This window comes from Manis pentadactyla, chromosome 3 (assembly GCF_030020395.1).
Source record: "Manis pentadactyla isolate mManPen7 chromosome 3, mManPen7.hap1, whole genome shotgun sequence".
Classification (NCBI taxonomy): Eukaryota; Metazoa; Chordata; class Mammalia; order Pholidota; family Manidae; genus Manis; species Manis pentadactyla.
Window position 1 is genome coordinate 45,187,863 of NC_080021.1, and position 72,089 is coordinate 45,259,951.

Genomic DNA, 72,089 nt, shown 5'->3' on the forward strand with positions numbered 1-72,089 from the left:
TTTGGGTTTGAGGTGAGTCTCTTGTAAGCAGCATATAGATCAGTCTTGCTTTTTTATCCATTCTGTTACTCTGTGTCTTTTGATTGGTGCATTCAGTCCATTTACGTTTAGGGTGATTATTGAAAGATATGTACTTATTGCCATTGCAGGCTTTAGATTCGTGGTTACCAAAGGTTCGAGGTATCTTCTTTAGTATCTTACTAACTTAACTCACTTATTGAGCAATTATAAACACAGTCTGATGTTTATTTCTCTCCCTTCTTATTCCTCCTCCTCCATTCTTCATATGTTGAGTGTTTTGTTCTGTGCTCTTTTTAGGAGTGCTCCCATCTAGAGCAGTCCCTCCAAAATACCCTGTAGAGGTGGTTTGTGGGTTGCAAATTCCCTCAACTTTTGCTTGTCTGGGAATTGTTTAATCCCTCCTTCATATTTAAATGATAATCGTGCTGGATACAGTATCCTTGGTTTATGGCCCTTCTGTTTCATTGCATTGAATATATCATGCCATTCTCTTCTGGCCTGTAAGGTTTCTGTTGAGAAGTCTGATGATAGCCTGATGGGTTTTCCTTTGTAGGTGACCTTTTTTTTCCCTCTGGCTGCCTTTAATACTCTGTCCTTGTCCTTGATCTTTGCCATTTTAATTATTATGTGTCTTGGTGTTGTCCTCTTTGGGTCTCATCTGTTGGGAGTTCTTTGTGCCTCTGTAGTCTGAGCAACTATTTCTTCCCCCAGTTTGGGGAAGTTTTCAGCAATTATTTCTTCTAAGATACTTTCCATCTCTTTTCCTCTCTCTTCTTCTTCTGGTACCCCTATAATACGGATATTGTTCCTTTTGGATTGGTCACACAGTTCTCTTAATATTGTTTCATTCCTGGAGATCCTTTTATCTCTCTCTGCATCAGCTTCTATGCGTTCCTGTTCTCTGGTTTCTATTCCATCAATGGCCTCTTGCATCTTATCCATTCTGCTTATAAGTCCTTCCAGAGATTGTTGTCTTTCTGTAATCTCCCTCCAGACGTCTGTAATCTCCCTCCGTACTTCATCCCTTAGTTCTTGTATATTTCTCTGTATGTCCGTCAGCATGTTTATGATTTTTATTTTGAATTCTCATTCAGGAAGACTAGTTAGGTCTATCTCCTTCTCAGGGGTTGTGATTTTGGTCTGTATCAAATTTTTCTGCCTTTTCATGGCAATAGAGATAGTTTGCGGAGCCGGCACAAGTGATGGCTGGGAGAACATCCCTTCTTGTTGGTTTATGGCCTTCTTCTCCTGGGAGAACAGCGACCTCTAGCAGCTTGTGCTGGGCAGCTGCACACAGACGGGGCTTCTGATTTTTGCTGCCACTGTGGAGTTTAGCTCTGCTTTTGCTGTGGGAGTGGCCTGCCTCGGGCTGCTGCTCCGATATGGCGGAGCCATGTTGGAGGTGAAATGGCTGGGAGGCTTTTTATCTCCGTGAGGGACCTCCATGCTCCCTGCTGCCCAGGGGGTTAGAGTGCCCAGAGTTCCCCGGGATTCCCATCTGCTGGGCTAAGAGTCCCTGAATGCTTCCGTCCAGCTGTGGGGTCCCTGTCCCTTTAAGTCTTTCAAAAAGCACTCGCTTTTCTTTGTCCCAGGGGCGCTGACTGCGGGGACCCACTCACAGGTCTTACTGTCCTGTTTCCCTAGTTTCCAGCACCCCATGCATGCACTGTGTCTGCGCTCCGGTGCGGACTGCTAGGGCTGGGTGCTTAGCAGTCCTGGGCTCCCTCTCCCTCCCCGCTCCAACTCCTCTCCTCCCGCCAGGAGCTGGGGTGAGGGGCGTTCGGGTCCCACTGGGCTGGGGCTTGTATCTTACCCCCTTTGTGAGGCGCTGGATTCTCGCAGGTGTGGATGTGGTCTGGCTGTTGTCCTGTGTCTTCTGGTCTCTCTTTTAGGAATAGTTGTATTTGTTGTATTTTCAAAAATGTATGTGCTTTTGGGAGGAGATTTCTGCTGCTCTACTCACGCCGCCATCTTGGCTCCCTCCAGTAGATTTAACTTTTAAGTGACCTGGATTATTACCAATGTTGTTTCCCTGTTACAGAAATTGCTTTTTACTGCTTGATCCTCTAAGATTATTTTCTCCCTCTGACTTAGACAAAGATAGGAAGGTGATTAGAGGGAAAAATCAGGGGAGATATATTTCAAAACCACAAATCTGAGAAAAGGAGAACTGTGAGCAAGAGGGTTTTTCTGTTTTTAATTACAGGTGAATCACACAGCAAAGTGCTATCGAAGTTAATTAGGGCACTAGAATTCTCTGCCCAGCTTCTGGCTCTTGAAACATTTTAATCCTCATGCATGACAGTAACAGTTTTAGTTTATATTATCTTCCATCTGGCTTATTTACTTTAAATGGAGCTTCTGAATTAATAGATTTTTACATGGTTTTTATTTTGTTTTGTTTGTATGTGTATCTTAATATAACAATCTAAAGTGGGGAGAAACTCAGCACTCATTTTTAGAAACTCATTCTCTGAAGTTGAAAGAGATTAAAAATCTTTTGTCTCTTAAAGTTATTTGTTTGGTAATCTGAAATTATTGGAGGAAAGCCTCCAAGATGTAAATGTCCAAGATTTAATCCTTAATGAAAGATTCCAACAGATAAAATGTAGTGACCCTGTTTTTTCTGCAAGTGACAGAAGGATGTACGCAGATTAAAACAGCAAACACATGCAGCACTTGTTAAGCCCTCTTCGTGGCAACTTTAGGGAGCAGGTGCTGTCATTACCCGATTTTATGGATGAAAACAAATGAGGCACAGAGGGGTTAAATAACTTGCTAAGGTTCAAACACAAAGTAGAAGAGCCAGCATATAACTCCAAGCAGCCTGGTTCCAGAGCCACATTCTTGTCCTATATGCCTCTCAAAAAAAAAAAAAGAGAGAGGCACTCCCCTTAGGACACAGAGATTCTTCAAGCCTGTAGTTGCGTCCTTGTCTGGCTATGAGATTCACCAGTTAAGGAGACTAACAAAGGGCCAGGGAGGTTAAGTGACTTGCCCCAGACTGTGCAGCAGGTATGTGGCTAGACAGGTTTCAAAGTCATTTTATATAACATCAAGAACATATGAAACTGCTCTGAGATATTTGTAAATGGAGTTCTTAGAAAAAAATTAATATTTAATAGTTCAACAGATTTTAAAAATCAACTATGTAAAAGCACATCTTTAAACCATATACAAATAAGTATAAGGTGGCAGCATCAGTCTTGTGAGGATAACAATTCTTACCCTGAGTAATTTTAGAATCTAGTAGGTAATTGAGATTATACATGAAAGTTAACAAGTTAATGTTGTTGAAATGCTATATGGCTTCATAACTAACTGATTCATTCTTGCCACTTGTTACTCTCTGTGTCTTCCATGGGAATATAAGCTCCACAAGAAAAGCCACCTTGTTTACCTTGTTCCCTGTTACAAAACAGTGCCTGGTACACAGCAGATACTCAATTATTAAACATTGAATGAATGAACGAGTGCGTGCGTGAGTGTGTGTGGATTTACCAGCTTTGCTAAGGCTGTGAGCTTGGACAGACTCTGAGAAGAAGACTGCAGACAATGAAGAGGAAGGGAGAATGCTGAGGCAGACTGCCGTTCCGAGGGTGGGAGTAGAAAGAGGAGACAGAAACCATCAGTGGGACAGAGGACAAAGCACGAAACGGGAAGATCATGAAAGTCAAGATGAGGGAGAAATTTGCCAAGTGGTCACCAACATTAGGAAACGCTGCAGAAAGATCTTAAAGGATGTGAATTGGGAGAACACTGTTACATTTGGTCTTTGGGGCTGAAAAGGCAGCCACAAAAGAGAGATTGGAGTGGAACTCCATTTACAGAGGAATTAAGGAGTAGTTAGGACACTAGGCAGGAGGTTTGGCAGTGAAGAGGAGAGATGACAGAATTGGGCATTTTCTTGAGAATGCAAGGACATTGTTAATTCAGTAGAAAAGTGTTATGTCACCACTTTGTCACCGTCTCAAGTGGAGGCTCCCTCTCTTTTGTCCTTTGTCCTAAGAGAACAAAAGGGGCCTTGAATATCATGAGTGCCCCAGTGATACTTCTAAGAGCTCAGGCCTTGGAATCTGATGACCCAAGTTCAAATCCCAGTTCTTCCTATTGCTAGACATGGAACTTCGGAAAACCTTTAATTTCCTAAGTTTTCTCATCAGTAAAGTGGAGAGATTCAATTAGTCACTGAATATTGAGTTCCTACCATGTGTCAGACACTGTTCAGTAGGGAAGTTAGCGTAACCAGTGGTAAACAGATCCCTGTACCATTCTAAAAACATGAAGCTAACTAATATTTTAAATTTTTATCTTGAGATTTCTTCCAGAAAGATGGAGCAGATGTACTTTTCCTTATTGCTCCCATTATGTACAACTGAAAACCTTGAACATTATATATAGGACACAAGAAGATTCTGGAAGGCAGAGAGAAGGCAGACAGGCTAGGGACTGGGACCTGAGGCACAATCTGGTGATGTGTTACCTGGGTTTTCATTTAGCTTCGTGTATTCTAGACTTGGAGCCGAAGAAGCTGGCAACCTAGAAATGCCAACAGAACAACCAAAAAAATCCGCAACGAAAGCTTATACTCTCTAGCCAAAAGATACGGAAAGGGGCAGCCTAACCAGACAAAATTTCTAGGCAGTAACCACATACTCCAGCTAAAAACCACAGCAGAATAGTGGCCCCACTTCCACCCACACCAACAAAAATGGATTGGGAACCTAGACTTGCTGCCTCTCTAGGCTGTATTGGAGGGCCCCAGCTGCGCCCTGCACCCCACCCCTGCAACACACAAACACTAAGGTGGTGTTAGAGAAGCCCAGAGAGGAGGGACTTTCATCCCCCCCAACAGTAACAAGGCTCCTGCGCCCACGGTGTCAGGGGTGTTAGCGCCACCCACAGGCAGCAGTAAGGAGCACCTCCCTCTCCCTGCTGGGATGGTAGCAAAGGAGACCTAGTGGAGATTCAAGACTTTCACCGCTGCCCAGAGGTAATGAGGCCGTCTTCCTGTTGTGTCAGTTGGGGCCACATGGGGACAGTAACAAGGCACTGCAGTGTAGGCATGCATACTTAGTGGGATCCAGAACTTCTGCCTCTGCCCAGCAGTGACGAGGGGCTCCTTCTCTCTCATTTACCAGATGGCAAATCTGGACTGCTGGTCCCGCCTGCCCATGATGAAGCGGTGCTCTTCCCTCCCACTGCCAGACTGGTATAGAAGAGTGACTTAAGACAGGTCTAAGTAAGATCCAGAGTCTCATAACATAATATCAAAAATGTCCATGTTTCAAATGAAAATCAGCCATCACACCAAGAATTGGGAAAATCTCAACTTGAAAGAGAAAAGATCAATAGATGCCAACACTAAAATGACAGAGATGTTAGAATTAACTGACCAAGTTTCTAAAACAGCCATCTTAAAAATGTTTCGAGTAATTATGAACATGCTTGAAACATGAAAAAAAATTGAAAGTCCGAGCAAAGAGTCAGTACAGAAAAAGAACATACAAAGACCAAATAGAAATGTAAAAACTGAAAAATACAATAAAGTTAAAAACACAGTAGGTGGCTCAATGGCAGAATGGAGGAGTCAGAGGGGAAAAAAAATCTGTGAACTGAAATATAGAGCAATAGAAATTGCCTAAGAGGAACAATTAAAAAAAAATAGACTTAAAAAAAAAAAAAAGCTCACAGACTTGACCCATAAGCAAAAAAAACAACCAAACCAAAAAAAACAAAAACTAACATTTCATCTGAAATCCCAGTAGGAGAGGAGAAAGAGAATAAGGGTGAAAAAATACTTGAAGAAATTATGGCTGAAATTTGGCAAAAGATATAAACCTACAGATTCAAGATGTTAAGTAAATCACAAACAGGATAAACCCAAAGAGACCCATACCAAATCAGACTTCTCAAAACTAGGTACAGTGTTTGTTCTTATATTTAAATGTAATTTTGTACCTGCCGAATATAATAAAATTTGGAGCTAATTAAAAAAACACTAAAGAAAAATAAGAAATCTTGAAAGCAGAGAGAAACAATCCCTTATAAAAAGAAGAAAACCAACTCTAATGATAGCAGATTTCTCATCAGAAACCATGGGGACCAGAGAGAAGCGTATTTTTCAATTGCTGAAACACAAGAACTGTCAGCCTGAAATTCTATATCCACTGGAACTATCCTTCAAGAATGAAGGGGAAATCATGATATTATCAGCAGAAGAAAAACTAAGAATTTGTCATCAGCAGACTTTTCTTAAAAGAATGACTAAAAGAAGTTCTCTAAACAGAAAGGAAATGAAAAAGGAAGGAATATTGGAATATCAGGAAGGAAAAAAAGAACAACAGAAAGAGTAAAAGTTATGAGTAAATACAACACATGTCCTACTCTTAAGTTTTCTAAATTATGTTTGATGGTTGAAGCAAAAATTGTAATATTGTCTGATGTGGTTCTAAATATATACTGAGGGGGTATTTAAAACAATTATTCCATATGCAGGAGAGGGCAAAGGGGTGTAAAGGGAGGTAAAGTTTCTAACTTGTCTTGAACTGATAAAACAACACTAGACCGTAGTAAATTATGCATGTATAGAGTAATACTTAGAGCAACCATTAAAAAAGCTACAGATACCCCAAAAAACACTATAACTATAGGAGAATGTACAGAATAATATAATTATAAATTTAAAGCTTTAAAAAACCACTATAGTTAAAAATAGAATTCAAAAAAATGTTCAAGTAATCCACACAAAAAAAACAAGAAAAATAAAACAGAAGAATAATAGAACAAACAGAAAGCAAAAAATAAAATGGCAGATTTAAGTCCTAACATCAAGAATGACATTAAATATAAATGACCAATTGAAAGGCAAAGACTGGCAGAATGGATTAGAAAACATGACCCAACTAAATGCTGTCTGAGAATCTCACTTAAATATAACTATATTGGTGGGTTTAAAGTAAAGGGATAGAAAAAGGTATATCATGCAATCTTTAATTAAAAGAAAGCAGGAGTGGCTATAATAATATCAATGAAGTACACTTCAGAGGAAAGAAATGTACCAGAGACCAGCACATTACATAACAACAAAAGGATTAATCCACCAAGGAGCCATAGCTATCTTAAATATGGAGGCACCAAACAACAGAGCTATAAAACATGTGAAGCAAAACCTGACAGAATTAAAAGGAGAAATAGAAAAATCCACAATTGGAAAATTCAATACCCCTCTCTCAATAATTGATAGAACTAGACATAAAATTCAAGAATATAGAACATCATCAAGCAACAAGATTTAACTGACATTTGTAGAACACTTCACATATTACATATTCTTTGTAATTGTCTGTGGAACATATGCCAAGATAGGGTTATAACCCAGATTTCACAATTAAAAAATCAAATCATTTCAAATGAAATTTATTTAGGGGCAGTAACCCAAGACAGGGGAGGCATTCCCTTTAAGCAAACCAAAATTATGAAAATCTGGATCTACAAAGATGTTTTCACATTCATAGATGTTTTGACAAAAGATTGGACAAAACATTGCTCTATTGGAGGCACTCTGATTTAAACCTAAATTCTCTTTCCTGAGTCATACTATTTACATTCCACTTCTATTGGCAGTTTCTTACATTAAAAAATATGTACAGAAGGTATAATGAAGGTTTGTCATTTACCTTTTCTGGGCACAAATATAAATGCATAAGCACATACTTGAACACCATTGCCACAGCAGCAAAATGATATTTGAGCCTATTACTCAGCAAAGAAGGATGTATGTGTATACATCTCATTCCTTCAATCTCTCAGCCCCTCATTTGACTAGACTGTTGTGATTATAAGTGACAGAAATACAACTCGAATTTGCTTAAGCAAAAGGGAGAAATTACTGGAAGGCTCATAAAACCAAACTGATGGCAGGACAAGGGCTGCCAATAGAAATCAAGAGTAAGTGCAACCAGAAATTAGATGTCTTTAGGACTTTCTCTTCCTCCCTCTTTTCCTTATTTCTACTTCTAAGTATCACTTTCATATCTCAGATCTCCATGTGGCTGGAGGCATGATCACTAATGGCTACTGAGACTCATATCTATTGTAATCTGGGTCTCTTTCCCCAGCTCCAGCTCAGATAATTCCAGGAATGGGAGACATACTGGGTTCATTAGACAGCAGGTGGTAGATATCCACTGTAGTCATGCTCTTCTAGCAAATGCCCCTTCAAACCCTGATCTTGGTGAATGCCTACTTTGCTTTCAAGGCTCCATGTAAGCATCACTTCCTCTAAGAATTCTTTTCTAATATTCCCTCCTCAAAGTGGAGCTTATCACCCTGTTCTTTGGAACCTACATACCCCCATGTACCCCTATCATGGATCTGATGATGTTTATTTGGCTTATTTGTCCGCAGCTCTTTCTTTTTTTCTACTTTCTTTTTTTTAACACCAACGATTAAATCTATTTAGACATGAACAATATCCGAATAAAGAGAACTATAAAATTTTACTCAAAGACACAAAGATAATCTGACACATGGAGAGATAGATCACGTTCATGAATAGGTAGACTAAATATTGTGAAGGTGTTCATTCCTTCAAAAAAGTAACCTGTAAATTCTATTAAAGGATATTTCATTTGTTTCTGATATTTCATACATCTCTGTAAATATCTGGAATAATCCACAACCAGTCTGATTATCTCACTTTTGCAGATAAGTATTTTTCTCTTTCTTGAAGTTTAAAAATTTATCTTTGAAATTTGTAAATTTTGTGAAAATATATCTAGGTATAATAACATCTCTTTTTCAGTGATCCTTGTCTACAGCTCTTTCTACTAGACAGAGGTATCGTAGCCATCTCTGTTTCCCTAGCTCCTAACAGAGCAGCTGTTTGCTGAATGACTGCTGATGAATCTTTTTTTTTAAAAATACAAAACTCATTGGGTAACTCATTCCAGGTGTGGACAGTGAGGAACTGGAACAACTAATGTGCTCATTTATGTGCATGAAGCAGCTGCTGAAGTTGCAGAAGAAATTGTTGATGTTTACCCAGGGAGAAAGAAGAGGCCTACCTCTAGGGATAGGGTCCTACTTAACATTTAACTGCGTTGTCTTTTCCCTAGTATGGTTTCCTTATTTTAGGGAAGATCAAACTCCAAACAGAAAGTGCCATGTCAACCTATATGTTGATTTAAATCATTACTGCATATTTAATGTTATAGTCCAGAAAAGTCATTTCATCAGGATTTTAAAAATTTGACACACACACACACACACACAAACAGGAAAAAGGACTCTTTTCCTTTCTCCCTTGAACAAAGAAGGAAAAAGATGAAGCGAGAGCCAATTGAGTATTTTTCCCTTTAATAGTGGGAGAAAATTTACCAATGACAAGAAAAATGCCCCTTGCCCCAGATGCCAAGTCGTGCAGTGTTGGGCCCTCTGGGCAGCAAACTGCAAAACCAGGCGCAGGCCCTGCGCTGGACTGCTCTGCTGGTGTGACAGGAGAGGGGCCTTGCAGCAAAGCAGTCACCCCTCAGAGCCCAGCCTGCCCCCAAGTTCCTTTTCCCTCCTGCCTCTCCATCTTCCTAAGTGTCTTTTCTAGCACAGCTGTGAGCCAGGACCAGTGCAGCTGCACTGGGGATTCCTTAGAACAGGTTCTCTACCTCTAGAGAGAAGAAAATACGCATCTACCTTTAACTTTCTGTTTCTCACCAGGACCCACCTGGAAGGGTCCTTCAGCGCCCCCTTGCACCCTGAGGCATACACTGGCTCAATTTGCTTTTGACAGTCAGGCAACACAGCCTAAATTTCATCTGCTGCTCACTCCCTCCCTCCCTCTTTCTCACATAGGCACACACATGAAAAAGTCAGAATAAGAACTAGCTCCCCCAAAACTAGTTTAAGAGGTGAGCTGAGCAGCTGTGTGGGGTAACATTCCATAAAGGACACCAAACATCACCAGAATAACTCAGAAATATTTTTCAATTAACCCAGGTCCCACAAGCAACTCCTCACATAACCAGTACATGTGAATTGGTCTCACTTCCACAGAAGAGGATGGGGCCTTGAGTGGGAAAAATAGTCCTCACTGGCACCAGCTCCATCCACACTAAATCAAGCTTGAAAATTGATTTACATGAGTATTAGTTTGGATGAAGCTAAATTATTAGTCTGCCTTATATTCCTTAGCTGAGCTCCGGGCCCAGCATGTCATTACTCTCTCTTTATTATTTTTCACATCCAAACTAACACATTAGGAAACAAATGAAAATTTTGTTTTATTTTGTTCCTGCAGAAAACATAGTCAAGATAATTTAGAACTATGTAATGTGTCGAGTTTTTGCTCAGAGGCATGCTAGCCTGAAGTCTGGTTTACACGCTTCTAATTTATACTCTCTTCTGTTGTCTTTTCACTTCGAGGAGGAAAAAATAGGAAAAAAAATAAGGAAATCAATAAGAAAAAATGCTTTTTTTTTCTTTTCCTAGTGAAAACGAAAGAGAAAGCTGAAGGGATTGACTAAAGTTTGATTGATGCTCATGAATATGCCACTTTGGACAAACAGTGATTTTTTTTTTAATGTATTTGTGAAAAATGATCAAGAGTGACTATCCACTTTTCAAATTTTTAATTAAAGGGAGTTATGAGAACATTTCTTTAACAAGTGACCTCCAATTTATTTAAAATACACTGCAGATTCAAATACACATGGAAACTGAGTATGTGTTCAAGATGGCTGAGGGTATTGGTACAACTGGGCAACTATCTGTGGACCCATACCTCACATCTTGCTTCAGATTCATCCCACGTGGCTCTGAATATAAGAAATCAAAATGCAAAAATACTAAAAGAAGTCATAGGAGAAGAGTTTTTTAATCTTCAGTAGGCAAAGAATATAAAGAATTAAATCAAAGGATATACTTTTAATTCTATGAAAAAATGTTCAAATCCATCCGTAAGATAAAGGCAAATGGAACTATACTCAGAAGTGATAGAAGTACATAAATCCTGTGTTCCGTTCCACCCTAAAAATCCTTATAAATATTGGCAAAGTTTATTATGCTGGCTTTTCATAGAATATTTCATGGGATGGTGGCCTAAACAACTTTATTTGGTTATTAAAGGAAAGGTTGACTTCAGAAGGCTGTAGGCCTTCAGAACATTTGGATAAAAATTGCAAAATGACCACTCCTAGGAATTTACCCTAAGAATGCAGGAGCCCAGTTTGAAAAAGACATATGCACCCCTATGCTTATCACAGCACTATTTACAATAGCCAAGAAATGGAAGCAACCTAAGTGTCCATCACTAGATGAATGGATAAGAAGATGTGGTACATATACACAATGGAATATTATTCAGCCATAAGAAGAAAATAAATCCTACCATTTGCAACAACATGGATGGAGCTGGAGGGTATTATGCTCAGCGAAATAAGCCAGGCAGAGAAAGACAAGTATCAAATTATTTCACTTGTCTATGGAGTATAAGAACAAAGAAAAAACTGAAGGAATAAAACAGCAGCAGAATCACAGAACCCAAGAATGGACTAACAGTTACCAAGGGGAAAGGGACTGGGGAGGATGGGTGGGGAGGGGGAAAAAGGGGTATCACAATTAGCACACATAATGTAGGGGGGCCGGGACACGGGAAAGGCAGTATATACAGAGAAGACAAGTAATGATTCTACAGCATCTTACTACGCTGATGGACAGTGACTATAATGGGGTATATGGGGGGGACCTGATAATAGGGGGAGTCTAATAACCATAATATTCAAGTAATTGTACATTACTGATACCAAAATAAAAAAAAAATTTTTTAAGGAAAAAAAATAGCAAAATAAGAGATAACATACTCCTACTAAATTAAAATAATACTCTATAGAATAAAAGTTACATTAAGAATATTTATGTAATATCTTTTTCACATATTACTAAGCTACAATGCAGACTAAATAATAATTTATAGAAATATATCAATTCTGTACATTTTACATATGCCAAGGAAAAAATTGGAAGGACATAGACCTAAACATTAATGATGTTATCTCTTATCTGATTAAGTTGACTTAAAAAATATTTTTTTTACACTTTTGTATTCATTTTTTTGCCCAAGATTTCTACAGTGAGCAAATATGTTACTTGTGTAAAAAGAAAAATATATTAACTTCTAAAAATGATCTGTCAGTTAAGAATGTATTGTACATTCCCCCAATCCAAGATTCAGATCTAACAACCACATGCAACAGCTTGTTAAGAGAATGGCGAAGAGGTGTCCTTATGTTGATTAATTTAAACAAGAATTTCCTCCACTTTATTAGTCAACTTAGGTTAACATAGGATAACCCATAAGAAAGCAATAAGAAATGAATAAATAGAACCAATGAAAGCAGTAAGAAATGAATATGAGATATAGTGTAAAATATCTCCTCAAATCATTGATTTTGAGTTCCTAAAGAACTTTGTCACACCCATAAAACACATCTTGTGGTTCCGAAAAGCTCTTGAACTTGCTGAGAAATTCAATCTGTAGGCCTGTGTATAAACATACAAGATACTATTATATAACTAAGCAGCTGGGAAGATGAATTGTGATTAGAAATGGAAGGGAAAACACACAGTACACCAAGGCAGGACTGTTTAATGAGAAAAGGCTGACTCAAAAGGAAAACAGTATTTGTATAGGGTAATAAACAGTCAATCCAGAAACTTATCAAAGAAGGATAAAGACATTCTATCTCATACCTGATTCAAAGGTATTGCTAATTCAAAGGTACAATTATACACTAGAAATAATCAAATATCCATGAGCATATACACAAAATTATGCATTACGGACCATTTGTGAAGTATTTATCCTCAATCTCATGCCATTCTTAAAATCCAAATGCCTTAATCTGTCTGATGTATCTTTCCAGCCTCTTTTCATTCCTCACACTCTGCTTTCCAGCTGTACCTGACAACCTAGTTTCTGAAGGCCATATGCACTGCCTAGCCACATCTTTGGCACATACTACCAGTTCGTCCTCCACATATCAGCCCCTACCCATTAACACGTTTCCCCAGAGCTCACTATCCCTCTTTATACCACGGCATGTTTATTCAGACCACAAAGATTTATGGAGCAGCCTGGGGATCTGGAGTTGATTCTGGGAATACGACGATGAATAAAACATTGTCTGGCACTCAAAGAATTTTGCCTGAGTGAGGGACAGACGGGTAAGTAATAATTAAAATACAGTAGGCTTTGGAGAAAGCACAGCTAGGCTTTGTGAAACCAGCCTCAACTTAGCAATCACTTGTTATTACTCCACTATCCACAAATTCTCCTAAACCACTGGTGCAAACTTGAGAGGTAATAGTTTAGGAAAGTTACAGGACTCCGTGAATCAGGCTGGGTGTGAGAGTCATGCTGGGACCTGTGGCCAAATGAGAGTACACACCCTGTACAAAGGCATTCAATTGCTCATTCTTTTTCAGATGCCTGAAGCCTGCTGTGGCTCAGGCCAGTTTGTGACTTCTGTATATTTACATTATCATTTCATGTTTACTACATGTAGGTCACTGTTCTTGGCACTTCACATGTATTAGTAATTCATTTACTCCTCACAACCATTTAGGTTGATACTCTTTTGCCCATTTTACAAATGGAGCAACTCAGGTGTGGAGAGTTCACATAACTCGCTGAGGTTACACAGCAAATAAGGTGGTGGAACTGGGATTTGAACCCAGGCAGTTAGGCTCCCCCAGAGCCCACACTCAAGAGTGCTTCAGAGCAGTAATCTGTATCTAAACTTTTCAAGTTTCTTTATTCACACTACAGAATGAGTTACATATTAATAACATTGTGCCAAGTATTACTCCTTTCTGTTGTTGAAAGAACTTTTAACTGGTCTCCACAGATTTGATGGAAAAAGTCATGTCCATCTGTCTATTCATGGTCTAGAAATGTCCTGCTTACCACCATCTTTCTCATTTGATGGTCCTAATGTTTTAGAAATCACTTTGCAGTTACCCAAGAAATACGTGTGTATTGTAGAAGAAAGCCAGCAGACGAGTGTCCACATTATTCAATGTCCTCACAATTGCTTCCCCAACTCCTCTCCCCTTTCTGACCCATTTCCAATATCCCTCCCAGTTCTAGGTGTTTGTGGTTTCTTGCTCAGTCTCCCTTACAGGAACAGACAAAAAAGTTTCGCTTTTTCAATGACCATCTGCATGATATTTACAACTCCGGATCTTTCCAGACAAAGCAATCGATTAGGCCAATGTCTTCAGAGAAATCCTATTTCTATTCTATAAGCTGTAACGAATCCAAGGCAACTAAGTATTTGATGAACCAGGCAAAACACAAATTCTCAAGTCTTTGATCTTAATCAAAGTATTTCACTAGACTAGGGGATGTGGCCCCTTTTCATTCACAATCTTTCCTAAAACAGGACGTTACATTCTGTACTTCTCACTTAAGTCAAAGCCAGAAAACTCGGCTTGACATAAACTATTGTTTTGCCCCCTGACCTCCTGGCCTCTGTTCATACTGCTTCCTCAGTCACGACTTTCCCACATCTATATCCCCTCTCCAAACCCTGGCTCCCACCCAGCCTTCTCACATACTGCCAATGAGTTGTGAAGTGATGTTTCCCCTGCATATACCCAGTGGCCAGCACTTAATCTATTTCAGTTGCCTGTTTCTCCCACCTAATTTGTAGTCGCAATTTATGTAGTAACTATACTTTTTTTTTAGACCTAATTTGTACCTAAAATGTATGCAATAATACTTCTGAGAAAAGTTGTGCCCTTAAGCTTTTGAAGTTAGCAGTTTATTTTACAATCTCAAGAATGGTAAAAATATATGGGTTGTGGGCTTTGGCATCCAGTGCTAGTTCTAACAGCTGTGTGACCTTGAGCTTAATATCTCTGAGGCAGTTTTATCATTTGCAAAATAAAGACCTACTTCTCTGTGAAGATTAATGCCTAAAAGTGCAGAGCACATCACCTGTCCTAGTTGGAGCTCAGTAAATGTTAGCTGCTGTTGTATTTAGTGAGAGCAATTTTATCGAAAGTAGTTAACCAGAAGGAAAGAAAGAATACTGCCAGTTGATTGGGAACTACCCAAAAAATGTTCTGTAATGATATGCAGCTTTTCCTACGTGGAGATTGATCTGTGATTTATACTTAACATTCGTTGTCATTGCTTTCCACCTATTCAATACCAAAATGTATCTTAAATGGTGGGAAAATGTATCTGACTCCTTTCAAATGCTGTACTAAAAAAACAAAAATTTGAAAAATGAAAAAGAATGTTGGCATCACCTATAGGAAGACCTTTTGTGCCAGGAATTTAACTGTATGGTAAATGTCACTGGATAAGACTCCATTTTAATCTCTTAGGAGACTGGAAACTTCAGTTCATCCAAATCTCTTAAGCATCAAATTTAAAATGGCTTAGAAAGTATTTTGAGGTTTTTTACTCAATAGCAAATTGGCTTCTGAGCCAGTAAAGAATCCAGTAATCTATTTGAGTATTTAAACCCTTTCTTTTTAAGACCCTCAGATAAGCATCAAGATGCTTAAGCAGCTCTCTGCTGCCAGATTTAACCTGGGAAGACCCACAAACAATGCTCACTCACAAAGACCATCTCTAATGAACTCTTCAACTCTAGACCATTCAGTATCCCAAGAGGAAATGCCTCCCATTTCCTTGTACTTGACTCTTTTAGATAAGCTAAAATGCTCAAAAGCGGAAAAATTAAACAAGAGGATTTTCTTTCAGCATCAGTTATCAACTAAGAGTACACTAACATATAGAACCACACTGCACATTCATTCAATTATACACTAATCTCATTTACTAATCTCTACTTGCTCTAAATCAGAAGCCATTCTAAGGGGAATTCCAAGAATAAAGCAATGCATTATTGCCCTCAAGCAGCTCTCAGTTTGAGTTGTTTTTGCTTAAAATATGTTTTTGTTTAAAATAAATAAAAGTACTTTTTTGCTTAAAAATGTAATTATTTTAAGCAATAACTAATTCACAATTGAAATAGGCACTAGTTCATAGCTGAAACCAAAGGCTTGAAAGAGATAGGACAGAGGAACAGAACACCAGATGTGTGAATGGGCAGGAGATAAGACCACTGAATAGGCAAGGAAAGGAAACTGGCATGATCCTGGTCTTGGGAGTCAGAGACTCAGAGTCCAGATCTGCCAATTTCCAGCAGTGCAAACAATTTTGCTTTTTGCAATTATAACGTTATAGTAACAATTTTTAATTACTGAAAAAATTCATTATTTCATGGAGTTTTAAAGATCAAATGAGAACACCGATGAAAGTATACAGCACAGAGCCACTGGGTAATTCGGCTAATATACTAGTTTTTAAAAAGGTAGTTACCCCTTAATGAATTTTCAATACAATTTTGTTAATATACATTAATACACATCTTAATACAATTTTGTTCATGACCATGATAACCCTGAATGACAGAGTAAAGCAATGGGGTTAATTTTTAAAAAAAACTTTCAAATCAGCCAGACCTGAAGTTACACGAGTTCTAGCTCTTGACAGCCAGCTGTTTTACCTTAAAACAGTAATTTTACCATCATGGATATATTTTCACAGGGTTGTAAAGACTGAATATTAGGGATATAAAACCCTCAATGTAGTGACTGACACTCCTCAAATATTAACTTCCCTCTTTGTGACCCCTAAATAAACGCATTTCCCAGCTGTACTGGCCATTTGAGAGCTGGCTGCTCAGCACGCACACCAGGACTACGTGAGCCCCGGGTGAAGAAGGGTGACACTGCTCCTCCCTGCCCTCTGGTGGCTCAAGCAACGCCTGCAGCCAAAGCACAGCTAGAACAGGGCTCTGTCCTGGGGCGCGGACTTGATGGGATGGCACAGCAGGCAGACCCCATCTGGGTGGTGGTGAGTGGCAGTGCTGTGGCAGAATCCTGGCAGTGTCCTGGCACCTTTACCTCACAGCAACCTCTCATCAATTCTGTGAGCTACACATACCCATCCAATAAATTTATTTTCTCCTTAAGTAAACAAAGTCAGTTCCTGTTGTTTATAAACAAGAACCTAAACTAGAACACTTATAAAACTAGGATAAGTAAATATCAGTGCCATGAAATTATTTTAATATCTTTTTCTCCATGACTGAATATACAAAAATAATGGAAGTAATGTATTCTTCCGCTGTAAAGATGGGTGGAATATGTCAAAATCCACTTGCTGAATTTTCTTTAAATAGTCTTCTAGGGCAACCTGCAAAAGAGAACAATTGTCACTAGAGCATAGAACGATTAAGCCTTTAAACGGAACTAAAGAAAACTTGTAAGTATTAAGGCTATTTTAGTTTCCCTGAGATGGTCTTCTACATACTAAGAATTTAAATGAGAATCTTAAAAGGGAGAGAGAAAATAAAGACATCTTTTAAGAAGTTTCTATTAGGTCAGTAAAACAGGATCATAGAGCTAGGACTAGAAATATCAAGCCAATTCTGATCACAATTTACAGTGTGCTGGTCAAAATTAAAAGTGTGCTAGTAAAAGATTAGAGAAATTACTGTTTGCCAGCTCTTATTACTAGATTCTGTAGAATACAAAGGGGCGTTTCAATCAAGGAAAATGATTCCTACCACAGTCACCCCCTGCCTAAGCAAATGCACTGTGCCAATGGGGAGCTCAAGTTGTTTAAAAAAATTATTTTGTGAAAAAGTTTAATGGGTCTCCATGTTCTTGCTAGGAAATGATTTGTAACCAGGAAGAACAATCCCTAAAAATGTCACCCATGCTTATCCCATCACACAAAACTTGACAAAGCTTTCAGTGGAATGGGGGGCAGGATGGAAAACACTGACAGTAGGCAGTGCTCTTTATTTTATGGTTTTCAGTTATTTTTGTTAATTTGTAATTTTTCTATTTCAGAAACTTACTATACTACTTAGTTTTGCCCTGCACAATTCTGAGGCACCATTCCCTTCTCAGCCCATGTACAGAGCGCCCCCTAGAGTTCTGCAGTTCAGTCTGTGTGATCCAACAGAGATCACGCTGTGGAATCTCTGTAATATACATGCAGATGAGCAAAAAGAAAATAAAAGGGATTGTATTTTCTCCCAGACTTTTTTTCTATACATTTATGAAGAGATGAGTGTACGTGCAACAAATTCAGTAGCTACATTTTAATATACCTAAACTTATATGTATGTACGTCAGGAGGTAAGTGCGCTGAATGTGTGCTCACCTGCCTTCTGTTTTATTAGCAAAAACCTGGAAACAACCCAGAAGTTCTTGGACCAAAAAAAACCACAAAACATAAACTGTTTAAATACTGAAATATAATGCTGTAGTAAATGAACGTACTATAGCTAGATGCAATAACTATGGATAAATCTTATAAACATGGAGTGTGTAAAACTTAGACATAAACAAAAAATGACCTATTTTTATAAAGCTCAAAATCAAAACTAAGCAACATATTGTTTAGGAATTCATAAAATGTGGGAAAGACTTTTTGGAATAAAAGCAAGATAATAAGTACAAAATTCAGATGGCTACTTAGGGGAGGAAGGCAGGGTAGAGGAACGAGAGGGGGAAAACTCACGAGTACAATTTAATGGTGACATTCTAGTTCCTGGATTGAGTGGTGAGTTCACGGCTGTTCATTATGGTATGCTTTATAATACATGCATACATATATAGATATAGATATATCATGTTTATTTGTAGATATAAAACATTAAACATTTTAAAAGAGAATTTTAAAAGTTTTAAGATGTTTTATATATTTTCACATGTTCTCTCTTTAATTAGGAAAAAGTTCATGTTATTCATAAGGTTCAATTAACTGCTTTTTTAATCACTTAATATATCATGATCAACTTTCCATCTCTGAAAATTCTATTATGTTCATTTTAATAGTTTTATAATATCCAATGATAAGGAACAGTTAATGCCTGGATCCAACCTCATACTATTGTGATTTAATTGCTTTGGGGGGGGGGAGGTCCAACACTGTTTTGGTTTTCTTTCTTTTTAAAGCTCCTGAAGTGATTCTAATGGGCAACCCGAGTTGAGAACAACCTTTTTCACAGAAGTGAACAAAACAAAGCCCTTAGCCTTCATAGAGCTTAACTTGTTCAGTTAAACAGGTGGTGGCATATCACCAAATAACTAAGACCAAATAAATAAATAACCATTAAAAATGGTGATAAAGAACAATATTTGTTGACATAGAGATGACTGACACCCCATTTAAACAAAAATTACATATGTGATTATATGAACATAAAAAGTCCAGAAGGATGAACAAACATTATCTCAGGAAAGGATGGAATCGTGAGAGGCTTCTCATTTCCTTTGCCTCCTCCTATGTTATGTGAACATCTAAGATATTAATATATTACTTTAATAATAATAAGTAATTTTTATATATAAGTATATGTATATGTATATTATGTGTATATATATATATACATACATATATATATATGTATATATATATAAAATAAGTATACCCAGTAAAGAAACAAAATAATTTCAAATCCTTAGATCTGAGACCTAGGATAGAAGATGTGAAGGGATAAATGAATCTTTAAATAAATTTTAGGGAAAAAGACAAAAGAAATGTTTTGTACTCTAGGAAATACAGGAGTTTTCAATTTTCCAAGACCACAAATCTTTAAACCTTGGTTTCTATCTATATAATTAAACAAACCGTATCTCAAGGTGATTAGGAATAAGGTAGGAAATGACAGCTCAGAGCCTGTCCCCATAATAGGTGCTAAATAATTGGAAGCTACTGGCTGAACCTGAACCTGGCTACTTATCAGAGTCACATGGAGAACTTTAAAAAAAAATCACAGATTTTCCTAGCAATGTACCCCTCCCCAGTCCCAAGAGTCTTATTTACTAAAAAGACCCCAGGAATCTTTTTTTTTTTTTTTTTAAAAAGCTTTCCAGGTCATTCCAATGCACTGGTTTGTGAACCAGCTCAGCACTGGTCTGTGAACCACTGTTTGGTAACCAGTGCTACCATATGGTCACTGTGGAGAAAAAAATTAATGGACTAATAGGTAATACTTAGATAGCTGTAAGTGGCCTAACAATCCTGAGGTTGTTCTCCTGATTCACATTTTACCTGTGAGTAAACTGAGGAACACAGTGGGAAACAGTCACCACCATCACCAGGAGCAGTATGTAACAAACAAAACCTACCATAAGGGATAGAAACAAAAACAAAGACTCCAAACTGAAGAACTGCCCTTGGAATGTAATAAAACAGAAAAAGAGATCATATACATCTGCTTCACTAATTAAACAGCGTTCTCTGTTAATCTACTTACTGTCTGAAGAAAAGCAGGAAATGCTTTCACAGGAACACTTTTGTGGAAGGACCTAGCCTGAAAAGGAAGACAAAAGGAAGCTGGTTTGAAATATAAATATTTCTGGAAATAAACACTCTCCCTCTGAAAATGAACACAAAGCAATGCCAGCAGTTTAATAACACGGCTAGGGCTCCCTCAACAGCAAGAAAATAGATCTCATCTGCTGATTAAGATTAATTTCCTCAGCCTAAAGGACTCAGGAAAAAGTACAATATGAAGAATTCCATCCTGTCTTAGCTTTGGCATTTTCCAGCTGCCTTATGACACCTTACAACTTGGGCCTCTAGCTCTGTGGTAAGAGGTAAAGGAAGAAATCCTTGTGTTAGCAAGTCCCAGCACCTCCCTAGCTTAGACGATCATTATCTACTGGTTAGAGGAATATAAGGCCCTCCTAACTGATCTGTTTTTCCCCACCTTAAATTCAGTTCACCCAACCAGCCAAATTAATGTCCTCAAGTCATCGTTTTATTTTTGCTTTCTTTAACTTAACTCCCTGATACTTCAAGTCTCAGCTATTCCCCTTGAAATTCAAAGAACTCCAAATTTAACTCAAACCTGAGATGGATGACCTAACTCCTCTGGTGTATGAAGCCCTGATCCACTCATCATCCTGTATTTGCCAAGTCCACTCTTGTCTACAGGTCTTGGTTTATATTGCCAGATAATACCTCTACTTCTGACTCACTTAGCCCACTACACTCTGGTATTACCCTCAACCATCTAGTAAAATTACTCTCTTCAAGATCAACTGAGATTGCGAACCACCATCCCCATCTTTTCTCTCCAATCTCTCTGCAGCTCACAAAACTTTAATATTCCCCTTTCTTAGAATGTTCTCCTCCCTTGGTTTCCAAGACAATGACTTTCAGTTCTCCCCCTCCATTGATCATTCTTTCCTTCTCCTCCTCCATAATAAATGGCCCTGCCTCTTCTATTTGAGAAATGGAGGTGGACCTCAAGAGTTCTGACCTCCTTTCAAAGTCACAATCCTCCATTCTTCAATAGCCCATCTTGCTAAATATCCTCTAAGTCATTTGCCTTTAATGATGTCCAACAGCTAGTCCAAAGTCTACTGACCAACACCTAGCATACTATTGCCTTTTTACTGTAGTCTCTGAATGGCCCCATCACCATCTACACTTGAACTCTGTGCAGCACTCAACTTTTCTTTTCCTGATCTTACACAGTCCAATTAGTTATCAAATCCAGTTGATACATATATAAACTTACACATACATACATGTATATAAGCATCTGCCCTCCCCACAATCAGACACTGTCTTCCAATCCCAAATTCTCTCATCCCAAACACTGCTGGCAGAGTTTTCTAGGGTGCAACACTAATGTCACTACTTTACTTGATGACAATGATGATGGGAGCGAACTTATATTTACTTCCTATATGCCAAGCACTGTTATAAATCCTTTATATAAAGTCAACTCATATGTTCAAATCACAACACTTTGAGTTAGGTACTAAAATGATCCTTTCTTACAGATGAGGAAACTAAGGCACAGAGAGGTTAAGATCACATGATTAGTAAACAGCAAAGCTAGGATTTAAAGTCAGGCTTCTGGTTCCAGAGTTTGAACTCTCATCTACCATCTTCTACTACATCTCAAAAGCCACCAAAACTCTGTAATTTTTCTTCAGTCATCTCTTCCAAACCCATTTTCCAGGACCTTATTTCACATAATCTAAAAAGCAAACTTTTTTAAACTTGGCTATTAAAAATCATTTGGATATTTTAATTGCTGGCCCTACCCCAGGTTTACTGTATTGGTCTCCATGGGGCGCAGTCTGAGAATTTGTATTTCTTAAGTGCCTTAAATGTCTATCAGCTGGGACTATTCAGGTTCTAACAAAGGTCCAGGGGTTTCCTCCTTCTACAATTCTGTAGTGTTCTCAGATCTTACCTAAAACTCTGCTACTTTTAAGTAATTTTTCCTGTAAAGTTCTATGTAGTTCTGTGCTAGATTCCTCAGGAAATAAAAGATGATTAACACAGAGTTTTACTCTCAAAAAGCTTACAATCTCATTACTTATTTAGTATTTCACAAATATTTACTGGGTGCCTATAATAGGCACTTTAGATGCTGAAGAATACAGCATAGAAACCAAACAAAGTCACTTATATTCTTTGGGGCAGCATTAAACAAAAAAACTTGTAACATGTCAGGTAGTGAAAAGTACGGAGTCAGGTAAAGGGACTGGGGGTGATGGAAAGGGAGGATGTTATTTCAGAGATGGTGGCTAGGAAAGATCTTTTTGCTTTCTTTAACTTAACTCAGGGGCCGTGTTAGTGAGTTATGATCCTTTCAACAGATGAGGAAACTGAGGCACAGAGAGGTTAAGATCAGTTAACCTCTGGTTAAGGGGCCAGTTAGTGAGTTAGTTAACTCACTAACTGTGGGGCCATGAAGGGGGGAAGGGGAGGGAAAAAGCCTTCTGATCAGAAAAACAGCAAATACAAAGGCCCTGAGGTATGCAAGTAAATGACATGTCTTTCAGATCCACTGAAGCTTAAAAAAAAATGGTTCATAAAAATAACCAGGAAGAAAATAGCATCACAGGAATTAAGGAAATAGAAAGTTTCCACCAAATCTTCAGGAGCCACTGAAATGAAGGCATGATTCAAAGAGAATCAGGAAGGAGCAGCAACACTGAGAGGAAAGACAAAGCTTCAACAGGAGGTATGTAACAGAAGACAAGCCACAGTTTGAGAAGAGATGAAAAACTCACTCTTAAGAAACACCTAAATGATTGGCAGGAAAATCCAGAACCAGTTCAGAAGCCAAGTCAGAGCACCAAAGGAAGAAAATGTTAGAAAGTTTCAAGGAGAAAAACAATCAATGGTATCAAGAAGCAAAAAGAATTAACACAAATAGGAGTTATAAATGCCCCTAATGTGGCAATAATATTATTATTTACTAGTGATGACTATTAGAGCAGGCAGGATGGAAGCCAAATTATAGCAAGATGAACCATGCAGGGTGGTGAGGGCCTGAGGTGACAATGAATGCAGAACACATACTCAAGAAGTTTAACTGGGAAGGAAAAATAAGCCACAGAAGGGCCCACCAGTCGCCTGTAACTTCAGAAGACAGTAGCAACAGACAGGAAATAAAAGGGGCAAGTTTTCAGAGAGGCTGACTGAAAACACCAGCTTTGGACTACTGAGGATGCACAGTTCTGGGAAAGCTGGGCAGGCAGCCCTGGCAGGACAGGACAGCCTGTCCCCTGAGACTTAGGGACACAGTGAGGAAGCGGGGGCTTGATTTGCTCAGTGAAGGGTGTATTCATCTGCTAAGAGGGAGAAAGGAATTTTTTTTAAGTTTACAATTATCCCTGAGAAAATTTACCAGCATTTCAATGCAGATGGAATAAAGATTGCCAAGGAAGGATTGCCATAACCATGCTCTAGGAATAGCCACTTCGAGAAATAATCGTTTCCTAAATGATTTTGCAAAAAGAGTTTACTTACATGGTTTAGGTGCACATGTGCCTGGCTGGCAATATCATAGATCACATCTCTCACATTTTTATCTTGGTTCTTCCGTAGAAAATCCTCTTGTGAAACACCATGCTGTGTGGGACAATGTACACTTAATTAGGAATCTAAAAGCTCAAAAGAATCTAAAATCTTAAAACTAACTCAGCTCGAGAAAAGCAGGTACGAGAACAACATGTACAGGACAATGCCTGTTTTGTTTTAAAAAATGTATGTATACTTACAAATGTGCGTATGTGTACACACACACACACACACACACACACACACACACACACGCACGCACACACTCCTGAAAAAAATATGCAACAAGATGTAGGTAGAACAAAAATATATAAGCAAAAAATAAACATATAAGAAATTTAAAAGAATAGACAATAATGAATTTCAGCATACAAACAACCAGAAAACAGAAATTCTCATATACAATATTGTTTTTTAATGGGTTAGTTCCTCCTTTAAAATAAGAACAGGTGAAGGTGAACTCTAGGAATAATTATGGTAACTGCTTGGAAGGGAGCAAGGCATCAACATGAAGCTACACCAAGGGAGCTTCTCTGGACCTTCTGAATCCAAGCTTCACTACAGACCTAAAGTGCCTGACTGATAAAATTCTGACTTGATAACTCGAGCAAAAAGCAATAAGAATTCATTTCAAAACAAGTTACTTAAATAGACTAAGCAAAGAATCAAGAGATAACATTCCTCCCCAGATTCCTGAATAAATTATTACAGGGAACAAATAACAGCCTTACCAGCACACAAACATCCATGGGAAGGAGCACCCTCCTTCTGCTACCATGATAGGGCGTTGCTCTCAAGCAAGTGACAATGCCTTGTGCTTTTCCAACATGACTTGCAACATGATCTGCATGAAGGTCCTTTACACCTACAATTTTAGAAATTAAACAGGTCTGCTCTTTTCTCTTTAAATGCATAACAAATTAATAGAAGTACTTTGGAGAAAACACCTTAACATGTAAAAGTAGGTGTCTACCCTGTGTTTAATATCTGAAAAACAGGATTTATGTGAGCAAAACTGGGTATAAACACACAGATTGTTCACCTCAGGTTTCTGAACCTCCATTTTCAAATAAAAGAGTTTTCCTCAGACTATAACACACCAAGAACACATTTGGAATTTTAATCAGTTATCCTGAAAACACATCACAAGTCTTCCATTTCTTCTTCTCAATGCAATGTCCATATGACCTCATTTTAAGTATATGGTTAACAAACATTCTGCTCTTTACTCCCTCCTTCCACTGTGTTGACAAACATGTCCCCGAGTATTCAGGCAGAAAAGGCCTAGGAAATTCAAAAGGGACTTGTGTTATTTCTTAGGGTGACAAGAAGATATATTACATTCTTCAAGAGATGGAACTATCCTTGGCCCAATTAATTTCCCCATTATAATAAGATCTTAACAACTCAGAATAAAGTCAGATAAGGAACAGAATCATCTAAGTTAGTTTAGTTTACAAAAAAAAAGGAAAGAAAATTTAAAATCTCATAAAAACTTTTAAAAACACAGTTTTATTATTTTTCTTTTTCTTTTTTTATATGGGGAAGTATTATTGACAAGGAAGGAAAAGTCAGGCCATAGGCCTTCCAAATTGTAGGAGTTGCTTAAAAAGGTAAAACCATCTGCCAATTACCAGATTATTATTAACAGCATTCCCATGAGGTAGTTCAAGTACTTTTATGGGAGCCTGAGTATTCTGATTGGTCTGCATGCCAAAGAAAGATATATATCCCCTTCCTGCTAAAACAGAAAAGCTGTTCCTTTATAGATGATTCAAGAAAAAGCTTCAGTGTTAAAATGTCAAATTATGACAGAATGAAGTTTGAAAGTTGTTTTCCTTGAAAAAGATTAGTATAAAATAGAAAAAAAAAACTTACCCAGTACTTCCAGTGTTAAATAAAGAAGAGAACTCTGCGTGTTTTCAGCATAATTTTCTAGTTCCTGGATATTACAATATGCTCTGTCATCCAAATTTTTTTCCTATAGTCAAACAAAATGCAAATGAAGTTCGATGAATTGTCAATATTTTATTAAGGCAATATTTTTTGCCCTAAAGACACAATTTTAGTAAACAATAAAGATTAAAATTAAATTATTAAAGACCTATACATTCAATATTTATAAATCACCCCTCAATAAAATACCTCAATAACAATCTCAATGCACAAAGCACCATGGACATGGGGTCAGCTTAATTTTTAACTCCTTCAAAAGCCAAGGTATCACGAGAAACTGACTTAACTGAGCTCTAACTGAAGCTCTTCAGACATTTTCTTAATTCTAACAACCCCCCTCAAAGGATAAGGAATTAGTACTTTTTCATTTTTGCAGATGAAGAAACTGAGTAATGGACACATTAAGTAATATGCCCCAGGTCTCATAGCTAATAAATAGTGGGGATAAGACTCAAACGCACATATTTTGACTGTTAAGCCCATGCTCTTAAATAAAGAAAAAGTGCCTAGAATAAGAAAGATCATAACCAGGCACCCTCTCCCCTCTAAGAATGTAACAGGATTGATTATGTCAACACTATATTCTAACAAAAATCTGTACATCTTAGTGTAAGAACATCTAGCCACTTTTATAATACATTTTAAAAGACTTTACTGCTAAGGTAATACATCTCTTCCTCCTTTTTTTTTTAATAAGGAGAAAATGGCTCCAGCAGTGATCCTAGGAAAAATATGTCCAGATCTTGAAATTTTTTTAATTGAGGCATAATTCATAAAATCTACCCTTTTTAAATGTACAATTCAGTGGTTTTTACTATATTCACAAGTTGTGCAACTATCACCACTAATTCCAGAATGTTTCATCACCTCTAAAAAAAACCCCATGTCCATTAAGCAGTCACTTTCCATTTTCTCCATCCCCTTAATTCCCTGGAAAACCACTAATCTATTTCTGGTCTCCATGGATTTATCTGTTCTGGACAAAGATAATACAGGATATGGCTTTCTGTGTCTGGTTCCTTCCAATTAGCATGTTTTCAAGGTTCATCCATGTTGGAATACCTCATTCTTCTTAAAGGAAGAAATGATTAATACTATTCCATTGTATGGATATATCACATTATGTTTATTCATTCACTGGTTGACTGAGTCATTCCCACTTTTAGACATCATGTATAATGCTGCTATGAACATTTGTGTAGAAGTTTCATGTGGACATATGCTTTTACTTCTCTTGAGTATAAATACAGGAGTGAAATTTCTGGATCTACGGTAACTCTATGTGTAACTTTCTAATGAACTGCCAAACTGTTTTTCCAAAGTGACTGCACCATGTTACATTCCTGTCAGCATTGTATAAAGGTTTATAATTTCTACACAACCTCTTCAACACTTGTTATTATTTGTCTGTTTTATTGTAACTGTCCTAATGGGTGTGAAGTGGTAGTTCACTGTGATTTTGATTTGCATTTCCTTAATGAAAAGATGTTGATCATGTTTTTAGGTGCTTATTAGTCATTTGCGTATCTTCCTTGGAGAAATATTTACTTAAATTATTTGCCCATTTTTAAATTGGGTTGCCTTTTAATTGTTGAGCTGAATGAATTCTTTATATAGTCTAGATACTAGTTCCTTTATCAAATATGTTGTTGCAGATATTTTCCTCCATTCCATGAACTGATTTTTCACTTTCTTGAAGTTTGTAATTTTGATGAAATCCAATTACCTATTTTTTCTTTTACTGCTTATGCTTTTGGTGTTGTACCTAAGGAATCACTGCCTCACCTAAAGTCACAAAGATTTACACTTATGTTTTCTCTCAAGAGAGTTTTATAGTTTTAACTCTTACATTTAAGTCTTTAATCCATTTTTAATTAGTTTTTGTATTGTGATGTGAGATAGGAGTCCAAAATCATTCTTTTGCATGTGGATATCCAGTTGTCCCAGCATCATTTGTTGAAAAAGCTATTCTTTCCCCAGGGAATTATCTTCATACCTTGTTAAACATCAACTGCCTATAAATATGTGGGTGTATTTCTGCACTCTCAATTCTATTCCATTGATCTATATGTGTATGCCCTGCCAATTACTGTAATTTTGTAGCTAAGTTTCAAAATCAGGAAATGTAAGTCCTCCAACTTTGTTCTTTTTCAAGATTATGTTGGCAATTCTGGGTTCCTTGTAATTCCATATTAATTTAGGGTCAGCTTATCCATTTCTGCAAAAAAAGGTAGCTGGAATTTTTATAGGGATTGCATTTAATCTATAGATTAATGCATGGAGATTGGTCCCAGTCCTTTACTTTTAAATATCCCTCCCTACACTTGCTACCACCTTCTTCTTATTCAGATAATTCATTGTTTCTTTGACAGTCTAGTTTTATTAATCTGGTACTTACAGTCTAGTTCTATTAATCTGGTAACAACATACTTTAAAAATTTGTGCTGAAGGTGATCAGACATTTGAAATCCTCATTTAAGTGATGTCTTAATGTTAAAATAAAAATCAACTTTCCAGAATAAAAATAAACAAATAAATAAATATCCCTCCCTATAAATGTGAAATGTAATTTTCCATTAAACAAAAAAGTTATCTCTGTCCTGAGTTCTCTACTTGTCTTTGCCCAACAGTCACCTGAAAAATAGATTTTCTTAGTGGTAATTAACTCAATAGGTCAACTGAGCAATTTTTTAAAACGTTGAGGTCATTATCTCTCATTTTGGCTTATATTATTACTACTATAGTCTATAGTTATTAATAGACTATACCCAAACAAATTAAATAAACTTACATTTTCATGACAACACTATGTGACAAGTATCAGATCGGTGAGGACACTGAACAAACAATGCGTCACAAAGATTACACAAGTGGGTCCAGGCCACAGAGCAATTTATACACTTGGTTGGAACTGGAACTTGGTTCTAAGAACTTGGTAGATGATTTCATTCACTGGAATAAAACTGTCAGACTTTCTTTATTCCCCCTACTATTTGGACAGAGGTGACAGAGATGCAAGCACTGGGTGTACATACAAGTACGTGTACGACTACTCAAGTTTTGATATAAAGGGATTATCTGTAATTAAAGGTGTGATAATCATATTGTGGTTATTTTTTTAAGTTTTTATCTTTTCAAGATATATATATATTTGCAGATCAATTGACATGATGTGTAGAGTTTACTTTAAAACAATCCAATGGGATTTAGTGAAGGGAGTTGGCAGAATACAGATGAAACAAGATTGGACATGTGTGAATAACTATTAAAGCTGGTGACAGATACATGAAAGTATACTACACTTTACAGAATACATATTATATTCTCTACTTTTGTATAAATCTGAAAATTTCCACATGAAAAAAAAAACAAAAGAGAGAGTGTGGGTATGCACATGCATTCCAGGCAGTGATAGAGAATGGATAAAATGGCATAGTTCTCTAAAAGTTTCCTTCCTCCAAAATACACACATATTAAAACATTTCTTCCCTGAAGAATTAGCTTTAAGGATTAAAAAGAAAGAAAAAGCATAAGACTTGAACATTTCAACTTACTCTTTCATCAATGATTTTCATAAGCCATCTTTTAGTCAGATTATGTCTTTTAACAGCCTAAAAAAGTAAGTGTTGCAAGTTTTTAAAAAGTACTAGAAATGACTTCTACAGATCTGAATAAAATAAACAAACTAAATACAAAACTCAGTAATGGAATATTAGTAATAAATCATCATCAGATAAACAGCTGTGTTAAAGAAATACCAGGAAAAAATATGTCCCTAGAAAATATTTTAAAACATTTCCAATTAAAGATAATATATCCAAAACATTTCCACTACCCTCTCTTTTTTTCTTATACTATTAGCAACTTAACAATTTCATTTTCAAAACAAAAACAAGACTTAAATAGCAAGCTTCTCTGTTATATGATACATCCTGACCTCTATGCTTACTACACTCAAACTTTTTTCCAAAAGCTAAAGGTTCTGTTTATTGAAAACAAGCACTTCTCTATAAATGAAAAGAATAGTTAAAAGTAGAAAGAAAATAATCTTCAGAGTACAGTGTTATCTTGGCAAGTAAAGACACTCTAGTAAGAAAGAGCATACCCAGTGACCAGATTTTGATCTCTAATACCATTCCCTCCAAAGGAAACAGGACTCTAGAGAATGAGTGATTCCGGAGCTGGAGATTCAAAATGATCCTGGAATATTTACTATGCCAGACACTAGAAACTGCTCACAAAATAATGGGGGTACGTGTCACAGGATACAGGAGCCAGTCTGAAGGGGGGCTCCAACTGTCCAAATCTGGGATAATTTGAACATCAAAATAAGTATAGGAATGAATTGTTAACTACTAGATAAAAACAAGAATTCATGAGGAATTATTTACTACTGAAAAAAAACAGAATTCAGGAAGTATGGACCAATAATTAGTAAACAAATAAATATAGGAGTTTCTTGCTTATATAGCAGACTATCAAGGCCAATTGGTAATGTGGACAGAGTACTAGAATTGGGAATTATCATTTTGCAATCATAATGGTAAAGACTGAAGCAGACAAGAATCATCAGTGAATGCTAAGTTTAGCAGAAATTGATAAGGAACAGGATATTCGTGTAGTCTTAAAGTTAACTAACTGCAAGGGAAATTGTAATTAGACAGTGGAAAAAGTGGGCAACATGTTGACTAGGTGATGAAAATTAACAATACCAATGAAGGACAAATGGACAAAGTGTACCTCCAGATGTGATACACTGAGAATGTAACACCCATGCAGTATTCTGGCCAAGAATGCATAAACCACATCTACTCATGATGTCTGAAAACATCAGACAAATCCAAAACGAGGAATTTGTTTTTAAAAAAAGAAAAAAAGTTGGGGGGCTAACACTTCAAAATTTTCATGTCATAGAAGACAAAGAGAAGCTACAGAAATGTTCCAGATTAAAGTAGGCTAAGGAGACATGACCACTAAATACCTGACCCTAGGCTGGATCCTACACTGGAGGGAAAAATACTATAGTGGACGTTACTAGGTCAAGTGACAAAATTGGAATATAAATGGAAAATCAGATGAAGGTGTTTTATCAAGCTAAATTTACAAAAGCCAGTGACTGTTCCGGTTATATAAAAGAATACCCCTATTCTTAGGAAATATTAAAGTATTTAGGGATAAAGTACCGTGTTGTATGTAACCTACCCTCAAATGATTCAGAAAATTATGAGTATGACAATACATGCACACACAGAGTGCATGCACAGATGACTAACAAATGGGATAAATGGTTAACAACAGGTGAATCTGGACAAAGGGTATTCTTTGTACTTTTTGTGTTCTTTGTACTATTTTAAATTATGTGACCTTTCTCAAAGTTTGAAATTATTTCCAAGTAAGTTTTTTAAACATTTTCTTGCCAAGTCAGTACTACATATATTTTCACAATTAATAAATATGGTAGTAAAACATAAAGTCTTAGGAATATTCTTTACTTCAACTAAGACTCTGAGATGTCACTGATACTAAAATGTAAAGGCTAGCATGCTCATCAGTACACACTGAGGTGACAAAGGGTGGAAGTGCGGAGAGCAGGTAGAGCCCACTTTGCCAGGCAGGAACCTAACAGAAGCTAAAAGGGCTGCACCTTGGTTCCTGAGTAGTGCCCTCAGCACTACTTCGGTTGTGCAGCAGGACTCCCTACAGGCCTCTTTCCAGTCTCAGGAGGCAGCTTGGGATCCCTCACTCATTCAAGAGTACTGATTTTGTTTTACTTTTGTTTGCATTCGAGTGGTTGGGCATGTTTGTAACCACACCATCAAGACCAATCCTGGCTCAATAAATAATTAAGCATTAAAAAATCAGACTCCTATTTACTCAAGGCTGAAACTATACAGCTGCAGTTCCTTGACCACAAAACATAGTTCTTCTGCTTGACTGAAGGAAATCAGAGATTACGGCAAAAAGTATTTATAAGAAACTGAAAATCCGCTGAATAAAATATCATCAACCGTGGAAATAGAAGCCAAACAATAAAAACACTGGCTACAAACATAAATTCAACCTGCAACTAATATTAATATACAGAGAAATAGAGAGGTCCATATAAATGTATAAGAAATTTTAGATATGCAACTATTTTATACCCTAAAGACAGCAATGAAATAGTGTGACAGAAAAGTGCTCTCTGGACAACACTGTCACTCAGTGTTTCCCTATTTAATCTTCTGCACAACCTGACATTCTTTAAAGAACCAACGGAGAGTATTACTGGGCTGTGGTACAAATAAGTGCATGCCCTAGCCAAATGCTGAGAGACAGGGAACATGCAATGAGGACAACTGCTCTGAACACTACCTGCTTCTTTCAAATGTTCATATTAACCTTCTGGTCATATCAGAAAACTGGCCAACATTAATCATCAGAATATAAGCAGCTATTAAAATTAAACAAACTGGCAAACACATAAACATTCTGTAATTCAGATATGGCTTTTGGGTCTTTTTAAGAGAAGACACTATTAATTTGTGTTAAAGAATCTCTGATCTTCCATGACATTTCCTGACAAAGGCTGGAATCTTCGAAGTAAGTCTTAGCTTAAACTTCTGCTACAGTAAGGTTTCTGTGTAAAATAATAAACAGAAAGAGTTTCTGGATTTTACACAAACTTTTCTCTCAACTGAAGTCACATAGGTTTGAGGTTCCTACAGTGAGAAGAACAGAGGTAACAACTAACCTAATACTCACAGCTTCCCATCCACTTTTTCTTCTCAGTCCCCGTGGAGGGGCCTGGTTTTCCATCCTTACTGGGGCTCTGTGAAGTCAGTCAGGGGCCTGCCTCTGCTGGTGTGCAGACCTGAGAAGAGGTCAGGTCTGTCAGTGGCTCCTGTCACAGAAACTGTCTTCCGGCACTCATACCACAGTGGAGAGACAGAGCAGTGACGAAAGGCACCTTACTGACTTTCTCCAGTCATAGTTTAGTGTATTTCTAAACTCTGCGTGGCTCTTTATGAATGAGGGCTCCACAACCCTGCCTTAATGTGAAACTCCTTACTACATACATCTAGCTAGACAAATAATACTGTAGCCCATAAGTTTCCAGCCTCTAAAACCTAAAACTCACCAACAAATAGGCAATTCTATCAAATTAGACAAGGTAATTTAGTGTGGATGTTGTGTCTGGACAATCGTGGGAGCAAGTCTCCCATCACAAAAGATCAGCACCTGTTTTCTCCAGCCTGGCGTATGACCAGAGCACTGGAATAAGAAGCTGCTGGGCAGATAGCAGAGAAATTAACCTGCCATTGCTTCAAAATATGTAAGGCTTAAATTCCGCATCCAAATATGTGGAAAATAAATAATTTATAACATAAAGAGACTAGATTCCTCTTCTTTCCTTTAACAAGGAAATACACGAAAGGTCTGTGCAAATTATTAGCAGATAATTTTAAATTCCTCTGTCAAAACTAATATAAATCTGAACATTACACAAACCTATGAATATTTTCAGGACAGAGTCTTCATCATCACTACCCAAATTGTGTATATCAAAGGTATGCTCAAATAACATTCTTGCAAATTAAAAGCACTTTTTTTTACCTTCCACAGTTCAATGGCCACAGGCTGAGGCGGTGGACTGTCACAGTATATATCATCCACAGTTTTTTTCCAAAACTGCATTCGCATCAGTCCAATTGTTTTCTCAGAGACCGAGTCCTTAACCTGTAAACAAGGCTTAAAAACTTTATTAACTGCACTGTTGACAGTTTCAAGACCAATTATTGGTGACTGCATAATCATATAATTCAAACTAATTTAATTCAATAGATTTTTAAAAATTTTTCCTTGAAGTTATATATCAGTTAAATTGTTGTAATTACAAGTTTCCTGAGTAAAAGTTGCAAATTATTTGGTGCTTATTCAAACATTTTTACAAAGTCTGCAATCAAGTCTGGAAAAATAGGAAATATTCTTCTAGAAATAAACTGCAAGAATAAAACAAAGAGTCAGGGGGGAACATTTAGATAAAGAGAAATTTAAGAGATCAACCAGTTGCAACATGTGGACCTTATTTGAATCCTAATTTGAACAGAGACAATTGGGAAAATGTGAACACTGGATATTTCATGATATTATAAAACCACTGTTAAATTTTTAATATATAACTGTATGTGGTTATTTTTTTAAGTGAGTTGTCTTTTCATGTTATGTACTGAAATATTTACAGATAGAAAAATTTATCTGAGACTTACTTCAAAATAACCTGGAGGTGGGGATGGGATGGGTGGGGATAGAGATGAAAAACGAAGATTGGCTTTTTGAGTTAGTAACAGTTGGAGCTGGTTAACGGGCTTATGGAGGTTCATTATTCTACTCTCCCTAATTCTGTGTATGTTTGAAATTTCCTGTAATAAAAATAAATGGAAGAGAAGGAAAACAATTGCCACTAGATTAGTGATGGAAAAAATACTTTTATGTCTGAAGATAAACCTAGGAAATAGAACCAGGGGCTTTTTAGAGAAAACAGGGAAGGAATTTACATTTATCAAACATCTACAAGTGCCAGGCCCTGTCCTAGGTACTGCCCCAGAGATTATCTCATTACAATCCTCACAACAAGTAACATGTAATAAATATAGAAATTATGGTTCCAAAAAGCAGTAGTTTATCCCATGCTCCGTATATTCACAGCTCTGATAAGGGAACCAGGAGGATAAACAAAAGACTGTGGGTGAGGGGAAGGGCTGACTGCAAAGGGGCACATGAGGGAATTTTGGGGGTAGATGGGATTGTTCTATGTTACAACTAAAATGGTGAATACATGATTCTATGCCTGTTTCAAAACCTATAGAACTGTAAACTAGAAAAAGGAATTTCACTGTATGTACATTTAAATAAGCTCACTCATTCATGAGTTTTAGGAGAAGACTATTTTCAAAAGATTATTAAACTATCTCCCTCACTCACAGCTGATTAAGAATGGTCTTGCTAGATTCAGGCAAGAATCACCAATGTACACTTGAATCTAGGAGGTAAGTTTTTTTTAATTGAGATATAACTAACATAGAACATTATATTGGTTTCTATTGTACAACATAATGGTTTGATCTATGTATATACAACAAAATGATCACAATAAGTCTAGATAACATCCATCACCACAGTCACAAATCTTTTTTCTTATTATAAGAAACTTCAAGATATACTCTCTTAGCAACTTCCAAATAAACAATGCAGTATTATTACCTACTGTCACCATGCTATACATTTACATCCCCATGACCTACTTATTTTATAACTGAAAGTTTGTACTTTGCAACCACTTTCACCCATTTCCCTACCCCTTCCTCCCACCTTTGGCCATCACCAATCTGTTCTCTACATCTATGAGTTTAGGGGATTTGTTTTTTAGTTTCCACAAAGAAATGAGATCATACAATATTTGTCTCTCTCTGACTTATTTCACTTAGCCATAATGCCTTGTGGTCCATCCATGTTGTCACAAATGGCAAGAGTTCCTCCTTTTTTATGGCCGAGTAATATTCCATTGTATATGAGTATGTCTGTTTCTATATTTATTTATAAATATGTATAAAACAAAGTATGTATGTTATATTCATAAATATATATGTATATATTTCTCTATCCATTCATCCATCTGTGGGCACTAGGCTGTCTCCCTATCTTGGCTATTATAAACAATGCTGCAATGGACAAAGGATGCAGATGTCCTTCAAGTTAGCGTTTTCATTTCCTTCAGATAAATACCTGGAAGTAGAATTGCTGGATCATAAGGTAGTTCTACTTTAGCTTTTTAAGGACTCTCCATACTATTTTCGGTAGTGACTGCACCAACTTACATTCCTACCAACAGTGCACAAGGCTTCCCTTTTCCCCACATCCTTGCCAGTACTTTTATTTCTTATCTTTTTGGTAACAGTCATTCTAGCAGGTGTGAAGTGGTAGCTCATTGTGGTGCTGATTTGCATTTCCCTGATGTTAGTGATGTTGAGTACCTTTCCAAGCACCTGTTGGCCATCTAGGAGGTAAATTTTGATGAGGTCTCAAAATGTCTACTCACATTTAGCAAGGAAAAAAATACTAATATCTTCACTGGTGACTAAAATTAGTATCAACAATAAAAGGTAGATGGACATTTCATGTTTCCTTGTGATTCTCTGTAAAGGACACACATCACCTAGGTAATATTAGGGTACAAATGCATATACAGTCATGACAAAAAAATAAAACTCCAAATGAGGATCATTCTATTTTTAAAAAGGAAAAGCGTTGTTTTAAAAATGTGAGTGTTGGGTTTATAAGCAGAATGGATAGAATGCAAGAGGCCATTGATGGAATTGAAATCAGAGAACAGGAACGCATAGAAGCTGACATACAGAGAGACAAAAGGATCTCCAGGAATGAAACAATATTAAGAGAACTGTGTGACCAATCCAAAAGGAACAATATCCATATTATAGGGGTCCGAGAAGAAGAAGAGAGAGGAAAAGAGATGGAAAGTATCTTAGAAGAAATAATTGCTGAAAACTTCGCCAAACTGGGGGAGGAAATAATCGAACAGACCACGGAAATACACAGAACCCCCAACAGAAAGGATCCAAGGACAACACCAAGACACATAATAATTAAAATGGCAAAGATCAAGGACAAGGAAAGAGTGTTAAAGGCAGCTAGAGAGAAAAAGGTCACCTATAAAGGGAAACCCATCAGGCTAACATCAGATTTCTCAACAGAAACCCTACAGGCCAGAAGAGAATGGCATGATATATTTAATACAATGAAACAGAAGGACCTTGAACCAAGGATACTGTATCCAGCATGACTATCATTCAAATATGATGGTGGGATTAAACAATTCCCAGACAAACAAAAGCTGAGGGAATTTGCTTTCCACAAACCACCTCTACAGAACATCTTACAGGGACTGCTCTAGATGGGAGCACTCCTAGAAAGAGCACAGCACAAAACACCCAACATATGAAGAATCGAGGAGGAGGAACAAGAAGGGAGAGAAGAAAAGAATCTCCAGACAGTGTATATAACAGCTCAATAAGCGAGCTAAGTTAGGCAGTAAGATACTAAAGAGGCTAACCTTGAACCTTTGGTAACCACGAATTTAAAGCCTGCAATGGCAATAAGTACATATCTTTCAATAGTCACCCTAAATGTTAATGGGCTGAATGCACCAATCAAAAGACACAGAGTAACAGAATGGATAAAAAAGCAAGACCCCTCTATATGCTGCTTACAAGAAACTCACCTCAAACCCAAAGACATGTACAGACTAAAAGTCAAGGGATGGAAAAACATATTTCAAGCAAACAACAGTGAGAAGAAAGCAGGGGTTGCAGCACTAATACCAGACAAAATAGACTTCAAAACAAGGAAAGTAACAAGAGATAAAGAAGGACACTACATAATGATAAAGGGCTCAGTCCAACAAGAGGATATAACCATTCTAAATATATATGCACCCAACACAGGAGCACCAGCATATGTGAAACAAATACTAACAGAACTAAAGGGGGATATAGACTGCAATGCATTCATTCTAGGAGACTTTAACACACCACTCACCCCAAAGGATAGATCCACTGGGCAGAAAATAAGTAAGGACACGGAAGCACTGAAAAACACAGTAGAGCAGATGGACCTAATAGACATCTATAGAACTCTACATCCAAAAGCAACAGGATATACATTCTTCTCAAGTGCACATGGAACATTCTCCAGAATAGACCACATACTAGGCCACAAAAGGAGCCTCTGTAAATTCCAAAAGATTGAAATCCTACCAACCAACTTTTCAGACCACAAAGGCATAAAACTAGAAATAAACTGTACAAAGAAAGCAAAGAGGCTCACAAACACATGGAGGCTTAACAACACGCTCCTAAATAATCAATGGATCAATGACCAAATCAAAATGGAGATCCAGCAATATATGGAAACAAATGACAACAACAACACTAAGCCCCAACTTCTGTGGGACACAGCAAAAGCAGTCTTAAGAGGAAAGTATATAGCAATCCAAGCATATTTAAAACAGGAAGAGCAATCCCAAATGAATGGTCTAATGTCACAATTATCAAAATTGGAAAAAGAAGAACAGATGAGGCCTAAGGTCAGCAGAAGGAGGGACATAATAAAGATCAGAGAAGAAATAAATAAAATTGAGAAGAATAAAACAATAGCAAAAATCAATGAAACCAAGAGCTGGTTCTTCGAGAAAATAAACAAAATCGATAAGCCTCTAGCCAGACTTATTAAGAAGAAAAGAGAGTCAACACAAATCAACAGTATCAGAAACGAGAAAGGAAAAATCATGACGGACCCCACAGAAATACAAAGAATTATTAGAGAATACGATGAAAACCTATATGCTAACAAGCTGGGAAACCTAGGAGAAATGGACAACTTCCTAGAAAAATACAACCTTCCAAGACTGACCCAGAAAGAAACAGAAAATCTAAACAGACCAATTACCAGCAACGAAATTGAAGCGGTAATCAAAAAACTACCAAAGAACAAAACCCCCGGGTCAGATGGATTTACCTCGGAATTTTATCAGACATACAGGGAAGACATAATACCCATTCTCCTTAAAGTTTTCCAAAAAATAGAGGAGGGGATACTCCCAAACTCATTCTATGACGCTAACATCACCCTAATACCAAAACCAGGAAAAGACCCCACCAAAAAAGAAAACTACAGACCAATATCCCTGATGAATGTAGATGCAAAAATACTCAACAAAATATTAGCAAACCGAATTCAAAAATACATCAAAAGGATCATACACCATGACCAAGTGGGATTCATCCCAGGGATGAAAGGATGGTACAACATTCGAAAGTCCATCAACATCATCCACCACATCAAGTACCTCAACATAATAAAGGCCATCTATGATGAACCCAAAGCCAACATTATATTGAACAGCGAGAAACTGAAAGCATTTCCTCTGAGATCGGGAACTAGACAGGGATGCCCACTCTCTCCACTGTTATTTAACATAGTACTGGAGGTCCTAGCCATGGCAATCAGACAAAACAAAGAAATACAAGGAATCCAGATTGGTAAAGAAGAAGTTAAACTGTCACTATTTGCAGATGACATGATACTGTACATAAAAAACCCTAAAGACTCCACCCCAAAACTACTAGAACTGATATCGGAATATAGCAAAGTTGCAGGATACAAAATCAACACACAGAAATCTGTGGCTTTCCTATACACTAACAATGAACCAACAGAAAGAGAAATCAGGAAAACAACTCCATTCACAATTGCATCAAAAAAAATAAAATACCTAGGAATAAACCTAACCAAAGAAGTGAAAGACTTATACTCTGAAAACTACAAGTCACTCTTAAGAGAAATTAAAGGGGACACTAACAGATGGAAACTCATCCCAGGTTCGTGGCTAGGAAGAATTAATATCGTCAAAATGGCCATCCTGCCCAAAGCAATATACAGATTTGATGCAATCCCTATGAAACTACCAGCAACATTCTTCAATGAACTGGAACAAATAACTCAAAAATTCATATGGAAACACCAAAGACCCCGAATAGCCAAAGCAATCCTGAGAAAGAAGAATAAAGTAGGGGGGATCTCACTCCCCAACTTCAAGCTCTACTATAAAGCCATTGTAATCAAGACAATTTGGTACTGGTACAAGAGCAGAGCCACAGACCAATGGAACAGACTAGAGAATCCAGACATTAACCCAGACATATATGGTCGATTAATATTTGATAAAGGAGCCATGGACATACAATGGCGAAATGACAGTCTCTTCAACAGGTGGTGCTGGCAAAACTGAACAGCTACATGTAGGAGAATGAAACTGGACCATTGTCTAACCCCATATACAAAAGTAAACTCAAAATGGATCAAAGACCTGAATGTAAGTCATGAAACCATTAAACTCTTGGAAGAAAACATAGGCAAAAACCTCTTAGACATAAACATGAGTGACCTCTTCTTGAACATATCTCCCTGGGCAAGGAAAACAACAGCAAAAATGAGTAAGTGGGACTATATTAAGCTGAAAAGCTTCTGTACAGCAAAAGACACCATCAATAGAACAAAAAGGATCCCTACAGTATGGGAGAATATATTTGAAAATGACACATCCGATAAAGGCTTGACGTCCAGAATATATAAAGAGCTCACACGCCTCAACAAACAAAAAACAAATAACCCAATTAAAAAATGGGCAGAGGAACTGAACAGACAGTTCTCCAAAAAAGAAATACAGATGGCCAACAGACACATGAAAAGATGCTCCACATCGCTAATTATCAGAGAAATGCAGTTTAAAACTACAATGAGGTATCACCTCACACCAGTAAGGATGGCTGCCATCCAAAAGACAAACAACAACCAATGTTGGCGAGGCTGTGGAGAAAGGGGAACCCTCCTACACTGCTGGAGGGAATGTAAGTTAGTTCAACCATAGTGGAAAGCAGTATGGAGGTACATCAAAATGCTCAAAACAGACTTACCATTTGACCCAGGAATTGCACTCCTAGGAATTTACCCTAAGAATGCAGCAATCAAGTATGAGAAAGATCAGTGCACCCCTATGTTTATCGCAGCACTATTTACAATAGCCAAGAATTGGAAGCAACCTAAATGTCCATCGATAGATGAATGGATAAAGAAGATGTGGTACATATACACAATGGACTACTACTCAGCCATAAGAAAAGGGCAAATCCAGTCATTTGCAGCAACATGGATGGAGCTGGAGGGTATTATGCTCAGTGAAAGAAGCCAAGCAGAGAAAGAGAAATACCAAACGATTTCACTTATCTGTGGAATATAAGAACAAAGGAAAAACTGAAGGAATAAAACAGCAGCAGAATCACAGAACTCAAGAATGGACTAACAGGTACCAAAGGGAAAGGGACTGGGGAGGATGGGTGGGTAGGGAGGGATAAGGGGGGGGAGGAGTAGGGGGGTATTAAGATTAACATGCATGGGGGTGTAGGAGAAAAGGGAGGGCTGTACAACACAGAGAAGGCAAGTAGTGATTCTACAACATTTTGCTATGCTGATGGACAGTGACTGTAAAGGCGTTTATAGGGGGGACCTGGTATAGGGGAGAGCCTAGTAAACATAATATTCATCATGTAAGTGTAGATTAGTGATACCAAAAACAAAACAAAACAAAACAAAACAAAACAAAAAAAAGGGCAGTTCCCGTGTGGTAACCTCCAATGAGTTCTACACAAGGGTATAAAGGGCATATGAAAGTGTAGGCAAAGGGTCTGTTTGCGTTTATACAGAAGATCAAAGCCTAATTGGGCTACCCCGAAAATGAACTAAGATACAATATGAAAGAGAACTTCCAACATCAGCACTCTCTGGAAGACTCATGCCAGAAGATGATCATCAAAAAACCCCAACAAAGATCCACGCACTGCTACAGCTGTAGATGCACTCATCCCACCAGTTTCTGGACTTGCCATGGGAATGAAGAAGGAGATATCTAAGCTGGCCTGTGCATACAGTAAAACAACAAATTTGACTGGATCTATACTGTTGGAACTCAATCAAGAATTAGGAGAAGTGCAAATTGTAGCGCTCCAAAATCTTACAACTACAGACTATTTACTGTTAAAAGAACATAAGGGATGTGAACATTCCCCAGGAATGGGTTGTTTTAATTTGTCTGATTTCTCTCAGACTGTTCAAGTTCAGTTGGACAATATCCACCATATCATAGATAAGTTTTCACAAATGCCTAAGGTGCCTAACTGGTTTTCTTGGTTTCACTGGAGATGGCTGGTAATTACAGGTATGCTTTGGTTATGTAACTATACTCCTATTATGTTAATGTGTGTGCGCAATTTAGGTAGTAGCTTAAAACCTATACATGCTGAAGTTACTCTACAAGAAGATATGTCAAAGAAATAATCAATCTTCCCATGTTTTCTTCTGCCTGCTACTTGTATAGCTTTTCTTCTTCCTTCCTAATTACAACCCTTAAATAGAATTTGTGCCTCATAACAAATTTACCGAGTATCATAATTCCTCCAAGTGCTAAAGATACCTCAAGACAAATGCTGGGCATAGAAGCTACAGGGCATAAATATGCAAAGAAATAAAAAGCTAACCATTTCAAACAATAAGGCTTCTCTCTCACTTACCAACTTTACATTTCCCTGTATGGCCCCGGAAGATGACTGGTTAGCCAGAGATGGGTAAGATTCCTCAAGGGAGGAACAACCTAAGACAGGCACAGTCGCAGGGGGGTCATCAGGTGAGAAATTGGGGATCAACAGAGGTGAGGCTTAGAACCTCACCCCCCCGTTCTGAGAGAAATCTTCTGCATACGTGGATGTTTTATTGCCCTGGTCTAGCTTGGATTAACACATAGTCTACAGGCACACACCTGATCATCTACATGTGCTCTCTTACAACACTAAACTATGTTTTCTACCTTTATCTTGTATCTACCTACCACTTCAGCATTTTATTAAAAATAATAATAATAAAGAGAGAAATGTGGTATCCACATATAAATCAAGTATAAAAACCAAATGAGTATTCATATTTGAACTGACTGTTTAGAGTTCATAATGCATGAGCAAAACCGAAAGTTTCTGTGATGACTGCCCTTGTACTGTTCACTATGTAACTTATTCATTATGTAAGAATTTGTTCTCCATGTAAGAACTTGTTTGTTATGCCTCAGAAGATTGGAGACTGACGAAAATTAGGCTTGGGGTGGATTAATGATTGTGCATTGAGCATTGACTCCCCTATACAGAATTTTATTGTCGTTAACAACCATTTGATCAATAAATATGAGAGCTGCCCTCACAAAAAAAAAAAAAAAAAAAGACAGACTTCCAATGGTAAAATAAATAAGTAACCGGGATGTAATGTATAGCATAAGGAATATAGTCAAGATATTGTAACAGCTTGGTAGGGTGATAGCTGGAACCTAGAATTATGTATATAAATGTTTTATCACTGTGTTGTACACTTGAAACTAATGTAATGTAATACTGTGCATCAACTACCCTTCAATAAAAAATAATTATCTAAATAAATAAATATATACTTTTATTATTGAAAAAAATAAAAATAAAAAAATAAAAAATAAAAATGTGAGTGTCATACAAGACAGGCTGTGCAAATGTTCTAGATTAAAGGACGCTGAAGAGACATGAAAACTAAATACATGATCCTAAACTGGATTCTATACAAAGAGGGAAAAAATACGACAAAGGACATTACTGGGTCATTTGACAAAACTAGAAACCAGATGGTAGATAAAATAAAAGTATTATATCAATATCAAATTTACTCAAAATTGATGATCGTACTGTAGTTACAGAGGAGAATACTTTTTATCTTTTGAAATATACATTCAAGTTTTATAGGGATAAAGTCCATGGTGTTGTCAAGTTACTCTAAAGTCATTCATAAAAGAAAAAATAGACAAAATGATAAAGCAAAAAAGGCAAAATATTAACAAGAGGGAATATGGGTATTCTTAGAGCTATTCTTACTTTTTTGTGTGAAATTATTTCCTAAGAAAAAGTTCTGTTTTTTCAATGGTCTTGGTGCTGGGTGAGTCTCTTAGCATATTTAGTGCTTAGATCCTGGTGGCACATAGTCTGTTCTTAAAGCAGTATCAAGACATGCTAACTATGACCAAGAGATTATGTCCTTTTCTGCTCAGAACTCCCAGTGGTTTCCCATTTCAGAGTACAAGTCAAAGTGATTGCAATGGTCTCTAAGACCTTATTTTTCTGGCCCAGGTACCTCTAACATAATCTCTTCCCTTGTTCTCCCTCCCCCCTCTGCTGTACCACACTGGCCACACACACTTGCACCTCAAAGCCTTTGCACTTGCTGTTGCTTCCATCCAGAATACTCCTCATCCACATATCTCACTCCCTTGCCTCCTTCATATCTTTGCTCAAATGCCACCTTCTCAGAGGTTTATCCTGACTATTCTACATAAAATAGGAATCCCTGCTATACCCAGCCTTCCCCATTCCCCTTAATTTTTTTCCACAGTGTTTGTTTCCATCTAACATATTACACAGTACTTGTTTGTTCCCTGAATGTAGGGTTTCTGTATGTTTCATTCAGTGCAATACCCTGAGACTTAAAACAGTGCCTAGCACATTTTAGACAATCAGTATTTGCTGAATGAATGAACAAACAAGACTGTAGGCAAAGCAGCAGCAAGATAATCCTACAAAGTGACAGAGAATTCAGGGGAACCCTAGGGGTTTACTTATTAAAAATGGAATTTCAATCATTTTAAAGTTATAATTAAAGATCACAATAGGGACTCTATTGCTAAACTGTGATTGACTTAAATGCTAATGTATAGTTTATACATGAAAAAGGTAAAAAAAACATAAAAATACACCAAGGAAAAATGCCAGCCTATTGGACTCTGCAGATTTATAGTATCTAACCTCAATTGTGCCCCGGTGCTATACTTACATCCTTTTATGCATTCTAGTTTGCTTCCTATCACAGTGACCAGAATAGACTTGCCAGCACTTGCCACTCACTTCAAGCCTCCACACCTCCCTGCTCCCTCACTCACGATGACTGACCTCTTCATTTCATTTACTGAGAAGGTCAAGGCCACTCCACTTTTACCTCCCTTATATCCATCCTGCATTTCAATTTGTGTTGTATCAGTACTTGGTCTTTCCATTTTCAGAAAAGGAAGGGTCTTTCCTGCCTCTGTAATTCTTTAGACAAAAGTGATTTAGCATGACCTAAGGTCTGAGTTCGCTATAATTGCCTCCATTCCCCATTTAACATTAAACTAAAAACCTCAATTTAAAAAGTGCTGTGAAACTGCTATAAGCAGTAATACTGTGATTAACCTATTCAATTAATAGACAAATGTACAATGTTAATTGCATAGTTTCATAATATTCTTAGAAAAACAACTAAAATTCCAGAATGGTATTTCCAGAAACATTAAGTTCATTAGCTAGCATTTTTTTGGGATGGGGTGGGGATTGAATTGTTAAGCCTAAAGAGCAGGAGAAATTGCCAGCAGACCTTCAACACATCTAACATATAAATTACAACTATATTTCTTTATTGTTCATCATTAAACACATTATGCCAAAATCTTTGCAAATAATTTTTAAAGATATTTTAATACCAGCCTGAGCCAGTTCCACATTAAAGGCCCTCAGTGCAAAAGCAGAGCTTCTGGATTCTGTAGGGAACAGCAGAGAACATAAATAACCTTCATAATCTCGTTTCCTATAACAAACAGGCAAAAAGAGATAGTTACTTTTCACTTTCCAAACTGCACACACAAAAATACTAACCAAATTTAATTAAAAATGAGGCTTTAACAGGCCTGAAATTTCTTATCTTTCAAAAGAATAAGAAATTGGCTTGACAAAGTTCTCACTAGCTAAGTCTGGGCCATGTGAGCATCCAAAAAATAGTGACAGATTGTAACAGGGCGCCTTAAGCCCATAACAATGTAAATTAATGAATACACAAATGGGAAGAGAAGGAAAAACATGACAACCAGTACAACGCCAACTGATAAATCTAGAAGATATAATGGAACTTTTAAAATCATCACTTGGTAACTATAGCAGTAATAACTGATTCAGGCAAAAATCATCAATGTCTTAAACTGGTAAACAGGCAGAAAGAAGTTTGACAGAAACAAGATATTTAGGGTATTGAAGTATCTCCTCACAAATTACATCTTATTAACTGATAGTCTTAAAATTAAATTTACAAGAGAGAAACCTCAAAGACATCTTCTCATGTAATAAAATGTTCACACCACAGAATCAGGATAAATCAACATCATGTGCTTCATGACACGATACTGAAAAAAGCAGAGAATCACTTCTAATATTCCTGCCAAAAATGTACAAATCACGAGGGAACATTAAATAAACCCAAATTGACAGAGATTCTGTAACTTGCCTGTTCTCTTCAAAATTTATCAAACCCATAAACAGTAAGGAGAAACTGTTCCCAGACAGCTAAGACGAAAGAGATATGACAACTAATGGCGCACATGATCCCAGATGTACGAAAGACAGAATAATCAGCAAAATCAGAGTCTGTGGATTAGATGGTAATATTTGATCAATCTTAATATCCTGATTTTGATGGTTGTACCACAGTCATATGGGAGAGAATCCTTGTGTATTAACAAATACACACCAAAATATTAAGGGGAGTAACAGGGCACCATGTCTACATCTTATTTTCAAATAGTTCAGAATGTTAACAATGAGGGAAATTTGGAAGAAGAGTATATTGGAGCTCTGTGCACTGCCTGTTAATTTTTATGTAAATTTGAAATTACTTGAAAAGAGTTAAAAAAAATAAAGTCCTCACTATGTACATTCAAGAATGACTTAAGTATAAAGTACTTAACAGACGGCCTATCAACAAAGGCTACTTACATTGTAATACACTGGAATCTCATAACAACATTATTTCCTATAAAACAGTATTCAATATAAAATGGATCCAACCTCATTCCATGGATTTACGAACTGAAGTTCAGACTACTCCCACTTCTCAACTGTTTCACATTTTGTTATGTGCCTAACAGATAACTTAAACCCTGCCGAGCCATGCCCTTCACTCCCCAACTTCCACCTAAACAATATGTGGGAAAGGAGATCATCAATATCAATCCTATCACAGGACAGCTCTCCTAAAAAATCTTACCATAAACTGTTTCAGCTACAATCAAACAGTAGAGGTGAAAACAGCTCTCTATGTCTTAAGCTTTTTTTTTGAAGTGACATAACCTCAAGATTTTATTGTCTTCATAATAAAACAAAATATGAAGCTCAGAACTGGACTACTCGCCCTTTCTCTAATTTCCTCCCAGTCAAAATGCTTGCATCTCTAAGCAGCCAGCATTCTTCTGAGATCTGCAGTTGGGCTCAACACATTCATGCCTCAGCACAATCGTCGTCGTAGTTTTAGGCTGTTTCTGGAAAATCAGCTTCATCTGCCCACCACAGTCACTCTGTCTCCTGCCGTAACACTTTTGAAGAGAATCTTGCCCTTTCTGTACTGTGTCACTTTGTGGGGCTGGTGCTTACCACACTTCCTACAGAAAGTCTGGTGGCTTTTAGGAAGGCTAATCATGTTTTCAAGAGCATTATTATCAGTTCAGAAAGAAAGAGCTGTATTTTATACCTTTAAATACATACATTTTATATTTTTATTTTACTATTAAAAGTCTCCGAACTTCAAAGGTGTTTAACACACTTGTAAGTTAATATTAAACAGTGAGAAAACACTAAATAGGAATCAAAACTACAATCTTAATTACTATCATTCAACTAGTTATTGACAGAATTGATAACAGCCACATCTATTTCCTAATTTGCAAAATGAGGCTTGATAATGTAACTGTTTCACATCTCCTAAAAATAACCAATATGTGAAGTATTTCAAGTTTCTTACATGGAAATGAAAAATGAAATGAATAAATATATAGCAGAATAGCAGCAACCTTTGGAAGATAAGATTTTCTACACAGCTAAAGGTTTTTCCCTGTTAAGGAAAAATAATTAAAATAATAAATTAAGTGAATTATAATGGCTTATATTGTATTTACTGTGCTCTTGCTTTGTGCCAGGCACTTCAAAATGCTTTAGTCTTCGTAACCCTATGGTCTGCATTTGTCCGTCACAACCAGTAATGAAGAGTAAGTAAATTTCTGGTAAATTACTTTATACACGGCCTCACATAAAGTTAGAATTCCAAGTGAGTTACTGTTTTAATTTAAATTAATTATTGGCCGCCTTTAAATTTAAAAAAATTTACGCATGCAAAACGTCTAATTAGGTAAAAATGCAAGGTCAGGCAAGGTGACAGACGGAAAAATTTTGCCGCAGTTCTGTGATCGCTGTGAAGGTTCCTGCTGCTTCGCTCCCCTCCCTCCCGGCCGCACGCGCCGCGGTACGCGAGGAAGGTGCCGGTGGGTCCGCCCCGCCGGCCCCGAGTCCCGCCGCCTTCCCCCGGCCCCTTCTTGCTCACCGCAGCAGCTCCAGGCAATAGCGGTCGGTGCCCGAGGCATCCCGCCCGCTAGCCGCGGCCACGCTCCGCCCGGACCCCGCGGGCCCCGGGAGCCGCCGCGCGCGCGCCCACAGGCCCCGGGGCGGCCGGCGGCGGCCAAGGCCGGGGAGGCCGAGCTGCCGCGAGCGGCAGGCCGAGCTGAGCACAGAGGCCGCCATGACACCGACGCGCACGCCCTACGACCCCGCCCGCCTCGCGCGGGTCCGCCCGCCCCTCCTCTGCCGGGGCTCGGAGAGGAGCCAGGGGTCGCTGTGGGCCTCTCGGGCCGGGCCGCCGCTGCCGCTAGTACCTGGTTGGTTCCAGAAAAGCCCCGCCCAAGTCAAGCCGATCCCGCCGTAGCTCTCCCCCTCCCTTCCAGATCCTTCCGAACGTGTATTTATCAAGGTAGAAGGATAGATACTATTTTGTTTGATAGCTTACTAGCTTGATTTATAACTTTAAAGTATGTGAGCCTCCTTTGGTACTCTTACTCTCAATCTCTCAAATATTAGAGTTCGATTTAGTTGCCACGACCTGACCTGGTCCAAGCCATCAGCCGCCTACATATGGATTCCGGTGACACCTCCTGCGTCCAGATTTGCCCAGACTGTTCTTGCAGTAGCCAGACCGGTTCTATCTAAAATGTGTATCTGATCAGGACCCTTCCCTGCTTGGCAATCTACTTGCTTTGGACAAAGCCCCCCCATGACCTGGTCTCTACTTTTCAGCCTCCACCCTAGCTATTTGCATGTGTGACTCCAGCTTAATGTTTCTCCTTAAACCAAGAGAGAGTACCTTGTTGTGAGGACCTGAGAACTCTGGCCACCTCACCCTGCTTTGGTTTTACCCCCTGAGAGTGCCTCTGTCCGTCCTCTGAGGGACCTCAGTCCCGCCTGCATAATGTTTGTTCTTTTCTGTCCTTCAGCTCTGACAGATACACAGAAGTGTTTTAGATACCGTAATTTAAATCTGGGGGGAAAAAAATCACTCGTCTGCATCTTCATTCTGATCTCCTCCCCAGCTAGACTTTTCCATCTGGACATCTTGCCATTTACTTAAAAGTCCACATGTCTAAAAACCAAATCAAACTAACTCTTCTTCTTAGTCTCTTTATTTATCTGGACAGTGTCACCCTCCTCACAACCAGGGAAAGCCTTTGAAGTCATCCTTACCTCTTTCCTCTTCTAGATCTAATGTAATTTAATTGGTTGGGTCCTATCAATTCTTTTTCCTTCACATACATTCATGGCCTCATATCTGGTGCAGAACCACTTGGATTCAGAGTCTAGCTCCACCTCCTACTATCTCTGTGACCTTGGGTAACAGAGTTACCTTTTCTTATTCTGAGGATTCCTCCCCTAAGAAATGGAAATAATAATAGAACCTACTTAATAAGGTTCTTGTGAGAATTATATGAGCTATACATTTAAGGCACCTAGATTAGTGCTTGGCCATAAATAGCGCTCAACACAGGTCAGCAATGTAGAGAAAAAATTAAGAAAGACTGTTTAAAAGAACCAAAAAGATTGCTGAGTGTCTAAATAGTTAATTGTCGAGGTAATTTTACAATTGGGTGAGTTGTGGAATATTGACAACGCTGTAGATGATTCTTGTCCATAAGTATTTATATGATGTTCTTAGGAGATTCATTTGGTTATTGTTCTATGGATATTGATCAGTTTTGCCAGTTTCATATCTATTAAACAGATTTACCTAAGCATTCCTGACTGCCTGTATATATGACTGGTATATATGTTTGAATATTTCTTTGAATTGGTTGAAACATTTAACTGGCTCCCTCATTAATTAATGAGTTAAATGAAGTTTTGACTTGTGTTTATTTTATATCAGTATGAGAGTCATGATTATACAGATTTGTTAAAAATTATTTTTAACAGCTACCATGAAGTATTATTAACTTCTCTTCCACTTTATTTCTAGTACCCAGTTTCACATCTTTCTAATGAACATATTTTGTTTCCTCATCTCCAGGCCAATCAATATATATTGAAGAATATATTTCTTCATTTCTGGTAATCACCAATTAATGCAAATCAAAGTAATACACGCTAAAGATGTTATGAGCCTATAGATATATAAACCTTAAGGCGGAATTCCAATTAATAACAATAGAGGAAAAATGAGAATTAAAAAAATTATCCTATATATAACACACTGTCACCAACTTTTATTGAACATCTATTGTTTGCTAATCTTGAAATTAAATTTTTTAGGATTATGAGCACATAAAAATATTTCCTCAACCTAACTTCTTCGTATCAAAACCAACATATATGAAATATGCATTCAGTTTTATTTAATCAGCATTCTAGTCAAGGCAGAAGCTCAGTGTTTAACCAAAAAATTAACATTGACAATAAAAGACCACAGAAGCATGATTTGGTAACTTGCCTTTTAGCTGTAGCATTTGCTCACTATGTCCTCTTAAAATACATGACTCTCCATGGTGATTATAACTGATATATCTGTGTAATAATAATGGATTAAATATAATAACATTTATTTCCAAGCTTTGCTCAGTATAGATTGTCCTATGGTTGACTGCTATATTTTAAAGAATTATGCCTTATTGTTCCAGAGTATTGCACCTCCTTTTATTTTTACTATGGCCTCTTTAAGAAGTGAGTTTCATTCCTTATGTTAAGAGTCAGGCTGGCCTGTTGACTTTTACTGACACCTTGAGTATTAAAGGTTCTGAGAGGGTCCACACCAGATCCTCTCTGGTTAAATCTCAGCTGATTAAATCTCCCAGGGCAGGAATGCCCTACATGCTGCTTCCTCCTCCAAGACCCTCAGGGATCCACTGACTTCTCTTCAATTCATTTTGTTTGGTTACATTTTTTAATTGTATATATATATGCATTTTTTTAATCTCATTAAAGGAAATCTGGAAAATATAGGCAAATGTAGGAAAAAAATCATACCAAAGCCTGTAATTCAAACAGTAACTGTTCACATCTTGGTATTTTCTTCCAGCTTTTTTCTATACATAGGCAATTACTTGTTTTTATATATTGTATATTACTTGGTTTGCCTAATATGGTGATAAACATTTTCTTTTGCTACCATTTCATTCATTTTAAAATATTTTTTAGTCTACTCTGTCAAAACTGTACCAATTGCTAGAATTCTCGAGTGAACTAATAGACATATTTGATGTCCTCAAAGAGCGTTTTCTTTAGTAGTAAAGATATTTAAATAGTCATCACAAATAAACATAATTACAAAGTGTGATAACTGCTATTGTATTAATTAGGATATAGACTCAGCTGCTCAAATAAAGATACAAAATTACAGTCCTATAAACAAAGTAGACATTTATTTGTTTTTCAAGTAGCAGTCTGGGTATAAGCAATCTAGGGTTGCATGGAGATTCCAAGGTCCCAGAGACCTGGGCTCTTTCAGTCTTCAAGTTACACCATCTGAGGAGTGTGGCCCTCATCTACATGACCAAGATAGCCCACTACTAGTTCCACATGCTGGCCAGTAGCAAGAGGGAAAGGGTAAAGGGGCAAGATGCCCTTCTCTTTAAAGAGTGCTTAAGCATTGTAGTGCCATGGCATACAGCAGTATATGTGCCTCTTTACTCATTAAATAATAATAAGATCTAGCAGTGAGTTTATAATTTCAAAACTTCATAACAGCAATGAGCATAATTATTAGATATCTGCAAACCTTATGTGATATGAAAATGACTGACATCAAAAAACCCCAACAAAGATCCACGCACTGCTACAGCTGTAGATGCACTCATCCCACCAGCTCCTGGACTTGCCATGGGAATGAAGGAGATATCTAAGCTGGCCTGTGCATACAGTAAAACAACAAATTTGACTGGATCTATACTGTTGGAACTCAACCAAGAATTAGGAGAAGTGCAAATTGTAGCGCTCCAAAATCTTACAACTACAGACTATCTACTGTTAAAAGAACATATGGGATGTGAACAGTACCCAGGAATGGGTTGTTTTAATTTGTCTGATTTTTCTCAAACTATTCAAATTCAGTTAGATAATAACCATCATATCATTGATAAGTTTTCACAAATGCCTAGGGTGCCTAACTGGTTTTCTTGGTTTCACTGGAGATGGCTGGTAATTACAGGTATGCTTTGGTTATGTAACTATACTCCTATTATGTTAATGTGTGTGCGCAATTTAAGTAGTAGCTTAAAATATATACATGCTGAAGTTACTCTACAAGAAGATATGTCAAAGAAATAATCAATCTTCCCATGTTTTCTCCCGCCTGCTACTTCTATAGCTTTTCTTCTTCCTTCCTAATTACAACGAATTCTTAAATAGAATTCGTGCCTCATATCAAATTTACCGAGTATCATAACTCCTCCAAGTGGTAAAGATACCTCAAGACAAATGCTGGGCATAGAAGCCACAGGGCATAAATATGCAAAGAAATAAAAAGCTAACCATTTCAAACAATAAGGCTTCTCTCTCACTTACCAACTTAACATTTCCCTGTGTGGCCCCGGAAGATGACTGGTTAGCCAGAGACGGGTAAGATTCCTCAAGGGAGGAACAACCTAAGACAGGCACAGTCGCAGGGGGGTCATCAGGTGAGAAATTGGGGATCAACAGAGGTGAGGCTTAGAACCTCACCCCCCCTGTTCTGAGAGAAATCTTCTGCATATGTGGATGTTTTATTGCCCTTGTCTAGCTTGGATTAACACATAGTCTACAGGCACACACCTGATCATCTACATTTGCTCTCTTACAACACTAAACTATGTTTTCTACCTTTATGTTGTATCTACCTACCACTTCAGCATCTTATTAAAAATAATAAAGAGAGAAATGTGGTATCCACATATAAATCAAGTATAAAAATCAAATGTGTATTCATATTTGAACTGACTGTTTATAGTTCATAATGCATGAGCAAAACCAAAAGTTTCTGTGATGACTGCCCTTGTACTGTTCACCATGTAACTTATTCACTATGTAAGAATTTGTTCTCCATGTAAGAACTTGTTCGTTATGCTTCAGAAGATTGGAGACTGACGAAAATTAGGCTTGGGGTGGATTAATGATTGTGCATTGAGCATTGACTCCCCTATACAGAATTTTATTGTTGTTAACAACCATTTGATCAATAAAAATGAGAGATGCCCTAACAACAACAACCAAGAAAAAGTACACACTTCCAATTGTAAAATAAATAAGCAACCGGGATGTAATGTATAGCATAAGGAATATAGTCAAAATATTGTAACAACTTGGTATGGTGATAGCTGGTACTTAGAATTATCATGTATATAAATGTTGAATCACTGTGTTGTACACCTGAAACTAATGTAATGTAATACTGTGTGTCAACTACCCTTCAATAAAAAATAATTATCTAAAAAAAAAAAAAAAAAAAAAAAAGAAAATGACTGACTTCATTTAGTGACAACATCAGAATTATTGCTACTTTTGTGCTTTGTTGCCTGTTTTCATAATTGAAGCAAATGCTAAATCTCAGTTAGCAGTTAGAGAAAATACCGATGTCATTTTTTTTCCATTAGTTCACAGACCCCAGGAATTCTGTGGGTAAGAACCTCCTGTTTTTAGGCCATAACCCAGAATGTGCACATACCACATCTGCTTATATCCCATTGATCAGAACTTATTCAAGGGAATCTGGGAAATAGCCTTTGTTCTGGGCAGCCATGTGCCCACTTAGAAATCAGGGATCCCATTATTTTTGAAACCGAGGGAAATAGATATGAGGGAGCCACTATCAAAAGAATCAGATACTATGAAAGAGAGTCCTAATCTAGATTATGAGGTCAGGAAAAATATCTCTGAGACAATGGCAGTTAAGCTGAGATCTGAAATATAATGAATAATAATAGTAACAATACTTGTTGCTGAGTGTTTACTGTGTGCTAGGCATTCTTCTAATATGTTACCAGTATTAGTTCAATCTCGTAACAACCAGACTCAGTGTAGAGTGACTGTTCAGGTTTTAGCACTGGAAGTCCTGCATCCTGGTAAACACCTCAGTCTGGGGCAAACTGGATAGTTGTATCTCTATTAGTACTATTGTTATCATCCCCATTTTACAGAAAAGAAAGCCAAGGCATGAAACGGTTAAATAATTTGCCCAAAGTTGTACAGCTAGTAATTGGCAGAGGCAGAATTTACACCTAGGAAGCCTGCTCCAGCGTCCACCTGCTCAACTACTGTATTAATTTACTAGGCAGCTGTAACAAAGTACCATAGACTGGGTGGAGAAAGACAACAAAAATTTATATTCTTCCAATTCTGGAAGCTAAATGTCTGAGATCAAGGTGTCAGCAGGGTTGACTTTGCTACAAGGCCCCTCTCCTTGGCTTGCCGATGGCCACCTTCTCGCTGTAGCTTCACTTACTCTTCCCACTATGTGTGTCTATGTCCTAATCTCATCTTTTATAAAGCCACCTGTCATGTTGGATTAGGGTCCACCCTAATGACTTCATTTTACCATAACTACCTCTCTGAGGACTCTGCCTCTAAATAGCAGTCACATTCCAAGTTTCTGGAGGTCAGGACTTCAACATACAGATTGGGGGGGGTGACACAATTCAGCCCATAATGACTACTATATTCTGCTGCCAAGCAAAGAGTGTGTGTGTATGTGTGTGTGTGTGTGGTGGTGGGGTGTTCCACAAGAGGGACCTGCATGTGCAAAAGCCCTGAATCATTAGAGGGTTCAGCATGTTCAAAGAAGAGAGTGAAAGCCTGTGTAGCTGGCACTTACTGATTGTGCAGGAGGGCGGGCCATGTGAGACAGGAGAGTAAGCAGGAATGAAATGATATGACTTTTTGTAGGCCCAGTTGAGAGTTGAGGGTTTTAAGTGCACTGGGAAGCCACTGGAGGGATGAAAGTGGGGCTTTGACATAATCCAACTTAGATTTTAGAATACAATCCTGAAATCTGTCTGGAGGACAGATTGGAAGCAGGGAGGCCAGTTGGCAGCTTAGGGCCAGAGACTGGGGCAGAGTTACTGGAGACCAGGACAGGCGTACTAGTGGAGGTAAAGGAGAGTGGGTGAATATCAGACATGTGATGAAGGTAGCACCAGTGGAACATGCTGATGCACAGAAGGGATAAGACTACCTCCTTCCTCCCCTGACAAACCCTTTCCGTGTGTGTACCTCCTCATCCCTTAATCAGAGCCAAGCACCAGCCTCACCCCCAAAGGTCCCATCTTCTGAGTGAAGCTAAGCATGGTATTTCTCCTTCCATCACCAGTGATTTGTCCAGGACTGTGCATGTTTACCTTCTCTGGCCAATGACTTTTGTGGAAAAGTTCACTCTGGGGCTTTTGAGAAAGTTGCCTCACTAATAAAAGAAGATACAAGATATAATTATACCACTTATGAAAAATTCTTGCCAAAAAAATTTAACATAAATCTAATTAAGCTTCTAAATCTGTTTGACATTTACGAGAAATATGAAGACAAGAGAAACAAGATAAATGATACCCTGAGGAAACATGCAGAATAATTCAAAAGAAAGAGTCAATGTCTTAAGAAAACAAATTGAGGTGATGTTCTAAATTAAAAGAGACCAAAGAAATATAAAACTAACTGTATGAAACTTGATTAGATTCTGGTCTGAAAAAGGATAAGCTATAAAATACCTTTTAGGGACAACTGAAGGAACTTGAACTTGGGCTGAATATTAAGTGATGTTAGGGAATTACTGTTAGTTTCTCTTTAGTGTGCTAATGTGGATCTACAAGAAATATTTTTGTTCTTAGGAAACATAGGCTGAATTGTGTAGAGGTAAAGTGTGGTGATGTCTGTGATTTACTTTAAAAAGATACAGGAAATATATATATATATCTCAGAGTGAAGGAGCAAGATTAGACATGTAACAAAATGTTATCAATTGTTCAATCTAGGTGGAGGATATATGTTTACTCATTGCAACATTTCAACTTTTCTAGATGTTTAAAATTTTTCAGAATAAAGAGATGAGAGGGGCAGAGAGACACAGGAAGAGACACATGTCTCTTCTTCCTCTGGGTGTTGTTCTTCTTGAATGTGATGCCTCTAACTGAAGCAGCCATTTTGCAGCCATGAGGGAGGCTAGCCTGAGGATCAAGCAGAAATGCTAACTTAACTCTGGGCCCCTGCTGACATTAGTGATTTAGATGGATTTTTCAACCCTTGGAGCTGCCCTTCCTCAGAACTTTTTCTTATGTGAAATAGTCCATAGTCCTTATTGTTTAAGCCATTTTGAGTTGAGCCAGTATCTTCAGTGGAGACAGGAAAAAAAGACTGAAAATAGTTATTAGGGAGGCAAAAGGGAAGACAGGTGATACAGATAAAGATCGTAATTTATGTACAGTTTTGCTCTTTGCTTTTTAAAATAGCATAGCACAAATTTTCTCATATTAAGATTTATTTATTTACAAACATTTCTACTTAATATTTTAAAATAGGTAATATATTCCTGTGGTAAATTAAATATAGCCACAAATTTTTTGCAGCTACTCTCATCAAGAAGTAGACTCTTATTTTCTACCCCTTGAATCTGAGCTGTCTTTAACATTTGCTTTGACCAAATAGGAAATAACAGAAGTGACAATGTGCAAGTCCAGAGCCTATGCCTCAGAAATCTTGCAGTTTCTGCTTTCTCCCTCTTGAATGCTTCTCTGAGTCTGCCATGTAAAGAAATTTGACCTACTAGAGGATAGATAAGAGGTAATGTGGAGGAGAACAAGAGCCAAGACCAGCAGCCAGACTTGTGATTGAGGCCAACTTGGACCTCTGAGCCCACCAGATCGCCCAGCTGAATGTCACCTTGTGACTGAGGCCAGGTAAACAAGCAGAAGGACCACCCAGTAAACCTCCAGAACCAGAAGAAATAATAAATTGTTGTTGTATATCATCAAGTGGTTTGGGGTGGTTTGTTATGCAGCAACTGATTACTTATACAATTTCCATTGTGCAAAAGAATTTAAATATAAAAATATACAAGTGAGGACTTGAAGAGGTATGTGTACATCCATGTTCATAGCAGCATGCTTCACAATAGCCAAGGGGTACAGGCTGCACACATGTTCACTGACTGATGAATGGGTAAAAAAATGTGACATATACATACAATGGAATATAATTCAGCCTTAAAAAGGGAGGAAATTTTGACACATGCTACAACGTGGATGAAGCTTGAGGACATTATGTTAAATGAAATAAGCCAGACACGAAAAGACATGTACAATGATGATTCCTCTTATATAAGGTGCTTGGAGTAGTCAAATCCATAGAGAAAGGAAGTGGAATGGCAGTTGCCAGAGGATGGGGGAAGGAGGAATCCCAGCTATTGTTTAATGAGTACTGAGTTTCAGTTTTGCAAAATGAAAAGAATTCAGGAAACGGATGGTAGTGATGGTGGCACAACAATGTGAATTTACTTAATGCCATAGAGCTGTATGTTTAACAATAGTTAAGATGATAAGTTTTGGTATATGTATTTTACCACGATTAAAGATACAAGTGAAAATTTTCTCCTCCCCATTCCTCATCTGCCCATCCCACTTCCCCACAACCCCTAGGTAACCACTATCATAACTGTGCATCTGTGGTTTTAAAAATCTGTCCACAAATTGTTTGATACTCCTTCTTTCAAAAGACTAAGCTTAATTATTCCCCTCCCCATGAGGGTGAGCTGGATTTGGTTCTAACAAATAGAATCCAGCATAAGTTATTATAGTCTACTTCTGAGATTAAGTTATAAAAGGTCTGAACCTGCCATTTTGGTATCTTTTCCCTATTCCCTCCATCCCCCATCACTTGATCTGTGGGAAGCCCGCTGCCAGGCCCCATATGGCAAGGAATTAAAGCTTCCTGCCAACAGTCACATGAGTCAGTTTGGAAATGTATTTTTCAGCCCCTTTAGATGACAGCAGCCCCAGCTGACAACTTCACTACAACTTCATGAAAGACCCTGAGCCAGAGCCACCCAGCAAAGCCACTGCCATATTCCTGACCTCAAAAACTATTTAAGATAATAAATATTGGTTGTTTTAATCTGTTAAGGTTTGGAGTAATTTATTATATAGCCACAAATAATTAATACAGTATCCTTTCCTTTCTTATGCATATATATGCAGATAGGAATATAGATCTCCATTCTATTCTCTCCCCCCCCTTTTCATATAAAAGATGGTATATTGTTCAAATTATCCTGCACTTTGGTTTTCCTTCCTGATAATTTCTCTTACAGATATTTCCATATATGTTTATAGTAAATTTCACCTTTTTTTAATAGTTTAATCAGTCTTTTATTGGTTCACACGGTTTTTTCTTTTGCTATGACAACCAGTGTTTAAATTATTAGCTCTGTATATAACTTTTTTCATGCAAATGCATAAATAAATTCCCAGAAGTAGAATTTCTGGATCAAAGGGTATATAAAATTATAGTTTTGATAGATGCTACTCAGTTCCCTTCATAGAGTTTGTGGCATTTTGCATTCCTACTAGCTATTATGAAAGAAACAGTTCTGTGTAGTCTTGCCAAAATGATGTTACCAAGTTTTGGGATTTTAGCCAATTGGAAAAGTAAAAAATGGTATTCCAGTATAGTTTTAATTTGCATTTCTCATTGACAGTGAGAATCAGCATCTTTTCATAGTTTCAGAATCATTCTTTTTTTTTTTTCAGAATCATTCTTATATGCCTTCCTGTAAACTGTCTTTTCATAAACTTTGCCCATTTTTCTATAGATATTCTTTATTGATTTGTAGGAGCTCTATATACATGCGGGAGATTAGCCCTTTGTCTGTGATAGAGATCATGACAAGTTTTTTCCCAGTTTGTTTTGGCTTTGACTTTTCTTGAGGAATCTAACTGTGTATTTTCATATTGTCAAACATCAATATTTACTTTTATGGCTTCTGGATTTTGAGTCGTCATTAGAAAGGCCTTCCCATTTTAAAATTGTTTAAAGAATTATTCTCTTTTGTTTTTCAGGACTTCATGTTTCTTTTATAGTACTTCTATAGTTTCAGTTTTTACTTTTTTTTTGGAGGGGATAAATGTTACAAAGGCAAGGATCCAATTTTTTTCTTTATATCTACATAGTTGTTTAACCATCATTTATTCTTTAGTCCACCTTTTTCCCTTTGATTTGAGATGCTTCCTTTTTCACAGAATGAGCTCTTGTATGTATTTTGCGTCTATACTGTTCTATTTGTCTTAATATTCTAGTACTACACTTTTAACTATTGGGAGTTTAAAATATGCTTTTCATATATACTGGCAATACTATTCCTTTCTCATTGCTCTTTTAGCCTCCCAATTTTCTTAGCCATTCTTGCTTATTTTTCCATTTGACTTCTGGGTCAGTTTTCTTAATGAAAAATTCTGAAGATATTTTATTGGAATTATTTTAAATTTATACCCAACTTATGGAAAATAGGTATTTTTATTATATGGAGCTTTCATAAACATTTTTGATGACATAATTCATCTTATTCATTGATGTATCACCATCAATTTAACTATGTTCTTGTTATTCAACCCTTATATTTTTCCCAATATATAACTGTTATAGTTCAGTCTTAGACTGTCCATACCTATGACTGTTACCTTATGATAAATTCCCAGAAGTAAAAACACTAATCAAAGGCTGTGAGCTTTCTGAGACATATGACATTGCCAAAATTCTTACCAAAGAAATTATGTACTTCCAACAAAATGTGGATGATGGATTGACAGATAAAACTTTCTAGAAGTCTTGCTACTCTAATATGTAAAAAGTGATCTCTTTTAATTTTCATTTACTTGAATATTAATGAGATAGAACATTTTTTGCATACTACATATTTGTATTTAATTTTAGGTCATTTATTGTTAGTATCCTTACCCTTTTGTTGTTGTTAAAAACCTAGTAGTTTATTTCAAAGTATAAATTTTTTTCTTACCCACTTTAATCCTGATCGGTCTTAATGTTTTTCTTACTAATCTGTATGAAATTTTTTATTTTAAGGCTATCAAATCTATCAAGTCTTTGTCATATTTGTGTCAAATACTTTTCCAGTTTGTTGTTTATTTTTAGCTATAACATGTTCTATTGTGTGTCATTTTTTTTTTATTTTAAAAGACATACTCACTGAGTAAATTAAATAATACAGAAATATAGTGAAAAGCAAAAGTTCTCTCTCCCACAACCATCTCACACCTACTGCTAGAGCTATGTGTGGGGGTGTTTTTTGACATTAGAACTTTTAAGATTTTTATGATATCAAATCTATAGAACTTTTCCGTAGTTAATTTCTTCTGTTTGTTTATGCTTAGAAAGACCTTCCCATACAGAATCAGAGGTGGAGGGGAGCTGGAATAAGTATAGAGAGACCAATTGGTGGGCTTTTGAGGCTGTCTGGGCAGATTATTGTGACTGGGACTGAGATCTGGCAGTGGAGATGAAAAGAGGTGGACAAATCAAAATATAATTTGGAGGCTGACATGCTGACAGATTTATATGGGATCTATAGTGAAGAAAAGAGAAAGAAATGATGGCTCCTAGACTTTTGTCATAAGCAACTGCAGGAAGGGAAGTATCTTTTTCACATTCCTGAGCTGAAGAAGGTGAAACTTCTTTGGGGTGATTGAGAGTGTTTTGGCGCAGGATACTTTCCCAGTGATATTCATCGACACGTGATCCCCTGTAGCAGTATCCTTAAATACAGGCTGACACATCCTTTGACGCTCTGTGGCTGCCTTGCTCTTTATTCTGTGATCTACTGTGTTTTACTGTGCCTGCCCTACTTTGTAGGAATGTTCTTTTTGTGTTTACAAAATGTTCTTAAGTTTGTCTCCTGTTTTCTTTGGTGACTCCTACCTAGGAACTGATGTGGTCCAGGGTTTTCCATTCTACAGTCAAAGGTGCTTCAGAAGGTATGTTCAGGGCTCCAGAGGATCACAAACCCTCCTCTCTGCTTTCTACTGTCAGAGTATTGCACTGAGGGCCCTCAGGAGGGCGGGTGCTGCATAACTCAGCACCACCTTATATTTCAACACAGGGGACATCAAAGGAAAAGCTGGTTTTTAAGCATGTGGCCTGAAATGGCTAGTTTGGAAAAATCAGCAAGTTTGTTGATGTCACTATTATGTAGAACAGTGCCTGGTGAGGCTTCTAGTTGTCCTTGAACTCCACAGAGAGGTTTGGAGGACCCATCATTTCAGTTCAGCACAGCAGCGTCAGAGTGCCTGTTCTAAGGAAGAAATAAAGGTCATGGTCTCTGACTTCCTGGCGCCGTGCAGTCAGTCTTATGCCTGCGTGTGATCATTCTCCCTTAATGACCCAGAGGAGATGTCTCTGACTTCCTGCCAAAAGGACCCACACTGAGTTGTTTTCCTAAGAGTGAGGGTGGCTTGTGTGGAGCTGTGCTGTGCACATACTCCTGCCTGATTCTTCTAGCAACCAGTAGCACATGCCAACAAGGGGAAGGCTCATTAGAGTTAGAAATGTAGTCTGTGGTCTTGAAACAGCTTTTCTGGGCAAAACTAATAGATCCTTCCAGGGAAATAAGCAATCTAGGTCTTTCAAAAATTACATTCTAGCTGATCCACAATTCTATTGCATAACTAAAGGTCACACCTGCGGCCAAATTAAAGATGTTTGTCACTAAGGATATTTCTATCTGGCAAACAAAATTCTGTGGGATTATGCTACTCCCTCTTCCTGGAATGTCCTTGTGTGCTGTATCCTCAAGGAGGCCATTTGGCCACTCTCCAAAATACCAGACCTTTGACCAGCCACCTACTGCCTCCTCGGATTCCCAAGAGAGCGGCACAAGGGGACAGTCCTGGCAAATGAGCACTGTTTATACAAGCCCTGCCACTGTGCTTGTCTGGATCACTTCAAAGGCAAGAAGAGACATAGAAAGACAAACCCAACAAATATGGTGGGACGCAAGACCTAGATCAAAGTAATGAAGCTGCGGCTCGAGGCTTTCCTGAGGCTGGGGGTGCAGGAAGAAACTCCTGAGCTTGTCCTGGTCACCAAAAGTCCTAATGCCCTTTTCCCACCTCATGAACTTCTACTCATCCCACAAACCCCAATTCAAATGCCTCTTGCTTTCTGAATTTTCTTTGACCACAACTCCATCCAAGAAAAATGAGTAATTCCTTCATTTGTGATCCTGTAGCAATTCCTGTGTGTTTCTCTTTGGTCACTTTACCAAGTCTTACTGTGGTAATCTGTTTACATGGACCTCCTTCCAGACTCCAGAGGTAGATACTGTTTTATTCTTCTTTTTATTTCCAGTGCCTGGCCAAGTGCCCAGAATTGGGAGGTATTCAGTGTATTGTGCTGAAAACCAGGTTTTTTTGGCACTGGAAACAAGGCACCTTGTTGTACAGTTTGTGCACTGCACAAACATGTCCAGCCAAGGGGTGAAAGGGGCTGGTGTGGGCTGCTTTGGGGCTGTCTCTGAGGAAGAAGACCCTTTCTTTTCCCACAGAAGTGCAAGCTGGCAGGACTGCATGAGCCCAGAGAGGGCATCTCTTAATTTGCACCAAGATGCTATTTGTGCCCAATGGGAAGAGCAAACCAGACCCAGCAGAATGGCAGAATATGAAGAAATTCAAACTTGAAAGGAATAGTCCCTTTTGTGAGAAGTTTCCACTACTCATCTAATAAGCACATTTTACAGTTATCTGATTTTAGAGAACTTGTTGTCAATTATGAGTAAGGGAACTTGAATGTATCATGGTTTTCAATGTAGCGTACTTATCCTCAGTAACTATTTTAAAAATATGTTCAATTATACAATTTTAGACCTGAAAGAAAGTCCTCTATCATTTTTGTTTTTTGTTTTTTTTAGCATTTAATACTGCCTATATGCTTAGAAAGGACTAGGCACTGGAAACTGTATTAAATTTGGCCAATCTCAAATACCTATTTAGTGGCCAATATTTCATTTGCTTAAAGGGCATCTACCGTACATTCTATCAGAAATAAGAAGAGGCTAAGTGGTCACTATGTCATGGCAATTGTAGTTCTGTCTATTTTGCTCTTTGGTTTCTGCTGCAGTCTCACAATGTCAGTTTTTCAAAGCAGAAGCTGTGATCTCTTTAGTTGTTTTTTTTTTCTTTTTATGTTCCCACCCACTAACTGACAATAGACCATCAACCATCCTGGGCATATCACTGCTGAATGTTCCATGGACTCAATGCACAAAATCATATGTGTAAAGGAGGAAGATTGGTGGTGGCTCCTACACAAGACATAGGCAAGACCCGTCCTAGTTGTCATGTGGTCTTGGTGAGTTCTCTCCAGAACCACGGATTATTTTGAATCAGAATTAAAGAACCAAAGTTTGAAAGTAATTTGCCTTTTATGTACATCAGAGATGATTCCAAGTTATCCCTATGACAATGTCATTCCAATGTGGGAGAGAAAAGGGTGGATTTATAATGTCCTACCAAAGACTGCAAATGCCTTATCTAAGCCACGGTCCCTAAATCAAGTGTCCAGGGGGAAATGGCATATCTGTGAGCATCACCCCTTCACCCACTATTTGTGTTGTAGGGGGAAATGGTTAGGAGCCCAAGGGCTTATGACATCATGTCACTCTCATCTTCTTTCTTCATTTCCTCTTCTTTCTTCTCTTCTTTCCTCATTGGGCACCTGCATTGGGTTGCCATCCACAACTGCTCCAAGATCAGTTCAATACAATTTGTATTTAAGAGACTCTCCATACATGTTTTTATCCCAATGTCTGGGATGTACACTCCCTCTTTCCCACTCCCACTGGCTTTCCTTTCAGGTGTTTTCTTACCTGCCCACATACTACTAGATTGGGAGCACCCTGAGGAAAGGAAGTAAGTCTCAATGTTACTTGTTTTTGTCTCCTGGCTTTATAGTAGTAAGTAGTTGCCTAATACATCTTTTTTTAAATAAAAGTTCATGAATGAATGGGGGTAATGAGAAGTAACAAGAAGGCTTCCACTCTCTGTGGTATTTATTTACTTAAAAATTCTGAAACAAACATGTCAAAATGCTAACATTTTCCAAATCAGGGTGGTGGATATATGAACACATGTTAACTTATTCTCCATATTGTTTTTCATGCCTGAAAATTTCTGTAATATTTTAAAACCAGATGAGGGATGGAGGTGATTGCAGTATGACAAAATGCCTGCTTTCAATGATCTCATCAATCAGGGAATTGTTCCAAGTGCACAGGATTGCAAAAGTCTATTGGACTGTACATTTGTAGGAGTTGACCAGCTAGAAGTTTTTAAAAAGTAGCATAGAACTCTGAAACTAGAAAAGCAGGTGTTGACACTACTTGTCCAGCTTTCTGGATATCATCAGATAAGCACTTTTGGTATTTTTAATACATATCCAGCTTCTATGAGCTATGAAATATGGTCAAGTAGAACTGGATGAATCTAGGCAGCATGGTGTTGGCTAGCTGAATACCTGGGTGTTGGTAGGAAGCCTGTAGAGAATTGTGGCAAAATAGCTCTGTTTGTTCCTCTGGTCAAATTTACTCTTCCTCTTCTCCATCCTACACTCTTCCTGGAAGGCTGGCCTGTATGGACCACATCCATGGATGCTGTTGACATCTGCCTTCTAGTTGGGTTCAGCTAGAAGTCAAAGGGAGGGAAGAAGGAGAGGGAGGTCAGGTTGCTTAATCCCTTTGTTCCCTTCCTGTAAAATTGTCTCCAGCTGGTTATGACTCTTGACTGAAGGTCATTGCTCCTCTCTCATAGAGAGTGACAGCTCTACATGTCTCTATGTGACTCACTCTTTCTGGCTGTCTCTGTCTCTCTGTTTCTGTCTCTATCTATCTCTGTTGGGTCCAGGAGCCATCTCTTTTCCTTGTATTTTTGAGCCTGAGTGTTAAGATCTCATTAAGAAGCACCAGATGCCTACACACACACACACCTTTGAAAAGAGTCTCTCTGTATATAAAACACCTCACATTACCCTCTTCTTAGTGTGCCATCTGTTTTCTCTTGGGATTCTGATTGATCAAGGGCCTAGATGATTATGTCCAAGTTTTACCTCCTCATCTGCAGTTAGCACCCAGGTGTCTTTTCTTCACTTAGCGGAAGCCAGAAAAGAACTTCAAAGAATTACCTTTAAATACTGAACTCCTATCTATACCTGGTGCTCCTCAGCTCTAAGTCCTTTCATCTTCTTTTCTACCATGGAGTTATAGAGACAGAAATGTTAAATGACTGCAAAACACATGAAAACATATTGTCGTCATGAAATAATTATCATCCGTTAGTAAATTCCACCTTTTGATCACTTTTTGATATCCACATATTAACATATTAATATATATAAATCTTAATCAGAGGGGAAAATCTAAATATTCAATCTACCATGTAATGATGAAGAGGGAATGTGTGTGATTTAGTTAATTTGAAATATTATGGAGAGCAACAAACAATAGAAATGGTAAGTGTCTGGGATAATGTCCCTCGACCTAGCCAGGGATGTCCGGTGATAATTCAAAACTCTTTAAGGCCTTTGCACATAAAATTCCCTCTGCCTGGAATAACTCTCCCTCCCTCTCCCATTCTTCATCTGGCTAATTCCTATTTATATCTCAGCATTCTGCTTTAATGTCACAACCTCAGATAAATCCTTAATCCCAATATAAACTAACCCCTCCACCTCTTAATTTTCTCTGATAGAACCCAGTTCTTTCCCTTCCTCATACTATCACAATATAAAGTGTATATTTATTTGTGTGCTGATTGTCCAATGTCTACCTCACCAATGAGAATGGGAACCAGATATATTTTGTTCCCCCACTATATTCATAATACCCAAAATGTACCTATTAATGTTAGGGGCCCAATCAATAGTCATGAAATAAATGGATGCCCAAAATTCTTAGGAAGGAAGAACCACTGCATTTATGAATTATTAGCCCCTTTACTACTGTTATTGAAAGTAGAGAATTTGCTTTCCTTAAGTTTAAGAGTATGTCTCAATTAGGGCTATTGGATTTTGTTCTCTAGATAAATTAAGGTAAATGTTTTTATGTATCTGCTGTAGATTTGCAGATTATGAGTCATATTTTGTTCCAGGAAGCCAAAAGCCCAGCCAAGATCTTGCATAAATAGTCTTAAAAAAATAAGTCCTTTCTTAAAGTTAGAAATGACTAGCTTTGTAATTAGATGTGCTAGGGGATGTCTGCTGTTTTTGCCTGCATGGCTTCCTTTCCCCTTTGCTAGGTTACAGAACCAAGAACCACCATGTAGGGCCTCTCAGAGGTCGTATTCTATACAACTACAGGGGTTCCCATTCACTAGACTATACCATGAATTAGAGTTCTGGAGCTGTGCCACATGGTGGCTGATATAACTCTTTACTTTAGTAAATGCTCCTCAGTCACCTAGATGGTCCAACCTGTGGGTTTGCTCTCTTGTCACAGAAGTGGACATGGGATCCAGGCCAGTCAGTCGGAGAACTGTCTCTGTAAATCACCACTGATCATTGTAGGACTTCCCACATGCCAAGGAAGCCAACCAGCTCTCTGGGACATTAAGTGCATAGTAGGAAAGAATCTCTGCTGAGATTTACAATACTAAGAAGCATGTAAGTCTAGGGGTTCTTTTGCCACATAATAGTAAAAGCCTACTTGCAAATGAAGTCAACACAGAGGAAAGCAGAACTGAAGGAAGGAGAAAAGGATACAGATTTTTGATGATATGGGTTGATCCCCAGCTCTGCCTAAACTACTTATGGGCTTTTTCGTTATGAGAGCTAATAAATCCCCTCCCTTACTTAGGAGAGTTTGAGTTGGACCTCTGTCACTTGCAGTCCTAAGAGTCCTGGCTAATTCAGATGCATAAACAAAAGCACAAGTCAGGAACTTGGAACTTGTTTTGTGCTTAACAGAAAATTGAATACACTGCTTTGACAATATGTTATTTCTCTGCCTACAGGCCTCCAAAGTCTCATCTTACCCAGAGAAAAAGCTAGCTGTCCACAGATGGCCAGTACATCCCTACATGGTCTGACTTTACCTCCTCCCACTTTCCCCCTCTTGGCTCACTGTTTATCAGGAACCCTGAACTTGATGATCTTTATACTTACCAAGCATGCTCTTTGCACTTGCTGTTCCCGTGGCCTACTAAATGCAACTTGGCTATTATATTCCATTCTCTTTTCATATGTGAACCTTCCTCATCACCCCATCTAAAACTTTCTCTCTGTGTGTTATTGTCTTAGGACTGCCATAACAAAGTACCTAACTGCGCGGCTTATGCAACAGAAATTTTTTGTCTTTTATTTCTGGAGGCTGGAAGTCAGAGATCAAGGTGTCAACAGAGCTGGTTTGTTCTGAAGGCTATGAGGGAGAATCTGAGCCATGCCTCACTCCCAGCTTCTGGTGGTTTGCTGGTGATCTGGTCTTCCTTGACTTACAGAAGCATCATCCAGATCTCCGCTTTCCTCTTCACATGGTGTTCTCCCTGTACATGTGTCTGGTTTAGTCCAAATTGCCCCTTTTTATAAGAATACCAGTCAGATTAGATTAGGGACCATTCTAATGACCTCATCTTGACTTGATCATCTGCAGAAATCCTATTTCCAAATAAGGTCACATTCACAGGTACTAGGACTTCAGTGTCTTTTGTGAGTGACACAGTTCAACCCATAACATTCCTCTTACACTGCCTAATTTTTCTTTGTAGTATATATCACCATCTGGCATACTATAAACATGTTTTTACCAATTTAATGTCTCTTTTCCCCAACAGAATATAAGGTCTATGAACTTGTGGATATAATGTTATAGCCACAGTATTTAAAACAGTGCCTAGTATATAGGAAGTGTGCAGTCAAATATTTGTTAAGTGAGTAAGTACTAAACAGGGAAATAAGTTCTTCTATTTTAAAATATTGAAGTCTGAAATTCCTGCATAGTCAACTATTTGAAGAAACTAAGGCTTCTCAGATGTCTTTAATGTACATACTCAGAGTCTAAGACTCACTGGAGATCTATCCAAAATCTGTCATAAACTAACAACTCCCATTCCTTTGAAAATAGAGGTGTGGATGAAAAGAAACACTCTGAGGAAAAATGGAATTTGGGAGTGGCAGGTTGAAAGGGGACATGTGAGAAGTGGTAGGAATTGAATGAGCTTAAAAGTGGTCAAGCTCTGGCACAATCTAAAAGTAGTGATCTTTTTCTCTGACCTCATGATAAAAGTATGCCATTGGGGAGTTACATTGTTTTCAATACCCATTAAAAAGTATTTTTGATGTGAAAACAAATTTTGCCTGCTGCAGGTATTAGAAGTGCCCCCTTGTGGCCTTTACTGAAATGTATTATCTGTGTATAAATTTATCAAGTTGTATTATCATTATCTGGTGCTTCCATTGAAATATGAACTGAGGGGCAGGGGGCTGTGTCTTTGCTAGCTCACAGGCAGTCAAAAGACAAGTGCTAAATTAAAAGAAAATATTTGCAGTATACACATACCAAAAAAGAATTAAAAGCCCTATTTACAGAGGGCTTTTATAAGTCAGCAAGAAGACAAACGACCCAGTGGGTCAAAGGAAGTACAAATGCTGTATAAACATAAAAACTTGCTCAATCTTGCCAGTAGCTAGGGGTACACAAATTAAAATAATAACAAAATTGAATTTTTTCCCATCTGCTTGGCAAAAGTTGAAAAGATTGGTAACTACCAGGCTGGTGAGGTGTGAATAGTTAGATACTCTCATATTTCTGGGTGTGGGAGAGTATATGGAACTATATGTTCAAATTCAAAATACATTGACCTTTTGACCTAAAGATCGCACATTCAGGAATCTGTCCTACAAAAAAAGGCAGCCCTCAAAATGATACCTATCAATTGGGCTCCAGAATTTCAATATAGGAAAGACATAGGGGCATCCATTTGTTTTTAAACAAATCAGAAATGATATTTCCTGTACCTCTGAGTTTTTGGAGTACAACTCCTGCCCTCTACAGAATTAACTACTAATTAAATAGCATAGTCAACATTTGTCAAAGGGTACCTAGAGGCAAGAAGCATTGTCTGATTCCCTAAAATTCTGTTTTAGGAGTTAAGTCATGAATATTTAAGAATATGACTCCTCAGTTTCTACTCCTACCCTAAGCCAGTCTCTGAAGAATATAAACTGTTAATCCTCAAAGGTGAATTTATAAGGTGAGAAGTCAAAAACCTGTGCACCTGGGCGGTAAAATTCTCATCTTTTGCTCTCAAACGTCCCTCTCTGCTCTCATCATCCCTAGTTGTTTCTATTTCTAAGAAAGGGACAGTACTACTCTTCAGAACCTGCCACAACCCCTTCTCAGGTTAAGGGAGTGGCTTTGTTAGGAATGTTAGGTAGAAAGATAGACGTGGGGAAGGGGAAGATAAAGTTCCAAGGAAAAAAGCTGCCTGAACTTCCCCAGTAGGGGGTCCCATGTGAGGACACCAGAGACTTTGCAGGGAGGTAACTTCCTTCCCAACCAAATTCCAGTGGGGGCACACAGGGACTAAGAACTGTGCAAAGCACAGCTCCATAAGGGGAGAGGACATGCTCCCTGAGAAGGATGGCTGTGTAGTGGCCCCGTCAGTAATACCGCCTTGTCGATCAAAGAGGTACCTCCCAACCAGAATGCAATGATACATAGGCCTCCTGCATAAGGGATTGAGGCCTTTGTCTACCTGGACTCTGGCCCTCTCCACCCTTAGAGTGTATTCAAGTAACACCTTCCCTCTGCTTCGCTATTGTGTCTCTGCCTCAATTCTCTGTTGTGAAGGGGACAAGGACTGAGGAGAACAAACCCAACGCGTTAACAGCTCAATATTTTATATTTGTATCCAGGGAAAATCCCTGGTTTTATTCAAAAAGATCTCTTTGAATATAAAAGATGACTCCTCCCACTAGGAAAGAAGAGTTGTTATTATTTTGCTTAATTAAGTGCTCTGCATAACAAAGTGAGAAGAACCTGCACGTTTCCTAGGGAAGGGAGAAGGGGTGGGTCCAGGAAATGGGGGAATCTGAGGGGTTTTGTGAGTGATGGGGAGACTCACCTAAAAATGTGACAAAAGGGCGGCCAGCTCAGGACAATAGAGGCCCTGGAGCTTCTCTGATGCTCCCTCACCATTCCATGGCCCCGCCGGGAGCCGCGGGGTCCGCTGACAGGCTCCAGCTGATAGCTCCTTCAGGATCCCTTCAGCGTCTGAGGAGCGCTCTGGCTCTTTCCGAGGCAGCCCCCAGCAGTGACTGAGGCACCTGGTGGACAAGGCCTATACCTTTCCACTGGGCAGCCAACTCCCATGCCAAACAAACTGTGCACTGAGTGCCTTCATTTTGGCAAAGCCTTTGTCACATCAGCCTGGGTCGGAAGGCCCCCTCTGCTCAAACCAGCTTCCCTCCCCTTTGTCTTTGCAGCTCTCAGTCCCTCAGAAACCTTTCCCACCCCTTCCCTGTCAGCACCTGCTCCCCAACTGGCATAGCTACAGACACCTCGTTTGCAAATGCTGAAGTTTCACACTAGTGGGATTATTTTAGAGACGCCGAAAGGAACTATTTCTCATTTTTATTTTAAGTTCAGGAATTAAAACCAAATAATTGCTAGTTTGTTCTCTGCCACACAGTCACTGTTTAACTCCAGATGATGACTGGCTTTGTCTAAACAATCACAAATTCCCTCGGGAAGACACTCCTTTTCTTTTTCTTTTTTTTTTTTTTTGCTGTTAAAGAGAAATGGAAGAAATTCTGGGAGAAAAATTCTGCAAATATTGCTACAAAACTGCCTAACTTTTATGAGCAATGGAGTCTTTAATTTTATAATAAGATGATGCTGGGGTTCTTGTTTGCGGAGCCGAAGAATGAGCTTCACAGACAGTCAAGGTAGGAGAGCAAGGTACAGGCTTTTATTTAGAGATAAAGTGAAAGGACAGAGCTCCCGGCTCACGCCAGGAGGGGACAAGAGAGTCCGTAGTGGTGCATTGTCTAGGGGATTTTATAGGCAGTTGAGGATTTTTCGAGAACATGAAGAAACTTAGGGGTGGGGACTTGTTAAGTGGTTCCTAAAAATAAAAAATTAACTTAACTGTAAGGAATTTCCTGCCTTGATTTCTCTCTGGGACACTGGTGCCTTGGTCTCGGAGCATATCAAAAGGCTGCCTGCCCAGCCCCAAACGTGGGCTGAGGTATTGTCTACTTGCTAAAGAATCTTGCTTCTTGAACTTCCTGGGTGTTAAAATGCAATCTTATCTTTAAGATGGAATTCTTCCTGCCCTTTACCATGCTGTCTACAGCTGGGTCTGCATGCTAAGTTAGTTGTTCAGTTTGCAAAATCACCTTGTCAGATCTGAAGGAGGAAGACAGCACATAGGCCTGGGCCTTTTAGCATGCTAAAGTGAATCTTACACATGGTTACAAATGATTAGCATAATAAAACATGTGCTACTCTTTTTTATCTGGGGCACATTAGCTGATCTCACTGAAGAATGATTCTAGAGCTCAATGTTTAACATAGAGTGTTAGCAGGGGGGATTTCCTTGCACGTAGTTACATTGTTGTGACTGCAAATATCTCGCCTTGCCCCCTCCAGAGGCCCTCACCCTACTCTGACTACATCTATGGTCCCTGTCTCAAAGGGACTTCAAGTTTATTTTAATTAAAGCCTCTGGCTTTGCATCAGAGCATTTGTCCATAGAGCCCTTGAAAATTGTACTCTAGATATCCAGGTACAAAAGCAAGCAAGCAAGCAAACAAGCAAAAACAACTTCACCACTGTCTTAGGAAATAAATAGTTAACATTCCGAATCATTGTAATGGTGTTTGCATTATTCAGAATGACTGCAATACCAGGTGGTAACACACACCCAGATAAACTAGCATGTAAGTTATTAGAGTAGAAGATAAAATTCAATGTTGAGAGTCTAATTTTTCTTTCTTTTCACTCATTGTTTTCAACTTCCCAATTGTACTTCCTAAAAGGACAATTCAGTTTTCTTTTTCAGAAAAGCAATACAGAAGGCCACTTGGCCTTTCTGGTCTATGTGCTGTGAAATTTGCTATCATACTAATTCAGGGCAGTGAATTTGGGGGGGGCAGGGCAAAATATATTTTGT

General features: G+C 38.0%; 1 protein-coding gene and 1 pseudogene across 5 annotated transcripts; both read right to left on the reverse strand.

Annotated features, from left to right (window-relative positions):
* Positions 1–17,139: 17,139 nt before the first annotated feature.
* On the reverse strand, positions 17,140–48,198 carry NDUFAF6 (NADH:ubiquinone oxidoreductase complex assembly factor 6). 5 transcript variants are annotated; one of them, XM_036875405.2, is made up of 10 exons: positions 47,972–48,197; positions 45,097–45,196; positions 33,503–33,625; positions 29,461–29,517; positions 25,829–25,931; positions 24,682–24,815; positions 23,900–24,001; positions 20,373–20,429; positions 20,168–20,230; positions 17,140–17,293 (listed from the first exon to the last, which is right to left on the reverse strand). In XM_036875405.2, exons 1-10 carry the CDS (start codon positions 48,166–48,168, stop codon positions 17,165–17,167), a joined length of 1,065 nt encoding a protein of 354 aa, XP_036731300.2. In that variant the 5' UTR covers positions 48,169–48,197; the 3' UTR covers positions 17,140–17,164. The 5 variants fall into 5 exon arrangements, with proteins under 5 accessions (XP_036731300.2, XP_036731328.2, XP_036731311.2 ...); XM_036875433.2 differs by having other exon boundaries at positions 45,093–45,196; positions 47,972–48,112; XM_036875416.2 differs by lacking the exon at positions 29,461–29,517 and having other exon boundaries at positions 47,972–48,198.
* On the reverse strand, positions 45,203–47,957 carry LOC118907156 (60S ribosomal protein L36a-like; annotated as a pseudogene).
* Positions 48,199–72,089: the final 23,891 nt, after the last annotated feature.

Excerpts from the sequence above, each read along its gene's own strand:
- NDUFAF6 (XM_036875405.2), bottom strand. The coding sequence starts at position 48,168 with ATGGCGGCCTCTGTGCTCAGCTCGGCCTGCCGCTCGCGGCAGCTCGGC. Across the intron at positions 25,932-29,460 it reads TGAAAATCATTGATGAAAGA|GAAAAAAATTTGGATGACAG; the intron begins GTAAGTTGAAAT and ends GTTTGACTATAG. Across the intron at positions 24,816-25,828 it reads TTTAACACTGGAAGTACTGG|GTGTAAAGGACCTTCATGCA; the intron begins GTAAGTTTTTTT and ends CTAAAATTGTAG.